The 72,089-nt window shown below is 41.8% G+C and overlaps 1 long non-coding RNA gene across 1 annotated transcript; it reads left to right on the top strand.

Moving 5' to 3' along the window:
* Positions 1-26,838: 26,838 nt before the first annotated feature.
* On the top strand, positions 26,839-56,668 carry LOC148139904 (uncharacterized). The gene is made up of 2 exons (XR_015753317.1): positions 26,839-27,224; positions 54,019-56,668. It is a non-coding gene; the product is annotated as an uncharacterized LOC148139904 (long non-coding RNA).
* The last annotated feature ends 15,421 nt before the right edge of the window (positions 56,669-72,089 follow it).

Below are 72,089 nucleotides of genomic sequence, written 5' to 3'. Positions count from 1 at the left end.
TTCTGTATTGCCCCCTTGATGCCATGAATACCCATTGATTGGACATGAAAACTGGACCCATTCCACAAGATCAGAAAGCTGGAGGGGTTGTTTCCTGTACCAACATCTCACCAGAAATTCCGCCATGTCCTCAGCAAATTAACTGACCAGGAGCTCAGGTTTGATGGCATGAGATCTTCGTCCGCACTTGAGCGCTAACAAGCCTTCTTCCTGGGCAGGTAATGTTCTGAGGAGTTAAGAATTTGTTTATCTTAGTACATAATGAAATCATTGGGAGCCGATAAACCCCTTCAATTGTGTACATTGTGCTTGCATGGGTCATGTGGACGATGATTGTTTGTTACTTCAGCAAAGCCAGTTTTTTCATGTTTTTCCAATGCTCACTAACGCTGAATTTCAAATGGACCAGCAACAGGGATGACCATTCTTCAGGCACTAGTGTGTGGTGCACACAATGCAAATACACGCTGGAAAGTTGCTCTGGTCAGTGTTTCATCTGCATTCCTGACACTTCATAAAAAGAAGTGGGCTACAAATCTAACATGAATGTAAAATGATGCAACGGAGAATGGGTAACAAACTTTAGTTTCTATGAGAGTTACCTTTTCATCAACATGTGGGCAAACTGGCTGAGGTGTGGCAGATGGAGTTTAATTTAGATAAGTATGAGGTGCTGCATTTTGATAAGGCAAGTCAGGGCAGGACTTATACACTTAGGTTCTATGGTGTGTTGTTGAACAAAGAGACCTTGGAGTGCAGGTTCATAGTTCCTTGAAGGTGGAGTCACAGATAGACAGGGCAGTGAAGAGGGCATTTGGTATACTTGCGTTTATTGTTCGTTGCATTGAGTATAGGAGTTGAGAGGTCATATTGCATCTGTACAGGACATTGGTTAGGCCACTTTTGGAACACTGCATGCAATTCTGGTCTCCCTGCTATAGGAGAGATTATGTGAAACTTGAACGGGTTCAGAAAAGATTTATAAGCATGTTGCCAGAGTTGAGAATTGAACTAGGGAGAGGCTGAACAGCACAATGATATTTTCCCAGGAGCATGGGAGGCTGAGGGGTGACCTTATAGAAGTTTACAAAATCATGAGGGGCATGTTTGGGGTAAATTGACAAGGTCTTTTCCCAAGGGTAGAAAAGGCCAAAACTAGAGGGTGCAAGTTTAAGTTGAGAGGGGAAAGATTTAAAAGGGACCTTTTGGACAACGTTTCATGCAGATGGTGGTGCGTATATGGAATGAGCTGCCAGAGGAAGTGGTGGAGGCAAATGGGACTAAATTAATTTAGGATATTTGGTCGGCATGGACGAGTTGAACTGAAGGTGCTATAAATCTCTATGGCTCTATGACTCCGTAAGGTGTGATGGGAGTCTTTGTTCTGTGATGCATTTTTGAGAACAAACTGAAAGGATCAGTGGCCCCTTTTCCTGTTGACCATTTCTTGTGAGTTCATAAAAGTGGGCAGAAGGGAAACATTGCTGCAGATTTTAATTATGCTATTGTTCAAGACAAATTTCACTGCTAAGCGATTTTGAACTTATTTCCAGGTAGTGACCATAGGAATAGTTTGTTGAAACTTTATTGCTGGAACAGCACAGCAGGTCAGGCAGCATCCAGGGAACAGGAGATTCGACGTTTTGGGCACAGGCCCTTCTTCAGGAAAGGGCCCGAAACGTCGAATCTCCTGTTCCCTGGATGCTGCCTGACCTGCTGTGCTGTTCCAGCAATAAAGTTTCAACTTTGATCTCCAGCATCTGCAGACCTCACTTTCTCCTCCATAGGAATAGTTTGTCTCAAGCTAGTGATGGGAGGAAACCTTCTTCCCGTGTTCACAATGTTATCAACAAACCAGAGCCAAAAGGAATCTTTATCTCCCATCTGCACAATTTCTGTGAATGTCTTGCCTATAATTTACAGAGGAATTTCAGCCCTACAATGACCCTGAGAAGAAAAATCATTCTTTAAGTCACCCACGATTTACAGTTCCACTCCATCCCTTTACTGAAAGCTCCCTTCCCCTTGATTTCAGCCAATTTAACTACATCCAAGTGGCATTTAACGTGCGTATGAATCATCACTGCAGAACATAAATGAGTGGTGCCATGGAAACAGAGTACTCTCCGGTCAAGAGTATTTGTCCCACATATTCCTCTGGTCACAGAGTGTGCTTTTTATCACAATGCAGACCCATCCTCCCTTGTGTGTGAGTGCCTCGATTAAAAGTACTGATATATTCACTCAACCTCAATATTCTTTACCTTTCTTCAATGTCTTTACAGCATTCAGATTCTCAGACCTCATTCTTTGGTTATTGTGCTGATTATGTGGCAGAATTTCTGTCTGCCTTTCTTGGCAGCTCAATACTCTGAGAAAAAGTATTGGATCATTTGTAAAAGTGCTGTGTGAAATACCTGGGGAGATGGCTTCCTGCATGACAGTACGTGTTGTATTAGAAGATTTTGCAACAAGGTCCGATGCCTTGCCAATCAGGATTCATTGTTATTAACATAATCTCATATGCTGATACTATATTCCTAAAATATCTGTTGCGAAACAACACTTTGGCACATATCTGACTGACAGAGCATCTCAAATAGGTCAAAGTTTCATCAAACATTCAGAAACTGATACTTCAAATTCCACTTCTTAGAATCACAGGATCCCTACAGAGTAGAAGCAGGCCATTTGGCCCATTGAGTAAATACTGACCCTCAACAAAGCATTCCATGCAGACTCAGCCCTTCTCTATCCCTGTAACCCTGCATTGCCCCATGGCCAATCCACTTAATCTGCACACCTTTGGACTGTGGGATGAAAACCACACAGACGCGGGTAAAATGTGCAAACTCCACACAGCCACCAGAGGATGGAATTGAGCCCAGATCCCTGGCACTGTGAGGCAGCAGTGCTAACCACTGAGCCACGTGCCAGCCAGTTACAATGCATAATCCAGGCTTCTCTTCTGCTTCAGTGTAAGACTGAGCAAGTGCTACACTGCCAGAAGTAACCTCTTTCACAGGACAAGATACCCAATTGAGGTCTCTTCCATCCTCTCTGGTAGAAATCAAAGATTTAGTGAAGAAAGAGGAGTTCTCCCATCAAAAAAAAAAGAAATTGCTGGAGAAACTCAGCAGGTCTGCCAGCATCTGTGATAAGAAAGTCGAGCTAATGTTTTGAGTCTGGTGAATATTCATCTGAACTATTAGTAACAAGGAAAACGTACTAATTATGCTCAAACCAAAGTGGAGAAGTTGGTGGGACTGGAGATGGAAGGGGAGAGATGAACAGTTAGGTGGAGATAAAGCCCAGAGAGAGAGAGAGAGAGAAAAATAAAAAAGGATAGGTAAACAAGGAGATCATGATTAGCTGGCCAGGACAGAAGAAAAGCTGATTAAGCGATAATAAGAGCTAACATTGTGAAATGGGTTAGCTGTACTGATAATGGGACGATGAGTACATGAGAATGGGTGACTGGGGTAAAAACAATTACCACAACAGATGGACCAGCTAAAAAAAATGGAAGGTGAAATCAACCTCTAAAGTTATTGAAACATAAAGAACTGCGAACACTGTGAATCAGAAACAAAAACAGAAGTTGCTGGAAAAGCACAGCAGGTGTGGCAGTGTCTGTGAAGAGAAATCAGAGTTAAGGTATTGGGTTCAACGATCTTTCCTCAGAACCTTCCTGTAAACTTATTGAATCCCATGTCGGGTTCTGGGGGTTGTAGGGTCTCCAAGTGAAAAATGAGATGGTGTTCTTGGAGTTTGCGCTGAGGCTCATTGGAACACCGTGTTTGTCTCCCCAGTGTAGAGGAAACCATATTGTGAACAGGGTTCTAATAGTGGGAGAAAGTGAGGACTGCAGATGCTGGAGGTCGGAGTCGAAAGGAAAACCTGATGAAAAGCTTTTGCCCAAAACATCGATTCTCCTGTTCCTCGGATGCTGCCTGACCTGTGGGCTTTTCCAGTACTACACTCTTGACAGGTTCTAACAGTGTTAAAATTGTGTTCACAATGTAGTGTCTTCTACATTTTGCAGAAGAATTACAGGCTGGTGACCACTTTGTTCACAAAAATGACCCTGAGCTCCCAGTTGCATGCCACTTGAACACGCCACCATATTCCCTGGCCAACATCTCTGTCTCAGGCCTGCTGCATTGTTCCAGTGAGCCTCAGCGCAAGCTCAAAGAACAGCATCTCATTTTCCATTTGGGGATCCTGCATCCTCTGGGACTCAACACTGAATTCACTAACTTTAGAACCTGATTGCATTCCTCCATGTTTTACCCAGCCAACACCCAATCCTGGTATGACATACGTTTTAGCACAGTCACCCATTCCCACATACTCCTAAGCCTACAATCACATTATATGGGTCAAATTCAGCACAGCTCATCAATTTTCTCACTCTTAGATCTTATTATCACTTTTTCAGCTTTTCTTCTGACCTGGCCCATCTCCTTGTTTACCCATCTCTTTCACATCTCTCTCTCTCTCTCCCCCCCACCACCACAATGCCCCCACCGGGCTCCATCTCCACCTATCCACTGACTTCTTTACTCCCCCAACACACCCCCATTTTACCTTAGCTTCAGCATAAATACCACATTCTTCAGTCTGCTATCAGTTCTGATAAAGAGTCACTGGATGTCAAAATGTTAACTTCGATTTCTTCTCCAGATGTTGCCAGACCTGCTGAGTTTCTTCAGCAATTTCTCTTTTTGGTTCAGACCTTCAATATCCGCATTCTTTGTGGTATTTAAGGGATTTCTCCCAAGTTTCCACTCAATGTTTAAGCAACATTGGGTAAGATTACCTAGTCAATATAGAACCATAGAATCATAGAACTGTACAGCCCGGAAACAGACCCTTCAGTACAACTCATCCATGCCAATTAGATATCCTAAATTAATCTAGTCCAATTGGCCAGCATTTGGTCCACATCCCTCTAAACCTTTCCTATTCATATACCCATCCAGATGCCTTTTAAATATCATAATTGTACCAGCCTCCACCACTTCCTCTGGCAGCTCATTTCATACATTCACCAACCTCTGTGTGAAAAAGTTATCCCTTAGGTCCCTTTTAAATCTTTCCCCTCTCACCTTAAACCTATACTCTCTAGTTTTGGACTCCCTTACCTTGGGGAAAACAGCTTGACTATTTACCTTACCTATGTCGTCATGATCTTGTTACTGTTTATGGAATGTCGCTGAGGATAAATTGGGTGAGATATTTCATATTACAATAGTGACTATACTTCCAAAGTACTTTGGAACATCTTGTTACAGAGCAAAGAAGCAACAAGCAGGCACACCTGTCCTTTCATCTAAGAACTGTGTAGAAAATTAAAAACAGGGTACCTTGAGCAACTTGTCAAAATTATCATGGAACCCTAGAAACAGGCCTCATTTTTTATTGCAGTCTCTTTGCACTTAACCATAAACTAGTATGGGCTCAAATTAGCATTGAGTTGATGTACCGTGGAGTTTCTGTCTGCTTCTTGGTGAACCTTGATCCCGGCAGCCTGTGTCTCTCAGAGCTACAATCGCATTTTAATGTGAAGGAGAGCTTTGAACATGAGTTCAAGTCTCTGAAGTGGAATTTGAATCTATGCCTTCTGACTATTTGATTAAATTTCACTCATGAGTTATGCAGAGATATCATTAGGGTCAAATGGTTAGTGAGTGAGCTGTATTGGTGGGGGGGCCAAAGATAATGCAGGGACCAAAATTCAAAAGATGGAGATTCTGCTGCAGGAGACTTGGATCAGAACTTCAACAGGTAACATTGCACAAGATAATTGACTGCTGTACACAAGTAAATGTGTAGGGCAATCCATGTTAAGGTTTCCATCAAAGTCTCAATGCTGTTGTAGAAACTTTGATTTTGCTGTCAACATGGCTGTGGATACCAGTGGACACCAGTGGATACCAGTGTTTCTAAGAAGCTTCCAGGGCATTTTACGGTGACCTTAAGCACACTCGGATAGCTGAGGTGCTGCGCAAAGGAAATGGGATTGGCTTAGGGAGCATCAAGCTGCTGATGACCGCACTTGATCTTAACCCTGCCTGTTCCCTTTCTGTTTCCTGTTGGATGGTCACGCCAAGCTCCCTACACCGACCTCAAGGTGGTTCAGTCTGAACCCAGGCCTTCTAGGCATAGAGCTATTAAGGACCTCTACAGGAAGCAGAGCTGAAGTTGAACTAACTGAAGTTCCACCATTGAAAATCTGCTAACAATGGTGTGGTTATTGGGTTAGCAATCCTGAGACCACACCATCCATCAGGTGGGAGGCAGAGCAGAAGGAAGGGAACATTATGTGTGGAGCCAGTGTGCTGTGATGTAAGCAATCCCTTTTTCTGCCCATGGTGTACACAGGAAGCTAATTAAAGTGCAGTGCCAATCCCAAATCCCCGTCCACTGAAAGTCTCACACTCCTTCCCTACCATCTGTCACTTACTATCATCTCATCCCTTTGGCCACAGTGCAAAACTAAAAGCCAACACAGAATGTTCATTCCAAACCCCAAATTTATAAATAGAATTATGCCATGCAGCTACAGACTGAGAGTAATCTTGTGCATTCCCTCTCTGCCTGTCTCTCTTGGAAAAATGTGAGATTGTTCATTTTGGAAGGGAAAACAAAAGAACAGAATATTATTTAAATAGTGAAAAATTGCAGAAATTCCCAACACAGATTTGGGAGTATTTGTACATGAAACACAGAAAGCTAGAACATGGGACAGCAGGTAATCAGGAAAGTCAATGGAATGTTGGTCCTTATTTCAAGGGGTTGGAGAATAAGAGTAGGGAAGTGTTACTGTACCTGTACAGGTGCTGGGGAGACCACATCTGAAGTACTGTGAGTAGTTTTGGTCCCCTTATTTAAGGAAGGATATTATTTTATTGGAGGACATTCGGAGAAGATTCACTAGGATGATCCCTGATTTGGAGGAACTGTCTTATGAGCAAAGGCTGAAATAAATTCAGACTCTATTCACTGGAGTTTAGACGAATGAGAGTCAATCTCATTGAAATATATAGGATTCTTAAGGGACTTGACAGGGTAAATGTTGAAAGAGTCTCTCCCCTCATGGGGGAGTCTAGGACCAAAGGACCTAGATTCAGAATAAAGGGGGCCAATCTAAGACTGAGATGAAGAGGAATTTCTTCTCTCAGATGGTTGTGTGTCTGTGGAATCCCTTGCCACAGAGAGCTGTGGGGGTGGAGTCCTTGCAAATATTTAAGGTTGAGATAGATTCTTGATCAGTCAGGGTATCAAAGGATATGGGGAAAAGGCAGGAAAGCAGATGTGAGGAACGTCGGATCAGCCATGATCCTACTGAATGACGAAACAGGCTCGGGAGCCAAGCAGCCTTCTCCTGTTCCTTTTTCTTATGGTTTGATGGTCCCAATCACCCAGGCTGGATACAAGCTCCTTGTGAGAGCCATTCTTCCTCTCCCAAGTCCCTATTCCCAGGCAATTTCTCATTCCCCAGCAATACTTAATTCTAAGATGTTCAAATCTGCCTAAACCTTGAAGTCAACTAAAATCCTTCAACATCTTCCATATCATTCCTTGGTATACCCTTGATTCCCGAGGTCATTATGGAGAGCCCAAACAATGTGCAGAAAATATTAAGGGATATGTGCCAAAGGTAGGATTATGGAGTCAGGAAACAGGTCAGCCAAGATCTCACTGAATGGCAGAACAGGCTTAAGGGGGCTGAGGGGCCTATGTTCCTAAATGAAAGGAGCAAAGTCCAAAAGAAATAAAACAGTGAGTAACCTGAAAGTCATTAATGCTTCCTTAGATAGCTTCTGAGGTTGTTTAGGGAATGATGGGCTGTGACGAAGGTATGTCCTTATGTTGCTTAATGTGTGAGGTTGGGATCCATCATCTAGAATATGGAACTCCAAAACAGCTGTGTCGAAGCCAAACTGGCTTAATATACCGATTAAAGCCATGATCTGCCTCCTCGATGTACACTGGCCAGATGATTGTTGTATATGTTAACCACATTACCAAGCTGGCACCTTCCCTACTTTGTGTTAGATTCGTGTGCAGAAGCTGCAGGTGCCATTTTGGAATATCGAACTTGCTAAAAGGAACAATACTGAGGAGATCAACAATACTGAGGAGACTAACTTCCCAAATAAGCTGTCTAGTTAAAACACCATTTTCAGCCGACTCCATTTAATCTTTCCAACCATGGAATAATGGATAGCTTAATAACTCTCTCCAGTAATTCTGTGAAATGTTTAATTTCTATTATAAATTTAATGATGGTGGTTATCACATTTTAAGCTTGAAAATGTACCTTTCATGATATGGGCTGTAATGGTAAATCAGCATTTATTACCAGTCCCTAATTGCTCTTGTTAAGTAGGTGTTGAACCTTCTTTCTTATTTTTCATTTATTTATTGGTGGAAAGTTGACATCACAGCAATATTGATTGTCCGTGCCTAACTGCCCTATAGAAGATGGTGATGAATTGTTTCTTGAATCATTGCACTGTGGGTGTGTGGTAACGGGTCCCTCACTGTGCCATTCAGTGGAGAGTTGTTTGACCCAGCAATGATGAAGGAATGATAAAATATATCCATGTGAAGATTATATGTAGCTCTGAGTGTTGTTCATTTGCTTTGATGCCTTTGCCCTGCTAGGCTGGCAGATATTGTGATTTTGGTACATTCTGTTGAAAGAGTTTCAGAAGTTCCTGCAGTGTGCCTTGTGGGTGGTACACACTGCAATCACTGTGCACTGCTTGTGGAAGGATTGAATGTTTAAGCCAGTGAACAGGGTGGCAATCAACTGGATTGGTGTTGTCCTGTACAATATTGAACCTCTTCATTGTTTGAGTGCACTTGCCCAGGAGAGTGGAGTTAACTCCATCACACTCCTGACTTGTGCTTTGTAAGTGATGGAATGGTTTTGGGGAGTCAAGAGATGAGTTACTTGCTACAGAATACACCGTCCCTGACTTGCTTTTGTTACCATATGGACTGACCCACTTAAGTTTCTGGTTAATGATAATGACTAGGAAGTGGGAGGCAGTAATGCTAATGCAATTGAAAGTGAAAGGGCCTCAGACTCTTTCTTAGTGGAGATGGTCATTGTTTGGCACTTGTGTGCTGCAAGTATTATTTGCCACTTATCAGCCCATGCCAGGATGTTGTCTAAATCTTGTTATTTGTGTCATGGAATCCTTCACTATCTGAAGAATAAAAAATACAGCTGAATCTTGTGCAATCATCTGCAGACATCCCCACTTCTGATAATATGACTGGGGGAAGATCACTTATCAAGCAGTTGAAGATAATTGAACTTTGGACGCTATCCTGTGGAACTCCTGCGGTGGAGTTGAGATGATTAGTCTTACTACAACTAGCTTCCTTTTTTCCAGGTCTGACTCCAGCTATTGAAACTCATTCCCTTTGTATTGATTCTAATTTCACTGGGGCTCCTTTATATCATATTTGATTGAGCGTGGACAACACAGTAAGTCACTCGCACTTCACCTCTGGAACTCAGCGAGAGTTAGAACAGAAAAGTATGGAAATATTCAGCAGGTTTTGGCAGTACCTGTGCAGAGAGAAAGAGCGTGAACATTTTGGATCTTATGCTTCCGTTGCCATGTTTTCAGCCAGTGAGAAGGCACGTAAACTATGTTGGATACCCTCACACTAGTCACTATAATATGTGGGATATGTAAGATGCCCATGGGACCACATGCCCTTAGGCTTATTAAGGTCGTTAAATAGCTAATTATGTCCACTAGAGGCTCTCAATCCCTCTCCATTTTGTCATTTTGTTGAGTAGTGGCAAGAGTGGCAAGGCTATTTATACTAACATAACAGGTTAAAAGACCAGAAAGGTGGGGTTATATGTATGCCCTTTGTACACAAGGGACAAACCCTGCACCCAGCATGTTACTCTCCTTTGTGTCTCCCCACCTAGCCACCAAACAAGAGCAGCCAACCCCTTCACCCGTCCTCTATCAGGTAACCAATTACTTCCTGCATGAAAGTTGCTTCACTCTGATTCTAGGCAAAAGTGAGGACTACAGATGCTGGAAATCAGAGTCTAGATTAGAGTGGTGCTGGAAAAGCACAGCAGGTCAGGCAGCTTCCGAGGAGCAGGAAAATTGACATTTCGGGCAAAAGCCCTTCATCAGGACATCTTCAAGGAGATGCCTGCAGTTCCAATAATGTCCACTGTGGAGTGCCAGTGCAGCTGGGACTGTTAGAACCACTGAGTGATCTGATTGGCCAACATCTCTGGAGTCATAGAGTCATAGAGCTATACAGCACGGAAACAGATCCTTTGGTCCAACCAGTCCATGCCAAACATCATCCTAAACTAAACTACTCCCACCTGCCTCCTCCTGACCTGTATCTCTCCAATCCTTTCTTATTCATGTATCCATCCAAATGGCTTTTAAATCTGTAACTGTACCCACATCCGCCACTTTCTCTGGAAGTTCATTCCACACGCGAACCACCTTCTGTGTAAAAAATGTGCCTCTTATGTCTTTTGTAAATCTCTGTCCTCTCACCTTAAAAATGTGCCGGTTAGTCTTGAAATCCCCCATCTTAGGGAAATGACAACTGCCATCAACTCTACACATACCCCTCATTATTTTATAAACTTCTATCAGGTTGCCTCTCAATCTCCTATGCTCCAATGAAAAAAGTCCCAAGGGCAGGACTCTCTCCCAGGAGGTTCATTGCTCACTTCATGAAGGTCACTCATTGTGCATTATGATTGTGGGCAGACCTTCTTCAAAGTTGGCCAGCGCAGGACCATGTTTGGAAACATTCAGCCTGACATTTCGAATCTGTGACCTTCAAACAAAGTTACAAATGAAATCCATTTCAGGCAACTGAAAGTGGGAGAGGGCAGGGAAAAGACAGGGGTAGGGGTCGGGGTGAGGCGGTGGTGGGGGGGGGGGGGGGGGGGGAGAAAAGGAAAGATTACTTCACAAAATGCTTCAAGTTGCAAAGCTAAAGGAAGTGATACTAGGGCAAAGGCGGAAACAAAAGATGAGTCTAAAAGAGGCTGATGTTTGCTGTGTGAAAGCCACATAAAAGAAACGAGAGACATAAAAGCCCTTCGCTCCAGCAAAGGAGCAGGAGGCAAAATGAGGACTGTGGTTCTGATGTAAAATTATTAAGCTCAGTTTTGAGTCCAGAAGACTGTAATGTGCCCAGAAGCAAGGTGAGTTGCTGTTGAATTTTATTGCAACGGTTAAAGAATAGATGGTCAGAATGGGAGTATGTAGCAAACTCAGCTCTTGTTTGAGCCAAGGCATTGGGTTTGGAAGAGTGTAAGATTCACAGAAGCTGACCTGATGGTATTACTGAACCATTACGAATTTTTGAAGTCCTTCCCTCAATTTGCTGGATATTGAGGTTAGATAGGAATATCCTGTTTTTCGTGGATAGGACATACCTGGGAAAGGGTTTTATATTTACCGATAGATACAACTGGGCAGGAATAGCTTGAATAATTCTGGAGCAAAGATCTTCAGTGTTGCAGGCAAGATATTGTCAGAAGCTGGAACCTTTGCTATATCCACTGCTCTTAGCCATTTCCCTATGTCATGCACCTGAATTAGCTAAAGACTGAATCTGTGATGGTGGGGGACCGGAGGAGGCTGAGAAGCATCATCCATTCCGGCTAAAGATGGTTGTGAATGCTTCAGCCTTGTCTTCTGCACTCATCCTCCAACCTCTATCATCATTAAGTATTAGGATGTTCATGGAACCTTCTTTTCCAAGTGATTGTCAACCTCCCCCATATGGTGAAGACTCCATATCTTTGCCTTCTCTCATTGAGGTTGTAGTATTGCCTACAGTGTACTGTCAATAATATACTGCTTCCATTGTTCAGCAAGTGACATTTTTAAAATGCTAAACATTGTTTAGCAACATAATCAAAGAGTCTTCCCACCCCAATTATGCTCTCTTCCATCGGGAAGAACATAAAGAGTTTTAAAACATGTACCAACATCTTCTTCCACACTTATCAGAGTTATGAGTGGACTTCTCCTATATTAGAGTTGATTTCTCTGCACCCTCTCTATAGCTGTAACACTATGGTTTGCATTCTGTTCTATCACCCTGATGTACTTACTTAAGATATGATTTGCCCGAATAGCATATAAACCAATACTTCTCAATATATCTCGGTACATGTGACAATAATAAATGAAATCAAATCAAATCACAGTAGTCCTGCATTGTTACTTCACCAGGTTAATACTTCAAGCTAAGGCTTGCTTGGTGTTGTTCCCATCAGCAACAATTTGCATTGTGATGAATAGTGAAAGATATATATTACATTCATTTCATCTATTTACTTTTACTAGTGATAGATAGAATTTGACCAGATCTGTAAAATGTTTTTCAAACCAGTCAGGACTAGTGTGACTAGGAACAATTTAGACTAAGTGTGTCTGCTCAAAGGGTTACACCCAAACCATCGACTTCTCCACCTCCTGATGCTGCCTGGCCTGCTGTGTTCTTTTGTCCTCCTGTCTGTCTACTTTGGATTCCAGCATCTGCAGATTTTTTGTCTGTAACAAAGCAGACATATGTCTGCAGTCAAGTACCTGTCAGAACCCCTGTCGTGTTAATGGAGAGGAGTTTTTTTGACGGTAAGGTAAACAAAAAAAGCTATTAGTTTTGATTTGACTTCAGATCAGTAAAAGCAAGAGCTTTGTTCAAAATGGAAAAGGGTTTCTTTTAGAAGGAGTTTTGTTTTCCCATTCAAGGGAATCAGCCAGTTCACAGTTCTGAAGAAGGGTCACTGGACTTAAAATGTTAACTCTGCTTTTTCTACATAGATGCTGCCAAATCCAAAAATTTCTGATTATGTTAGCTCAGTCACAGTGTTTTCTCTTCTTTGAAACTTCGAAGCCAGGGTACCTTATATAGCAGCCTTCACATGTTTAGAATAGATACAATTTAGGTCTTCAGAATTGTGAAAGTTTCATGCCAATAAACTCAGAAAGAAATTGTAAAATTGTTACTGTAGTCCATCGAAAAGAAATTGGGCAGAATCAGTTAAGTAGAAACTTAAAGTGTTGAGATAGGAGTTTCATTTCTCTGGACTTGAGTCTCTGTAATGGAGACTGTTGGGAAACAGGCTCCAATTTTGTTTTGCTGTTTGTGTGAAAATCTTTCCTAACTAACTTCTATATTTATATTGTGCTTTTTTCTTTGGGTAACAGACTTATGCTTTGTTGTTAAAGAATATTTGCAACCTCATGTGAATATGTTTTCATATTAACCACTATGCAGTATGGTGGCTCAGTGGTTAGCACTGCTGCCTCACAGCACCGGGGACCTGGGTTTGATTCCCACCTCAGGTAACTGCCTGTGTGGAGTTTGCACATTCCTCTGGGTGCTCCAGTTTCCTCCCACAATCCAAAGATGTGCAAGCCAGGTGAATTAGCCATGCTAAATTACCCATAATGTGAAGTGTTTTGGTCAGGGGTAAATGTAGGGAAATGGGTCTGGGTGGGTTATACTTAGGAAGGTTGGTGTGGACTTGTTGTGCCAAATTCCCTTGTTGGGAATCTAGCCAAACTGCAGAAATTAAGCATACGATCCATCAAGTCAGATATCAGTCTGAGATTTGATTTGACCAGTAGCTGGGAGCATTCACAGCATCTGTTTTGTCTCTTTAACACAGTAAATCACTACAAGAACATTCATAGAAGAATTGTCAGCTAAAGTCTGGTATAAAGCTATATAAGAGATATTTGCAAAGGCCTTGGTCAAACAAATGCAAGGAGTGTTTAAAACTGCAATCAATAAATATATAGATGGTAGCATGCCCATCTGAATGCAAGCTGCAAAACTGGATTGGACATTATAAAAAGTTGGAAATTATTCGTAGAAGAGTGGGGCAGATTTTACTTTAAGTGTTGAAATTTTCCCTGATAATGTAAGTGCTTACATCATGAAACATTCTCTTTCTTACTTTAGAAATGTAATTTATGAACAGCAAAGACTAACAATGGTTGTCACCCTTTGCTCAGTGCTGGCATTCCCATCAAAGTCAGAATGGAATAGCTTCCACAGGCCTGAACACCCAATCTAGGCTGAGTACATATTGCAGTGCCAAGGGATTGCTGCACTGGCAGAGGTACTGTCTTTCAGGTACAGCATTAAACTAAGGTTCCTGTTTTGACCCCAGCTGTTGGTACTACTGGAATACTCACCATTTCACAAACTGGGTTTGATAGACTATAAGTTTTATTCCTGCACAATACAAGACTGCACTATTCTACACTTTACAAGAACCATTTGAAACTGTCTTATTATAAATATCAGAATAGAGATTCGATCTTCTTACTTGTAACAACAACCTTACAGATACTCAAATCTCAGTGAAATATTACCCAATCTCTATTTTACAGTTTCTTCTTCCGTTGCCATGGCTGTACTTGGTTTCTGGAGTTTTCTTTGTATTGACATTTAAACATTTTCAGAGCAACAGTTGGGTTTTCTGCAGTGTTCTGATTCTGAAATTTTCTTCTAAGCCTGTTTTTCCACAGCACTGACATTTTGGAGGCTATTAAACTAATAGCAACTTTTCTCTTTGACTGACTGAACCTGCTCATACTGCCTTTGTAAATGAATCTGTTTCCGTCTCTGGGTGGTATGGTGGCTCAGTGGTAAGCATTGTTGTCTTACAGTGCCAGGGGCCTGGCTTTGATTTCAGCTTTGGGTGACTGTCTGTATGGAGTTTGCATATTCTCACCATGTCTGCCTGGGTTTCCTCTGGGTGCTCAGGTTTCTTCCAATGAAGGGCTGTAGCCTTGGTGTAGACCTTGAGGTGAACATTTCAGTGCATAAGGAAAGAAGGGTAGATGCGTACATTAGGTGGATTGGCCATGGAAAATATCAGGTTACAGGGATTGGTGAGGATGCAGGGTCTGGGTGGGATGTTTTTTGTAGGATTGGTACAGACTCCATGGACCAAATGGCATCTTCCCGAACTATAGAGATTCTGTTCTATGATTTGGTCTCCTTGCATCACAGGATATCTTGCTCCTCAGTAGCAAACCTCCATTGTTTCACTGTTCTACCCTTCTTTCCTTATGCACTGAAATGTTCACCTCAAGGTCTACACCAAGGCTACAGCCCTTCATTGAAAATGTATGCATCAACAAGCTTCAGAGTTCTACTCATAGAAGATAAACTAAAATGAAACTAAAGCTATGTCCTTCCTTTCCTTACACACAATATGGAAACATAAATCAAACTTAAAGTTCTACATCATTCTGTCTATTTTTGAACCCAGATTTTCAAATATGATTAACAATGTAATATGTAATACATCACATGAAGGGAATCTTCATCACACTCCATCTGCCCTCCAAGGTCACATGGCACTATCGGAAGAAGGGGAGAAATTGCTTGATGTCTCATCCAACATTTGACCCTCAGCAAACATCAATAAATCAGTTTCACTCATTCTGTTGCAGTCTCTGGGATTTTGCTGTGTGCAAATCGTTTGCTCTAATCCTCCATCATACTATTAACTATGCTTCCATTTACTTAACAGGAAAAGATTACATGACATCCTGATGATACAACAGGTGCCAGTTAAATGTAAATCATTTTTTAAAAAGTTGGTACATTTTATTGCAGCATAAGTAATTGAAGACATACAGCAATGTAGTAAATGCTTAAATATTAATAGCAAAGTGTTTGATATGAATTCCAAGGTGTTTTAGCTGAAGAATTACTTTGCTTTATTTCACTGTAAAGCATGTAGCCATTAATTCCAAAGGGTCCTCAAGCGTTGCAGTCTGTCTTCACTCGGTAACGCTGTTATGACTTGAGTGACAGTAAGTGTTTGATTCTTCTGTGGTATTCCAATGGAAATGTGGCAGAGGGGCTTGAAAGCAGGGCCTGAGTTTGCATTGAACACTGACCACTCATGGGAGGAATGGCACATGCACCCAGCCTTTTCTGATGTATCTCATACAAAGGCATGAGCAAGGTCTCCAACATTGAAAGTTTATGCCCCTTCCTGGGTATCTTGCATACTGGTTAGGGTTCAATAACCTACTTCCCCAATGGAATCAAGCATCAGCCATAGCAATGTGGGTATAGGCCTACCTTAAAGGGTTCTGACTTGGGCCGTAAACTGGAAACTCTGAAAGCATTTCTTTCAAAAGTAGGATTATTCCAGCACTCTATCTAATCAAGCCCCATTTCTCACCCATAGAGTGTTTAGCCTGTGAAATTAACTATCACAGAAAGCAGTAAATGCTGAAATATTGTACGAATTCAGGAAGGAATTGGATTAAGTATCTGGGGCTAAAGGGATCAAAAGCTATAGGAGGAAACTGGGGACAAGATATTGAGTTGGAGGATCAGCCTTGAGCAGAATGAGGAGCAGAGAAGGCTTGAAGGGCCAAATGGCCTACTGCTGCTCCTTGTGTCTTTGTTTCTATGTTTACTGAGGAAGGTAGGAAGTAGGGTGAGAAGTGGGGCATTCAGCCCCTTGTTCCTGCTCCACCATTGAACTGGATCATTGCTGATCTAGTTCAATGTCAATTTTCCCGTATATCATCAGGTGCCTCAATGTTTTTAATATTGAGAAATTTGTCCATAAACCTGCCCCATGACTATCTCTCCCCAGCCCTCTGGAGACAAGACTTAGTACGTGAAGAAATTTCTCCTCAGCACAGTTCTAAATGGTCTACCTCATATTCTGAGACTGTGTTGCTGATTCTAGACCACCCAACTACAGGATGTATCCTTCCTCCATTTATCCTGTCAATTCCTGTGGGAATTTTGTATGTTTCAATCAGATCACTTAAATGTTAGAGAATATAAGCCCAGTCTCCTCAATCTTTCCTTATCGGAAAATCCTTTAAACCAAGGAATCAGTTTGATTAAACTTCCTCTATGGCAATTATATCCTTCTTTAGAGAAGGAGACCAAAACTGCACGTAGTACTCCAGTTATGGAGCAGCTGGTGCAGTGTCCAATGAGTTAGTTTTCAGGATGGACTGATTTCTGCTGCTTATCTTGTCATATAAAGGGTGTGATTTATATATGTAGATATATATATATATAAAATATCTTTTTAATATGTTTGCTTTTGAGGTAGTGGTTTGGATTTTGGTCTGTGTGTCTGAAGGGCTTTAACTATTGTAAGTATGCATGTAGCCATGGTGATTTCTTGTAATAACAGTATGAAAAATAGAGAGTCTTTGTGTATAATGGGATTTTGTTTTCATTTGGAGCATTTACCAGTGAACAAAGTATATAGTGTGCATTGGACTTCCAGTTCAGAAAGTCAGAGATTGATTTATTTCTTTTGACTGGGAGAGATAGCCTTAGCTTGGAAAGAAACTTTTGACTTTCAGTTTGAGGGATTTTTAGAAATCTTAGCTGAAGCTGGATATGTGAAACCCATGATACTCCTGATAAAAGGAGTTGGTTTAGAACTGTTAAGAAATAGGGTAGCTTGATATAGGCTGTTTGATTTGAAAGATCCAGTCCAAAAGTGCTCAGTTCCAATTCTGAAGGAGTTATTTGAAGCTGAGAAAGTCTAAGCACGGTTGTATAAAGGTTTCAGAAAGATGCAATCAGATTCTCAAGATAGGTTATTGAAGCTACACAGATGTGAAAGACAAGGGAATTCTCTCTGCTGTGAGTACTGTAAAGCAATGCTTTGGGTATTATTGGTATTATTTTATCACATGTTGCAAAGCCTTTAAATTGGTGTTATGTGTAAACTGTTTGGTTTATTGTATTTTTCATCATATCCTTTTTGTAATCAACTTCTATTTTATTGTTAGAACTAAACCTGCAGCATTGTGTGTTTATGTTTCATCAAAAGTCTAACCTGTTAAAACCATAAAAAAAGAGTTTTTAAGCCAGATTTCAGTCAGGGATCTGACATGTTCAGTAATAACATGAGCTGGGATCATAACAAATTGTACGTTTATGAGACAGTTGATGTGCTTTACTTTTGGATCACTTTTGCATCATTTGTAAACTGATGGATGGATTTTCTTGTTTCAGTGCCTTGTGCAGTCTGTTTTGCGATACATCACTGTGCTTGCTGGTTAGCTCTCCTTAACAGTGACAACCACTAAGCATAAGCTTCTGTTTTGAAATCTGCAGTTACGGTTTAGATGTGTAAGTTTCTTTGGCTATGATTTAACTACCAGGTAGTACAAACAGTATAACTTCTGCTACAGTTGAATTCACATCACAGACTAATGCCCAAGTTGACCATCATTTATAGGGGTAGCAATAGCTAAACCAGATATTTTTCAAGGTTCGTAAGGTTTGTAGCTCAGGTTGAGGTTTAGGGTGTAGGTTTGCTCGCTGAGCTGTAGGTTTGATATCCAGATGTTTCATTACCTGGCTAGGTAACATCATCAGTGGCGATCTCCAAGTGAAGCGAAGCTGTTGTCTCCTGCTTTCTATTAATATGTTTGTCATGGATGGGGTTCCTGGGGTTTGTGGTGATGTCATTTCCTGTTTGTTTTCTGACAAAATGAAACAAGATAGAAGAGACATTTAACATCATCAACAACACTCTCACAGGCATAAAGGTCACCAAGGAGGAAGAAACCGACAACAAACTCATATTCCTGGACGTCACAGTTGAAAGAATGGACAACGGAGAACTACAAACCTGCGTATACAGAAAACCGACAAACACTGACCAAATACTTAACTACACCAGCAACCATCCAAACACATACAAACGAAGCTGTTTCAGAACACTATTCCAATGAGCCACCACACACTGCAGCACAGACGAACTTCGGAAAACAGAGGAGAACCATCTATACAATGTATTCAAGAAGAATGGATACTCAAAAAATACAGTCCACAGATTCCTCAAGAACAAACCACGACAAGCAGACCAAACACAGCCAGAAACCCTAACCACCTTACCATACATCAAAGAAGTTTCAGAAATGACAGCCAGACTACTAAGACCCCTCGGAATCCTAGTAGCACACAAACCCACCAACACTCCCAAACAAAAACTAACAAACTTAAAAGACCCAGTACAACCCATGGTCAAAACCAACATCATCTACAAAATTCCATGCAAGAACTGCCACAAACACTATGTAGGACAAACAGGAAGAAAGTTAGCCACCAGGATACACGAACACCAGCTAGCCACAAAAAGACGTGACCCTCTCTCCCTCGTAGCCCTACACGCGGATGAAAAAACCACCATTTCGACTCGGCCAACACATCTATCCTGGGACAGGCTAAGCAAAGACATGCCAGAGAATTCCTAGAAGCCTGGCACTCCAACCACAACGCCATAAACAAACACATAGATCTAGATACCACCTATCAACCCCTCAGAAAACAAACAGGAAATGACATCACCACAAACCCCAGGAACACTATCCAGGAGAAAGATATAAATAGAAAGCAGGAGACAACAGCTTCGCTTCACTTGGAGGTCGCCACTGATGATGTTATCTAGGCAGGCAATGAAACGTCTGGATATCAAACCTACAGCTCAGCGAGCAAACCTACACCCTAAACCAGATATGATCTGCTGGAGTGGTTGTCCTGAGAATGAAATCTTTTATTTGGAGATAGATCTTGAAGGTTTCAAGGGATTACCTAGAAAAGCAATGTCTCTAATTCTGCTCGATTTAGATTTTATTCAGAACTGCCTTGGGAGGCACAGGATGGAGTCCTCAGCTCTTCCTGAAAGGTTGGATAGATCCCCCCTGCCCTGTTTAGTCTGCGGGGCATGGGTGGACTGTTGAGAGTTGCAAATTTGATTTTGATTTGATCTACTGTAGCCACATGTACCCAAGTACAGTGAAAACCTATGTGTTACGAGCAGTACAAGCAGATCATAGCAAACATGGACATACAGATCAGAGGGAAATAGGCGGGCAAACTGGCTGATAAAAGAAAGCTTCAAAAAATATAAATATGCAGTTTTCGAAAATGTGCGATTGCGTGTTTATATATATCACGACCCAAATTTGAATGCATGCTGTTCATTACTGATCTGTGCTCATTGAATTCTACCACTGATGCCAACATAAACATGGGTGGCAGCAGGCTGGAAAGGATGGAGTAGGCGAAGTGTGGGGAAGCAACCTGGCCCATTTGGTAGAGAGCTGAAATGTGGAAGACAATGTTCAGAAGGCTCCTCCCACCCACCCCCGATGGACTAAGGATCCTGTGACCTATCTGATGCGAGGAGATGTTTGTGCGTGCTGAAGCGTGCTGATGATTGGACTCCACATGCAGCTGAATGTACTGCATACACTACCACCCCATCCACACACCCCTCTCCATCTCCTCCCCTCCCCCCCCCCCCCCTCCTCTAGTGGCTTCTCAAAAGTATGGCACTAGATTGTAAAGATTAAGTTGATTAACGAAAAGCTACACTATCTCAGTGTCCAGTGAAGTCCTTTGTCAGATTTGACAGTAACTGAGTGAGAAATAAAATGTTGTAGGGATAGGGGATAAAGGGGCTGGGGATGGAGAGTTAGGAGGAGAAATGGGTGCAATGATTGATATGTTTTTGTGACATTGCTCAGTGAAAGGAGCAGCAAAAGCAGAAATTCAGTTCCTCTTGCCTGAAGGTAGAATCTGACTGTGTAATTTTCTTCCTACACTAGACAGTCCTAGTGCTTCTTTGAGCTCCCTATTATTTCCTTGAGGAATTCTTTTGTCTGTTCAAACTGCAACAGTGGATCTAGCACTGAAGTGTTTACCCTCCGTTTTCATCAACACCCTGACTAGATTACATAAATAACTTTTGGCAGATTGGATTACAGGCTGCCCGAACACTTCATGGTGCAATGAGAAACCTTTGTTTACTGAGCTATACTTGAATCATCCACCCAAAGGTGCACAACAAAGTTTGCATTGGCTTTGGGAAATTAAACCAAGCCCCACCTCGGCTGTGAGTATCCAGTTCGGATTCTCTGACTTTCAAATTCTGATTCCTGGGAAGCCCTGATGGAGATTATAGAACGGTCATAAAGTGCTCGGCAAAGCATGATGCCATGGGAAGAAATTCGTCAACGAATGATAGCGCAAGATGTGAACAAAGGACTTGCATTTGTATAGCACCTTTCACAAGCTCAGACATCTTACAGTTAATGAGGTGGAGCTACTGTGGCTTTTTTTATTTCAAAAATATACTTTATTCAAAAAAAAATCTATAGTCACAAAAGCAGTTCAGATCTGTACAGTAGCATACGAACAAAACGTTGAAGGTTGACTCAATCCAACAAACCAAAGGCACCTCTTATTGGGAGCTAATGTAGCTATGTTGGGAAATACAGTGGCAATGGTGCACACAGCAAGGTCTCACAATCATCAATGAGATGCACAATGAGCTAAAATATTGTTTGGCTTTGTTATAAATATTGGTAAGGACACGGTGGGGGGGAGAACCACCTTTCTCTTTTTCAAATATAGTCATCGTGGGATCTTATATGTCCACCTGAGAGGTCAGACAGGGTCCCTGGTTAATGTTGAAATGTGCACATTGCAGACACAGTTTATTTAATTGGTCAAACAAATCCTTGGCCTCCTCCATTGCCACAGTGAATCAGACCACAAATTGGAAGAACAACGCCTCATCTTCCGCACCCTACAGCCTGAAGGACTCAACATTGAGTTCTCCAATTTCAAATAACTTCCCTTCTCATCCCTGACCCCTTTCCCAGCCACTCCTCCTCCCTTCTATCCCTCTGACTGACTCTTACTTCCAGCTACCAACCGGATTAATTCCTCACATTGACCAACCAAGCCATACCCTCTACCTGTGTTCACCTATCCCTACTTCACACTCTGTCAACCCAAACCCTCCATCAACTCCCCACTTCCTTTATCTGCAGCTCCCCTACACCCACACCCAGTCCTGAAGAAGGGTTACACCCAAAATGTTGACTTCTCCACCTTCTGATGCTGCCTGGCATGCCGTGTTCTGTTGGTCTGCCTTGGATTCCAGCATCTGCAGTTTCTTTTTGTCTCTAGTCAAATCCTATCAGCTGTCTTGCTGGTTCACCATCTGTTGTCTCATTGTGAAACAAAATTGTTCTCAGGATTTGGGTGGCCTCTGACATTTATTACCATCTCGAGATGTCTTGGGAAGGGGCTGGGGTCCATTCTCTGTGAACAACTGCATTTCCTCGAATGGGTCATGTTTTGGGATTTCCAGGATATTGACTCTGATGAAGGAATGGCGTTATGTGTCCAAGGCAGGATGATGTGGGATTTTGATCTGTGATCCTATGATACGACTGCCTTTGTCCTCTTATTGGTGGAGGTTGAAGGGGACAGATAAGCTCTTAAAGTAACCTTGGTGAGTTCCATCGTAATTTAAAACTGTCGGCATTTGGCCAAACTGGTCTGTACCAGTATTTATGCTCCACATGAGCAGTTCATCCTGTAGATTGTGCAGACTGCAGACATGGTATGCCCATGATAATTAGATAGCTACTGAGAGTAACAGTAGGGTACTGATCGACTGCTGTATTCCACATGCTATCAACCTTCTTGAGAGCTGTTGTGACTGAACTGTTCCAGATGAATGGCAAATATTTTATCACATTCCAAATTTGGGCTTTCTCATTACCTTTCCATAAATTAGATATGTAGTGTAATGAATGCATTAAAAATTGATGATTCTTTAAAAAGCACATGAACTTGCTTATAAATATACATTCCTGCTACATTTTCTGAACTCCTTTCCCATATTTTCAGCTTCCTGCCTGTTCCTTAAATCACAGAATCATACAGTACAGAGTAGGCCCTTTGACCCATCAAGTCTGTACTATTTTCTGGGTGCACACCTTTCCAAAGCCTGTCCTTGCCCTATACCGTATTCTTAACGTTCCTGCTCATTCCAAAAGATAGGGGAGGGGGACAACAACCTTGACATGGTCTTCCTGTTAAAGTAAGTTTTGCAAAATGAAAATCTGCAAACAAACACTTTCAAGGTAGTGGGCAAACATTGACCAATTGGGCTTCTGGTCCAGGCAGTAAAAACCCACTAGAAAGTGGATTCTCTCATGGACAACAAAGCTGAGAAAGAGGACTAACAATAAGAATATTCAGCTCAGTGCTGAAGACCATCTTCTGGGCAAAACACGACCTACACGCAAAAGAACTCCCTGACAGGCGTATGGACATAGTCACCCTGTAAGAAATGCACAGGCTGGAGCAGCCCAACTGTTGAGTCCACATTCCTGGATGCCAACTCATTGAAGACAGTGATGAAATAACATGAAGCCTATGGCCACCTGCAATAAGCAAAGCCTCATTAAAGGCAAAAAAAACTTAAGAGCAGCTGAGGCCATTCAGCCCCTTTACATGGCTGATCGTCTCCCTCAACACTGTATTCCAAAATGTCAGGATCTCATGAGTCAGTATATTCCTCCCCTATTTTTCAAAAACTTATTTAAGATGACTGTCACACGTGTTTACAAGCCACAAAATGACCTGTGGGCCTATCCAATGCTCAGTCCAAGTCATTAATAAATATTGCTGTAGTCCAAGCACTGATCCTTCAAGAAAGAACTGAAGGAGTGCTGTTGCAAAGTCTTGACTTTCCCTGATTCTTGCAGGACCCAGACTCATTTACATTGAAGGCTTCAACAGCCAGGATGGCTTTTGGGGAAATATAAAAACCACACTGTGGGAGAACGACTGTCAGGCTGGGCTTCTGTGCATGAGTTAAAACTTGTGTAAAGCAGCCTGCACTTTTCATACAGCCATGAGGAAGAAGGGTCATTCACCTAGCAGCTTAATGACCCATGACAAGAATAGTCAACCACAAGTGCTGTCCATCTTTCTCCACTCTGAAGATCACTCAATCTTCACTCAAATTGGCTTTGGGCTACCTTCTAAAAACTCAAAGGAAAAACAAAAGCATTCCAGGATCTGGCAAAGAGTAATTAGGAGGCAGACACTCATGAATCACCAATAACTGGACACCATCCCTCTTTGAAAACTACTTTTGAAAGCTAGTTCCCAATAAATAAACAAATAAATGGACTATAACCTGGTGCTGTGTGATTTTTAACTTTGTACATCCCTGTCCAACACCGGCACCTCCAAATTATGACCCCTTTCAGGATTCCTCATTCCTGAAGAAGGGCTTATGCCCGAAACGTCGATTCTCCTGTTCCCTGGATGCTGCCTAACTTGCTGCGCTTTTCCAGCAACACATTTTCAGCTCTGATCTCCAGCATCTGCAGACCTCACTTTCTCCTCTATGAAAGTAGGGAAGTCTTACTACAACTGTGCAAGGTGCTGGTGAGACCACATCTGGAGTACTGTGAGAGGTTTTGACGCCCTTATTTGAGGAGATACATATCATTTCTTTGGAGGCTGTTCAGAAAAGATTCACTGGCATGACCCCTCTATGTGGGGAATTGGCTTATGAGCAAAAGTTAAACAGATTGAGACTCACTGGAGTTTAGAAGAATAAGAGGTGATTGTACTGAAACATTTAGGATTCTTAAGGGGTTTGACAGGATAAGTACTGTCAATGCTCCCAGTCATGCAAGAGTCTAGGACAGGAGGGCATTGAGTGAGAATAAATGGACACAGGTTTAAGACTGAGATGAGGAGGAATTTCTTTTCTCAGAGTGTTGTGAGTCTTTAGAACTCCTTGCCACAGAGACCTGTGGGGGCAAGGTATCCTGTGACCAGATGCTAACCTTCTTTGGTGTTAGAACAATGACTTTTTCTGCAGGCCATATTGTGTGTCAAAAAGACAATGGAGAAGCAATGAGTTCCCTTTATTTCTTTCTCTCTTTTTCTATACAACTTGTAGGTTTTGAGCATTGCCTGCTGGTTGTCTATCCACATGCCGTAGACAGAGAACGGATCAACCTTCTGTCACCAGGAAACTAGATAAGTCAACTATTAACATCATGGCTGCTTCAAATCTGAAACCAGAGGGATCTCTGAGTTTCATCTAAAAGACAAGAAGTTTATAAAATCATAAGGGGCATAGGTAACGGTAGTTGTCTTTTTCGTAGGGTGGGGGATTTCAAGAGTCTGGGGCACATTTTTAAGGTGAGGAGAGAGATTTTAAAAAAGACGTGAGGGCAGCTTATTTACACAGAGGATGGTTCATCATGGAATGAAATGAAAAGTGGACATGGGTACAGTTACGCTTAAAAGACATTTGGATAAGTACATGAATAGGAAAGGTTTGGACGGATATTGGTCAAGCGGAGGCAGGTGGGATCAGTTTCGTTTGGGATTATGTTCAATATGTACTGGTTGGATTGAAGGACCTGTTTCCATGCTGCACGATTCTATGACTCTAGGAATCTAAGTCTTTCCATCGTTATATACATTTGTGTACATTGATGTCGGAACATTTTTATTTCATTACTGCGATCAGATCAAGACTGGGTTATTTCCGATTGCTTTTTAAAAATTTTAAGGAGAAGTGTCTGCACATGTCTTTTGCAGTCACAGTGAATAAATGGTTAAATGCTATTGAATTGACAAGCATATCCTTTTTACAAAAATCTGTTACGGTCAAACAAGGAGAGGGAAGAGGGGAATGTTCCTATCTCTCCTTATCCAATTGTGACAGGAAGGAAAATTGCTTAACCTGATTTCAAAAACATGAGTCAAAATATTCCCAGCACTGTGGAGGCAGTTTTGCAGTTTTGGTTTCCTTACATCAGGAAAGATACTATTGTCGTAAGGACAGTGCAACAAATGTTTACCAGATTTGTTCCTGGTATGGTGGAACTGTCCTATGAAGAGAAATGGGGAAAACTGGGCCTGTCTCGAGATATTCAAAGAAAGAAATCTACAAAATACTTAAAGGGTCAGACAGGAAGGCAGATGCAGGCAAATGTTTTTCTCCCCCGGTTGGGAAGTCTCAAGCTGGAGGGCACGATTAAAAATAAGGGGATGTCTCTTCAGTCTGAGATGAAGAGAAATTATTTTACCGAGAGGCTTGTAATCCTTTGGAATTCTCTAACGCAGAGGACAGTGAGGGCTCAGTCTTTGAGTGTATTTAAGGTAGAGATTTCTGATTACCAGTGGCATACAGGGATGGGGTGAGTAAAAAGCATTGAAATATTAGATTAGTTATGATGGTATTGAATGGTGGGGTAGTCTCAAGGGAACTGAATGGTCTACTTTTGTTCTTGTTTTCCTGTGCCCTTGAAAAGTTTGAGTGATTCTACAGCTAAGGTTGCAGACTGGCTCCTGGATGGAGATGCATGACTTGGACAAGGCATTGGTTGTAAAGGTTACTGTTTCATTGAATGTTTATTGTCATAACACCCTTCCAAACTGTTAAAGATCTCCTTAGTGTCTCTGCGCTTACAGTAAACAATGAATTATTTGTCAGGGCCAATGACTTCTTAGACCTTTTCCATCAAGAGTATTCAGTAACAAAGGGCACCTCACACAAACTGTGTGGCCGTAACTTTTCTGACTGCAGTCAAGTGGTTCTATCTGTCCCAAGTCCCGTTGCTGTACCATTCAGGCCCTGAAAGGATCATATATAGTTTCTCATTTTCCAAAGTCATTCTCAGAGTGTGGACATCTCTGTGCAGTTGAGCCTCCAGCTGAAGGTGGCGATGGTCAGGGAGAGCACATTTGTTCCTTTTGGCTCCTTCCTGCAAAGGAGCAGTATCTTTGACAAGGTTGACAAATGGAATGACAGATGATGGACAATGGATGAGAGCAAAAGGAGCAGAAGGCCAGGACTTGAGTAGTACACTTCTGGAGAACCTGGAAGGGGAATTAGAGCAGGCATGAAACAGCTGGGTGCCTTGCCTGATTGAGGCATCGCTGAGCCAGGCAGGCTTCATGGAGTGAGAGAGGGAATGGCAACGAAGTTGGAGCAGAGTTCCAAACAAGTGAGTCAAAATGAAGAGCTCAGGCCATGAATAGTACAGAGCAAAACTGCTGATGGTCGTTAGAAAGCTGGGAAGTAGGAGCGGAGTGAGCCAACAACTGAACGAAACCTAGGCGAATGATTCAGGCAAAGCCCCTGAGTTCAAGAAGCCATGAGGGGAGAAAGATTTCCTTTGGGAGACAAGATAATTGGTGTTGTCTGGTCACATAAAGGATCTGCTGTAATTGAACACCTTATCCAGCTGGTTACAGATCACCGGTTAAGATCTATAACAGTATCATGACAGATATTCAACGTTGAAAGAAGATCCATTGTAAGTAGTTTCATTCTGCTAAGTTACAGTTTTTCATTAATGCCTAAAGATTCAAGGAGTAATTAATCTATTTTTAAACTCCTTTTGCAGTGCATAGGTTTTCAATATGTGCCTGTTACAATTGGCAAAGGTGGCATTTATCATGCATTTCTAGTTGGCCTGAAGGGTTAATTAGCTCATTTTAGAGGTCAAACAGGTTCGTTTGGAAGTGGAGTCACATACTTGGCCAAGATGGATAACAATTGAATGGTTTCTTTCAGAAAAACATTCATTTTTATGACAATCCAACAAGATCTTCATGGCCATGTTTGCCAGAAGCTTTATTTTCAGACATTTTAGAATTGAATTAAAATTTACAGTAGGATTTGAACATCTATTCTACTTGTTTATTTTTCTAATCTTAGATGTTGAGTCCAGTAACACAATTGGTACTCTACTGAACTGCAACCATAGTAACAGAATTATGCATTCCAATGACTGTTACCATGGCAGTTTTCATGATTCTTTCATTCTGTAGCAGTCAAAGAACTATAGTTCACAGAGCAGCACAGCAGGAAGTCATTAAGTTCATCACATCTATGACAGTTCCTTGTTGGAACAAACCAAAACTAACCTACCTCTCTCTTTCTTCCTCTGTAGCACTGTATCCTTTACAACTGCTAATGTATGGCTCAATTCTCCTGTAAAAGAAGCAATGTTCCCTGCCTCAAATGCTTTATTAGGATTGTGTTCTATCAACCGTCTCTTAAAAAAAACCTTCCATGTTTCACATTATGTCTGTTCTAAACAATGGCCATCATCACTGAGCAAATAGGGTTTCTCTCTTTGCTTTATCAAGCCAATTTAAAAAGCCTCTGTTAGATATCCTCAAAATCTACTCTATTCTATGCAACCTCCTCCGTCTCTCTGCTCATTTGTAGTCTCTGCATATTTTCTATTAATTATATGCAAGCTTTCTCTTTTTGTCTCCTAATGGACTGCATTAAAGAAAACAGAGCAAAAATTGAAATGAATTTTGGAAATTGAAGAGGTGTCACATGACTAAGTAGATAGATTTGCCTCATCTGGACAAATGATAAATGAAGGTGGCAGACGTGATGCAGAAGTTGGAAGAAGGATAGAGTTAAAACTCACACGACACCAGGTTATTTGGAAGCACTAGCTTTTGGAGTGCTGCTCCTTCGTCAGGTAGCTAGTGAAGTATGATCATAGACACAGAATTTATAGCAAAGGATGATAGTGTCATACACTGGTGTGATATATTCAATAAACCTAGATTGCTGTTAAGTCTTTCAACTGGGTTGCAGGTTTCAATTCATTAATATGTAAATCCCAGAACTTCTTTCAAGTCACATTCCTGAGATAGCTTAAGGTTTTATATAAAAAAGTGACATCTTAGCTCAGATGATGCATTAAAAGTGTGAGGTTAGAGTCTGCCTATATCCCAATCTTGAGCCAGACTTGTTCTATTTCCAAAGTAAGAATTTATAAAATGTCACACAGATTATAAAAAATATCGACTGCCTACAGATTGTGTGCTTTTTGAACAAAATAGAATGTACCTGCAAGTATAATTCTGCAAATGCAAATTCACTGCATAGACTTATATGTGTGTGTGCTTGCATGTGAGGGAGAGAGAAAGAGTGTGTGTGGAGAGAGGGAAAGAGTGAGAGTGTGTGTGTGAGTGTGATGGAGTATATGTCTGTGAGAGGGTGTGCACATGGGTGTGAGTGTGTGTGCCTGAGAGAGAGCATGTGTATGAGAGACGGTCTGCGTGAGTGTGTATGAGAGTGTATAATGTAGTGAGGGCACCTATAGTGTGGCACAAACCCAAGGTCCTGGTTGAGACCATCCTCATGGGTACTGAAGTTGGCTATCAGCCTCTGCTTGGCTACTCTGTGTTGTAGTATATTCTGCCTTAGAGGACAGTCACCCGAAGATCTGAGGCAGAATGTTCCTGACTTCGGAAGCATTCGCTGACTTGGAGGGAACATACTGTCTGTTGATTGTTGCGCGGAGTCCATTCATCTGTTGTCATAGCATCTGCTTGTCCTTGTCTGCAGCGTATGAGATAGACAATGGCCAAGTCACATGAGTACCTGCCGCATACATGGTGGGTGGTGTCCCCATTTATAATGGTGGTATCCGTGTTGACACTCTGACACGTCTTGCAGTGATTGCCATGACAGAATTGCATGGTGTTGTGGTTGATGTTCTTCTGAAGGCTGGGCAGTTTGCTGAGAACAATGATCTGTTTAAGGTTTGGTGGTTGTTTAAAGATGAGAAGTGGAGGCTTAGGGAAGGTCTTGGTGAGGTGCTCATCTCATTGATAATGTGTTGCAGGCTGCAAAGAACATGGCGTAGTTTTTCTGTTCCCAGGAAGTACTGGACAATGAAGGGTACCCTATTGGTTGCATCCCGTGTCTGACTCCTGAGGAGAACATTACTATTTCTCGCCGTGGCATGTTGGAACTGGCAATTGATAAGTTGAGCATCGTACCCTGCTCTTATGAGGATGTCCTTCAGCACCATCATATTCCTCCTCATCTGAACAGATCCTGTGTATGTGTAGGGCTTGTCCGTAGGAGATGGCTTTTTTAATACGTTTAGGGTGGAAGGTAGAGAAGTGCAGCTTTGTGAAGTTGTCCGTGGGTTTGCAATAGATTGAGTTGCTGAGGAGTCCGTCCTTGATGGAGGTGCATGTGTCCAAGAATGAGACAGATACCAAAGAGTAGTCCATAGTAAGTCTCATTGTGGGGTGAAACTTGTTGATATCACTATATAGTTGTTTTGCCATGGGTCCAGAGGAAGAAAATGTCATCAATATATATGGTGTATAGTGTTGGTCAGAGGTCCTTTTCGCAAAGAAGTCTTGTTCGAGCTTGTGCATGAAAATGTTGGCATATTTGGGGTGCAAATTTAGTCCCCATGGCTGTTCTGTTTGTCTGGATGAAGACCTGTTTGTCAAAGGTGAAGACGTTGTGATTGAGGATAAAGAGGATGGGTTGTAGCATGGTGCTCGGAGATTGGCAGTTATTGGTATTGAGTACTGAGGCTGTTGCCGCGATGCTGTCATCATGAGGGATGCTGGTGTAGAGTGCTGAAATGTCCATTGTGACGAGGAATATTCCCGGTTTGACTTGTCTGTGGGTGCTGAGTTTCCGTAAGAAATCTGTAGTGTCGCGACAAAAGCTGAGGGTTCCCTGTAGAATAGGTTTCAAAATGACCTTGACGTAGGAGGATAGAAATAGCCAAAGGCAATTTTGTGAAGACGATGATGTATTAACTGCCATAAAACTCAAACTTGTAACAGGGGAAAATCTCATACATTCAATCAAATTTCTTTTATGACTCAAATAATAATTAAAGATCAATGGGAGAAATATAGGAGTTTGAAATGAGGTTGCTATGAAGTATCTAAACATTCCAGACACAGACCATGAGACAAATAAAAAGGTGTTTAGGAGAAAGATAGAACAGTGTGCTACAGGGTTGAATAAGCATGGGGAAGCAATGGCCTAGTATTATTATGGCTAGCCTGTTAATCAAGAGACTCAGGTAATGTTCTGGGGACCTGGGTTCAAATCCCTCCACAGCAAGTGATGTAATTTGAACTGGAAGAAAGGGTCTAATGATGATAATGAATCCATTGTCGATTATTGGAAAAAAACCCATTCAGTTCTGGAATACTCTTTAGGGAAGGAAACTTCCATTCTTACCTGATCTGGCCTACATGTAACTCCAGACCCACAGCAATGTTGTTGACACTTAACTATCCCCTGGACAATTAGGGATGGGCAATAAATGCTGGCCTGGCTAGTGACACCCTCATGAATGAATAAATAAAAAAAAAAGCCGTTGAGGTGAAATCAGAAAAGGAAAGTAAACATCTTGACCATGTGATCAGAGCTGAAAAGCTATAGAGCACTTTTCTCGAAGTAAAGTTGAGGCATCAACCTCATGCAAGTTCCACATCCAGTGAAGAAGGGTCACTGTGGACCCAAAAGGGTAGTTCTGCTTTCTCTCCACAGGCGCTGGTGAGCTCATAAAATCCCTACAGTGTGGAAATAGGCCCCTCGGCCCATTGAGTCCACACTAATCCTCCTGAGGACATCCCACTGTATCCCTGTAACCTTTAAGATTGATTCTGAATGCAGAATACAAGGTTAATGGCAGGATTCTTGGCAGTGTGGAGGAACAGAGGGATCTTAGGACCCATGTCCATAGATCCCTCAAAGTTGCCACCCAAGTTGATAGAGTTGTTAAGAAGGCATATGGTGTGTTGGCTTTCATTAGCAGGGGGATTGAGTGTAAGAGCTGCCATGTTATGCTGCAGCTCCATAGAGTCCAGGTTCGACCACACTTGGAATATTGTGTTCAGTTCTGGTTGCCTCATTATAGGAAGGATGTGGAAGCTTTAGAGAGGGTACAGAGGAAATTTACAAGGATGCTGCCTGGATTGGAGGGCATATCTTATGAAGAAAGGCTGAGGGAGCTAGGGCTTTTCTCTTTGGAACGAAGAAGGATGAGAGGTGACTTGATAAAGGTATACAAGATGGTGAGGTATTGATAGAGTGGACAGCCAGGACTTTACCCCAGGGTGGAAATGGCTGTCATGAGGGAGCATTATTTGAAGGTGATTGGAGGAAGGTTAAGGGGAGATGTCAGAGGTTGGCTCATTACACAGAGTGGTGAGTGCATGGAATGCACAGCCAATAACTACAAGCAGCACGTTTATTCCTCTCCAGTTGTCAAATGTATTTAGTCTTCATTGAATTATGAGTAGCGTTAGGTACATTAGGGAGATTTAAGCAACTCTTGGATAGGCACATAGAAGATAGTACAATGAAGGGTATGTAGGTTAGTCTGATCTTAGAGTAGGATAAAAGGTCAGCACAACATCGAGGGATGAAGGGCCTGTACTGTGCTGTACTGTTCTATGTTCGATGTAACCGAGGTGTAGTTGGTAGTGAGATGTCACAGAGTGGTTGTGGATGAGCGATGGTATATGTGGGAGGGTGGTGCAAGACAGTCAAGCGTGGTACACCATGAGAACTGATTTCTGAGCGGGAGTAACTACAAGCAGCACGTTTATTCCTCTCCAGTTGTCAAATGTATTTAGTCTTCATTGAATTATGAGATAACAGTCTAGCCTTAAAGTCCAAAGCACCTCTGTACTGAGAACAAATATATGGCCAGCACATATTCCTTAGTGTACCAATTATAACTTTCTCCAGTCACTGCAACTCCTCTTTATGCTGACTATTGACTGTTGCTCCATGCAGTGTGGAGCTTATTGAGACCATCGAGTTCACTGAAGATCCTGTCACTTTAGTCCTGTGCCGATGAACAGACTTTTCTTCATCCCAAAAACTGAATTTGCTCTCTGACACACTTTTTTGTAATATATGCTATGTTCTTTTCAATTTGCATTGTCCATTAAATAATTAGTATTTCCATTGACATCAGCAAGCACCTAAATACTTTGGCATCATGTGTCCGTATTTCTCCTGCCCATTTGACACATGACATCATATTCACAGTAAATGATTGTAAATGGAATGGTAAATTAATCTAAATGCAGTCATTCAATCGCATTGCAGTACATCAAATCAACCCATTTTGTTCCTTTTGTACAAACTAGGCTATATATGGCATTCACTTTCAATTTTAAATGACAAAATTTCTGTCAAAGAGACTAAATATCCAAATGTTTGATCAAAAATCCACTACTATTTCCACTATAAAGGAATTAATGAGGTTCTGTTTATTCTCCAGCCTCCTGCTTTTCAGACAATGTTGCAAGCTTGACTGGTGTCAGCGACTGCTCTTAGTCAACCATCTAGTATGGCAGCTGTTCTCAAACCATACCCCACATCTCCCTAGGGGTCTGTAGATGCTTTTTAGAGCATTGGCAGAACAATGTGAAGGTGCTTACCAAGTGTGGCTGGCCTTTCAGGTAGCAGGCCTGAGTGGCTGTCCAGGGGTGCTCACTCAAGCCTGTGAATATGCACCAGTTGGAGGTGGGTACGAGCCAGCAGTTGGTATTGGACTGCAACCATCACACGTGCAGTGCAGAGAGAGAGAGAGAGCTGTCTCAACTAGAGAGCAATACATGAATCAAGGAGCGCCAACAACACTACCAAGCTCACCATGTGGACCCAAATGGGCACCAGCTGAGTTCAGTCTTATTCAAGAGTAAAGAGATTTTAAAAGATCTATAAGTGCTATATACTTAAACCCAGAAAAGTTTAGAGCATCATTTCCCCTTAGGCTGGGAGATCCCAGCTGGAAACAAAAATGATTTATGAATGCAATCATCAAGTATCATACCAAGGGCTCTTCAATGAGAAACTGGCTTATCCAGTTCACTGATACCTGTATTAAATATCTCCTTTCTCAACAACCATTATTAAAACACCTTACATGACACACTTTCATAACCTTATCATCATAATTCAATGGGGTGTCCAAGGTTAATAATTCTCTTGAAAAAGGGTGCTTCAAATAAAACGATTTGAGAAGATTTAAAAAAGACCTAAGGGGCAACTTTTTAACTCAGAGGGTGATGGGTGTATGGAATGAGCTGCCAGAGGAAGTGTGGAGGCTGATACAATTACATTTAAAAGGCATCTGGATGGGTATATGGATAGGAAGGGTTTAGACATGGATCAAATGCTGGCAAAGGGATTAGATTAATTTAGGATATCTGGTTGGCACGGACGAATTGGTCCAAAAGGTCTGCTTCCTTATTGTACAGCTCTACGACTCTATAATTATACTGATTTGTATTCTAATGCTCTTGTATGCGTAGTGACTACTTATTCCTAATTATGAGTGAACTAAGTTTTTGATAAAGTAATTTGCTGCATATTCGTAATCAATTGATACCAAACACTTTACACAATGGTCTGCTCACACCCTGTACCCAGTATTTCTGCACTTGTCTGCACTTATCCTTTTCTAAAGCCAGTTACAGAGTTAACACTAACTTCATGTTTAGCCTTTAATATGCATGAAGGCAACTGTTCTTCATAAAAAAGCTTGTATTTAATGTTTACTGAAAGTTAAACTGAATCATTGTTGAATGCAAACTATTGGGAAAAAGAACAAATTGAATCTGATATTAAGGAAGGCAATGAGGACATTGAATTATTTCCCCGCTACAAAGGGACCAATGTTATCAGTTAGAAAACAAACGTTGGAATGGATTATCATGTATTTAAACTGCTTCTGACAGAGGGGGGCACTGGTGCTCTGTGCTAAAATCTAGTTTCATCTTGCAAGAGAAAGTTTATCAACAGCTTCTACAGGTTGCACTTCACAAACAATAGAAAAATAATTCCATTATCATCATCCTTTATATGTTTCCCTTATGGACAAAATTGTGACAAATAAATTGCATTGACAAATGTCATGGCGGGTTGCCAAGTGGAGGCAGCTTACAAGTATTCTCTGCGACTGCCATTAACATTTACATCGAAACAATAAATTTTAATACGTTAAGGCCAGCTTCTTATTCACTGTCAATGTAGTTTGCCTGAAAGGTCAGATCATCTTGTGGATTTGATATTTGGCATCAAGAAAGATTCTGGCAACTAAGGGCCATCGCAGCAAGAATGCAACATTAAATTGTCATTATCTCAAGTTTTTGACATTTAGGTTTCTTCTGATCAGCCAAAATGTAATCAGCTCAGAGAGGAGGAAGATTGACATAACATTTTCAGTTTGTCACTAAACACATGTTTGCAAAGAGGATGTTGTGATTGCAGTCCAACTTTAGAAGCTTCAGCCTATAATCTGGGTAAAATGCTGTTGTGTTGATGGTCCCATATTTTGGATGTGACTTTAATCCAAAACCCTGCCTTCCCTCGATGCAGAAATTCCCGCTGCATTAGTCTGAGAAAGCGCTGGAGAGACCTGGTCAGCATCCATTCCACACCCAACATCTAACACAGATTGTCTGGGCACTATTACATTGCTGTTTGTCCGACTTCACTCTGAGCAAATTGCAGGCTGTGTTTCTCTACATTACAAGAGAGTCTACTGCCCTCTCCGCTAATTTGGGAAGAATCCAGAAATGATCAACACCAACAACAAAACCTTTTACCGAAATTCTCCTGACCCCTCCCTTCTGCTGCTTTCACAAACCCAGTTGACTCCCTGCCTACTGTCTGGCTGGTGACATGTGCTTTACGCCCTGTCCTCAGGAATGTTTCTTTCTGTCATTTATATAAATGACTGGGAAGTGAATAAAGCAGGTATGCTTAGTAAAAACTGAAAGAACTGCAGCGTTCTGTGGGAGGGTCACCAGACCCAAAATGTTAACTCTGATTTCTCTTTACAAATGCTACCAGACCTGCTGAGCTTTTCCAGCAATTTCTGTTTTTGTCATTGGGTGTGTGTGATATGGTTAGTAAGATTGCAGATAACACTTAAATTGGTGATGTCTTGGACTGTGAAGAAGGTTATCTCAGAGTATAACAGGACCTTGATCAGATGGGTTAATGGGCTGAGGAGTGGCAGATGATGTTTTATTGAGACAAGGGTGAGGTATTGCATTTTAGTAAGGCAAATCAGGGCATAATATATACAGTTAATGGTAGGGCCCTGGGGAGAATTGCTGAACACAGAGCTCTAGGGGTGCAGGTGCATAATTCCTTGAAAGTGGAGTTGCAGGTAGACAGTAGTGAGGAAGGCGTTTGTTATACTTGCTTTCATTGATCAATGCATTGAGTATAGGAGTTGGGATGTCATGTTGTAGCTGTACAGGACATTGGTTAGGCCACTTTCAAAATACTGCATTAATTTTGGTGTCCCTGCTATAGGAAAGATGTTGTTAAAAAGGAAAGCATTCAGAAACGATTTACAGGGATATTGCTGGGATTGGAAGGTTTGAGCTATAAGGAGAGGCTGAATAGGCTGATGCTTTTTTTCCCAAGAGTGTTGGAGGCTGAGGGGTGATCTAACAAAGGTTTATAAAATCATGAGGGGCGTGGATAGGGTGAATAGTCAAGGTCTTTTCCCCAGGGTAGTGGAGCCCAAAACTAGAGGATATGGGTTCAAGGTGCAAAGGGAAAGATTAGAAAGGAATCTAAGGGCCAACAATAGGACGGGCTGAGAGGGAGTTGGGTCTAGATTGGAGTGGTGCTGGAAACCACTCTAATGTCGACTCTGGTTTCCAGCATCTGCAGTCCTTGTTTTTACCTGAGAGGGATTTGGGCCAAATCATGGCAAATGGGACTAGATTAGTTTAGGATATTTAGTCGGCAGGAATGAGTTGGACCAAAGGATCTGTTTCCGTGCTATACAGCTCTATGATTCTATAACTATATATCAAAAGCGTCATGAAAGTGTAAGTCTGTCTTTCTTTCGGGCTGGGACTGAACATGAGCTGCTTTATGATTGACTGGAACCAGCATGATGTGTCAGTAATTCACATTGTAGTGTCAGCTGTAGTTGTTAGTAGTACTAAAACCTCTGGATTAGTCGGTTATTATTTAATTCTCTCAATCAAGGACCTAATCACTGAACTCCAGCCTGGTGCTCCAGTGCAGTACTTAGGAAATGCTGCACAGTCAGAGGTGCATTAATTAAATTGAGATTCCCCTCTGCCCTCTAAGAAAGGTATTAAATATCCCACACATTATATTGAAAAAGTATGCAGGTGTAATCCCCAGGGTTCTGCATATATTTGTCCTTTAATCAACATCATAAAAGCAAACCAACTGCTATATTTCCAACATTCAGAAGTACTTCATTGGCTCTAAAGTGCTTTGGGATGTTCTCTGGTTATGAAAAACAGTTACATAACTCCTTCTTTGGATATTATCAACATTGTAAAGCAGGTCACATCAACTTTTGATTCGTATTGAATCCCTCCTTAAAAAAAATCATCTTCCTCATTCGGGTTAAGACTTGGCTTGGGTTATATTATATTTTATTTAACCTTGCTAAGAGAGATTAATATAACATACTGGTATTTTTTTGTTATTTTATTTAATAATAAGTTGGACATTGAGTATAAAGTTTGAAAACGACCCTCTGTGTGAGTGATCCAAAATACAGTTTCAGAATTCTGACATCAGTTGGAAAAATGGGACCCAACTGCAACACTGTCAGCTGCAATGTTATAATGAACAAGTGACCTTGACACACAAGCCTAGCCATGAGGGGATGGGGGGGACTGAAACTAAGTAAACACAATGTATTAGTTTAGTTTGAATGTAGAGGAAGATGATGCCGAATGTAAGACAGGTTAGTTTCAAAGAGCTTTCTGCAGTCTGTTAATTCCATAACCTGTTGACGGCAGCTTTGTTTTAACATATTTTGTGGTGATAAAGGTCACTGCTCGCAATACATTTTTAAAGACACTTGTAGACAGAATCATAGAGCGCCGTGGAATGCAATTCAGCCCAGCCTTTCCTTATCTCTTCTCGTTCTTTGAAAGAAGAGCAAATCAGGCAGGACTTATACACTTAATGGTAAGGTCCTGGGGAGTGTTGCTGAACAAAGAAACCTTGGAGTGCAGGTTTATAGTTCCTTGAAAGCAGAATCACAGTAGTTGGATAGTGAAGAAGGCATTTGGTGTGAATGCCTTTATTGGTAAATGCATTGAGTATAGGAGTTCAGAGATCATGTTACAGCTGTACAACACTTTAGTTAGGCCACAATTGGAATACTTCATTCAATTCTGGTCTCTCTGCTATAGGAAGGATGTTGTTAAACCTGAAAGGGTTCAAAAAAGATTTACAAGGAGGTTGCTAGGATTGGCGGATCTGAGCTATAGAGAGAGGCTGAATAGGCTGAGGCTATTTTCCCTGGAGCATTGAAGGCTGAGGGGCGCTCTTATTGAAGTTTATAAAATCATGAGGGGAATGAATAGGATGTTTAGTCAAGATATTTTCCCTAAAGTGGAAGAGTCCAAGCCCAGAGGGAATAGTCTTAAGTGGAAAGTGTTAAAAGGGACCTGATGGGCAACTTTATCATGCAGAATGTGTTGCCTGTATGGAATGAGCTGCCAGGGGAAGTGGTGTAGGCTGGTACAATTACAACATTTAAAAGGCATCTGGATGGGTATATGAATCAGAAGGGTTTAGAGGGATGTGGGCTAAATGGGGGCAAATGGAACTAGATGGGCACAAGGGCCCCCCAGGGCTGTATGCTCAGTCCACTGCTGTTCACCGTGCTGACACACGACTGTGCAGTGATGCACAGGTCGAATCACACCATCAAGTTCACTGATGATATGACTGTAGTGGGTCTCATCAGCAGGAATGACGAGTCAGCATACAGAGAGGAGGTACAATGACTAACGGACTGGGGCAGAGCCAACAATCTGTCTCTGAACGTGGACAAGATGAAAGAGATGGTTGTTGACTTCAGGAGGGCACAGTGCGACCACTCTCTGCTGGACATAGATGGCTCCCCCATGGAGATCATGAAGAGCACCAAATTTCTTGGTGCACACCTAGTGGAGCATCTCACCTGGACCCTCAACACCAGCTCCATAGCCAAGAAAGCCCAGCAGCGTCTCCACTTGCTGGGCAGGCTGAGGAAAGCCCAGTTCCCAACTCCCATCCTCACCACATTCTACAGAGGGTTCACTGAGAGTACCCTGAGCTGCTGCATCACTGCCTGGTTCAGCAATTGCACCGTCTTGGATTGTAAGACACTACAACGGATAGTGAGGACAGCTGAGAGGATCATCGGGGTCTCTCTCCCCTCCATTACAGACATTTACACCACACACTGCATCCAAAAGGCTAAGAGCATTGTGGAAGACCCCACACACCCCTCAGTCAAACTCTTCTCCCTCCTGCCATCTGTCAGAAGATACTGGAGCATTTGGTCTCTCACGGCCAGACTGTGCAACAGTTTCTTCCCCCAGGCCATCAGGCTCCTTAACACTGTATGATCGGACTCTTTCCAATCTGAAATTCTTTGCACGACTTTGAATTGCTGATAGAACAGCGTCCATTAATTATCATTCTTTTATAGCACTGTATTTTGCATGTTTTGCATTTCTTATGCACTTTATGCAGCCCTGTGTATGATTGTGTAGTTTGTGTTGTCCATATAGCACCTTGGTCCTAGAAGAACGCTTTCTCGTTTTTTACTGTATCAGTCGTATAAGGTAGAAATGACAAATAAAATCTACTCTACTCTACTCTAGATTAATTTAGAACAAATGGTCAGCATGGATGAGTTGGACTGAAGGGTCTGTTTCCGTGCTGTACATCTCTATGACTGTAAACTTACTGTGTTCAGTTCTGGTCTCCTTGTTATAGGAAGGAGAGGGCTCAGAAGAGATTTACCAGGATGTTGCCAGGTATGGAAGGCTTGAGTTATAAAGAAAGGATGGATAGGCTGGGACTTTTTTCACTGGAGTTTCAGAGGTGACCTGTAAGAGGTTTATAAAATCATGAGGGGTACAGATAGGGGTAATGACAGGTGTCTTTTCCCTAGGATGGGGGATTTCAAGATAAGGGGCACATTTTTCATGTGAGAGGGGAGAAATTTAAAAAGATGCAAGGGGCTAATTTTTCACAAAGGGTGGTTTGCGTGTGGAAAGAACTTCCTGAGGAAGTGGTGGATGTGGGCACAGTTACGATATTTAAAAGACACTCAGGTAAGTGCGAGAATATGAAAGGTTTGAAGGGATATGGACTAGGAACAGGTAGATGGGACTAGTTTAGTTTGGGATTATATTTGACATGGACTAGTTGGTCCGAAGGATCTGTTTCTATACTCTGTGACTCTATAAGCATCCAAATAATTTCACCCCATCCAACTCCTTTCCGTGGTCCTAATTATTTTCCTTTTCAAGTATGTATCCAATTCCTTTTTTGAAAGTTACCTTTGAATCTGCTCCCATTACCGTCTCCAGCAACGCAGCCCCGAACATAACTAGCTGCTGCCTCACATACTTCTCATCATCTTCTGTCATTTTTTGGTTAATTGTCTCAATGTATTCTCCAATTATCAACCCTCCAGTCAGTAGAAATGGTTTCTCCCTATTTTCTCTACCAATACCACTCATAGTTGTGAACAGCTATTAAATCATTCCTTAACTGTGAAGCACAATCCTATCTTCTCCAATCTCTTCTTATAACTAAATGCTTTCACTTGGACAGCTTCTGGATTCAATGTTGTTGCAATTCTTTCATGCCCTTGTAATGTAGTTTAGTGATGGATTGAGTCCAAGTCAATTCAGCATCTGACTTAACCTGAGGACAATTGCTTGAAGAGGCAGATGCAAAAAAGCTGGTCTAAGCTTAAAAAGAATTTGCATTGAATCTGCTGTAATCAAGTTGTTTTTCTTTTATCAGACTTTTTTTCTAATTGCTACATATTGTTTTAAAAAGACCAATAAGGTTTTACACTTTTAAAGTATCTGGGGTTGCTTCAGAAATTCTGATTCAGCTTGCTGATTTGCAAACTGACAATAACAAGGTAGAAATGAAATGCTTTCACTCAGCAATGATTACTTTTTCTTTCCAGAATCACTCAAAAATGAGCTAGCTTATGATTAAAGTCATGTTGAGTTTGTAAGTTGCTTTCAGCAGTGGCAGTTCCTGCAATGTTTTAGCAGCAATTAATCACACTGAGCATTTATTTCAATCATTTAAACACTGGCGTAGGCAGTGAGCACCAAGACTCGAGGGCTGATTCAACAACAGTGAACTGATTAAACTGTGCATCTGAATGCTCAGATTAAGGGCACTGCCTCGTAGCTGAATATTATGCTTATTTTTGAAGGACCTGTGTAGTTGTCCCATTCCATTCACCTGTCATAGCCCCTGGTGGTTTGGCTCAGAACCCTGAAGAGAAAGATGTGAAAGAAAACATTGAATATAAACTTTGAACGGTTCATGAGAGGTTCTGTGGGGGAATCTAGTGTGATTCCTGAAAGAATCCAGCATCAACTCCAATATCCACAATATTCCCAACATTCACGAGCTGGGAAGGTTCTGCCTACAGTCATAGATTAACTCATTGACCTTACTCACAAATTTCTAAGGAAAACTCTAAGCTTTTTCCAACCTTGTCCAGTTGGACCACAAATACAGCTTAAGACGTTTTTTACAGCTCTGATGACCTGTTGGTTGTCAAAACTAATCTTCTGCTGATGTGGATCTTTTCTGAGGAACTGAACCTGCTTCCTGGCCTTTTGTTTCTTTCTTCATAGGCTAGAAATGGTTAACTTAGTAAATACTTCAGCCATTTTCTCACCAGGTAGCTTGTCTGTTCATTTAGTTTAAATCACACAATTTCCTAGAAATGCTTTTTTTGACTCTTAGTAAATACACTGACTTTCTGACCTTTTAAAAGAAAAACACGTCACCTTCATGGAACTGAAAACTAAAAATCCTTTTGCCTCTACTTTGGAATTCAAATTCCCAAATAAAATAATATAAGATAAACCTATCAACCACACAGCCCTTTACCCACAGTTGTACCACCAACCCCTCCACTCCCACAGAAACAATGGGAGGGAATCCCAAATTATTAATAAGACATTGAGATTTCTTATTGTTTTGACCTAAAGATTGATGGAAGCAGATTCAATAGTAACTTTCTAAATGGAATCCTGGAAAGGAAAAATCTGTAAGGTCATGGTGAAAGAGTTGGAGGCAGTTATTTACTGGATAGTCCTCAGAAAGAACTGACACAGATACTATGGCTTAAATAGCCTCCCTCTGCCTATGACCTTTTTTTTATGCGATAGTACTATGACCCGCGAATGTGTTTACTGTCATAATGTCATAGAGATGTACAGCATGGAAACAGACCCTTCGGTCCAACCCGTCCATGCCGAACAGATATCCCAACCCAATCTAGTTCCACCTGCCAGCACCCAGCCCATATCCCTCCAAACCCTTTCTATTCATATACCCATCCAAATGCCCCTTAAATTTTGCGCATTGTGAACAACGAACATTTCTGTCACTAATTTTATTATGAGAAAAATATATTATTCACAAGTTAAGAAGTAACAGTGCAGTAATGGTATCAGGCTCTTCCTTGTTATCCTGTGCCATGTCTGTCTATAGTTTTACAATAAATTAATATGCACTGACATACGCAGACATTTACACACATATAAACCTCCATATACATCCAAACACATATTATATACATAGAGTCATAGAGCTGTCCAGCTTGGAAACAGACTGTTCGGTCCAACTCGTCCATGTTGACCAGATATCCTAAATTAATCTAGTCTCATGTGCCGTATTTGGCCCATATCCCTCTTAACCCTTCCTAATCATGGATCCATCTAGATGCCTTTTAAATGTTGTAATTGTCCCAGCCTCTGTCACTTCCTCTGGCAGCTCATTCCATGCATTAACCACCCTCTGTGTGAAAACGTTGCCCCCTCAGGTCCCTTGCAAATCTTTCCCCTCTCAACGTAAACCAACCTCCTCTTGTTTTGGACTTTCCTACCCTGGGAAAAGACTTTGTCTATTTACTCTATCCAAACACTTCATGATTTTATAAACTTGTATAAGGTCACCCTTCAGCCTCTGATGCTGCAGGGAAAACCACAACCTATTTAGCCTCTCCCTGTAGCTCAAACCTTCCAAGCCCAGCAACATCCCTGAACCCTTTCAAATTTCACATCATCTTTCCTATAACAGGAAGACCAGAATTGAGTGCAGTATTCCAGAAGTGGCCTCACCACTGTTTTGTACAGCCTCAACATGACCTCTCAACTCCTCTACTCAATGCTTTGCTCAGTGTAATATAGGGCTCTCCTCTTGTCTCTGATATATTGTAGTGACACTTATTAATTAACATAATTAATGCAGATGAATGTGTTAGTCAGTGGCTTGAGACAGTGATGAAACATTGTTTATGTATCAGGTACAAAATAGATAAAAGGAAAAAGGAATTCTACTGTAGCAGGAAAAAGAAAATTAGTAGGTGCAATATAACTTAGTAATGGATGCACAGTTTGAAATGCATTTGGAAAAATTATTGAACAGTTTAAGCAGCAATGTTAAATTCTAAAATAAAATTGGCAGGAGCTCTATTGATTTAAGCATATTATATACTATACATCGTTGTTATTTTTAACTTGTTCTTTCTAGGTGCCCAAATATAATGTGTTCCATTACACATCTCTGCCGAATCGTTGCTTCAGTACCATTTCTATTCTGTCTTCCAGGTTTTGAACAAGCAAGACTGATATTTAAGGCCTTGTAAATGGATTCAATTTGGAAACAGTTGCATAGAAATCAGAACTAAATATCTATCCAGGCGAGGCAAGGCTTAAATTGTGCATAGTGAAATTCTTTTATGGTACAGAAAAATTGCATAATTAATATTATAACCTTTGCAAGTCCTCATTTTGACCCAGTTTTCATTTAGGATTTTGATTATGAGTTTTAAAAGAAATGTGGGAAGATAATACTTCAGTTTAAAGATGAAAAACAAAGAATGGTTGGAGAATAAAGAACAGATTGTGTCTTTCAAGTCCGTAAGAAGTCTGGAATGATTTGCAGCAAATGAATGTGCTATGCAGTTTAATTACTGTTGTTATGTAAGCAAATACAACAGCAAATTTGTGCAAAGTATAGTCCCATAAATGACAAGACAGAAATGGCTAAATCAGATTTATTACCTTTTGCATTGGAAGTTGGCTATATTTCAATGTTTCCCTCAATTGGGTGGGTAGTGAAAAAAATTTCAGGAAGCAAGGGTTTGCAGGGCAGTCGATACGAATTTCAGCATAAAAGAAAATCCCCAAAATCAGAAATTATCATTTGAATGAGTAATTAATCATAAAGCTGGTAAAAATGCCAAGTATTTGAGTTAAATAATAAAACCTGTCTTTTGCCTTTCATTTAAGAAGCAGAGTTAGAGAGAGATGGATTAGACCCTGATCAGCAGAGCAGGGAGTTAGGATTGGGCTGAGCTAAGGAGTTAGGTCGAACTAACATTGAGCTGAAAATGTGTTGCTGGAAAAGCGCAACAGGTCAGGCAGCATCCAGGGAACAGGAGAATCGACGTTTTGGGCATAAGTCCTTCTTCAGGAATGAGGAAAGTTTGTCCAGCAGGCTAAGATAAAAGGTAGGGAGGAGGGACTTGGGGGAGGGGCGTCGGAAATGTGATAGGTGGAAAGAGGTCAAGGTGAGGGTGATAGGTCAGACTGGGGTGGGGGCGGAGAGGTCGGGAAGAAGATTGCAGGTTAGGAAGGCGGTGCTGAATTGATGGATTAGACTGAGACAAGATGGGGGGAGGGGAAATGAGGAAACTGGTGAAATCCGAGTTCATCCCTTGTGGTTGGAGGGTTCCTAGGCAGAAGATGAGGCGCTCTTCCTCCAACTGTCGTTTTGTTCTGGTCTGGCGATGGAGGAGTCCAAAGACCTGCATATCCTTGGTGGAGTGGGAGGGGGAATTGAAATGTTGAGCCACAGGGTGGATGGGTTGGTTGGTCCGGGTGTCCCAGAGGTGTTCTCTGAAACGCTCCACAAGTAGCCAACCCAACTACCCTGTGGCAACACCTCTGGGACACCCGGACCAACCAACCCAACCACCCTGTGGCTCAACATTTCAATTCCCCCTCCCACTCCACCAAGGATATGCAGGTCTTTGGACTCCTCCATCGCCAGACCACAACAAAACGATGGTTGGAGGAAGAGCGCCTCATCTTCCGCCTAGGAACCCTCCAACCACAAGGGATGAACTCGGATTTCACCAGTTTCCTCATTTCCCCTCCCCCCATCTTGTCTCAGTCTAATCCATCGAATTCAGCACCGCCTTCCTAACCTGCAATCTTCTTCCCGATCTCTTCGCCCCCACCCCAGTCTGACCTATCACCCTCACCTTGACCTCTTTCCACCTATCACATTTCCGACGCCCCTCCCCCAAGTCCCTCCTCCCTACCTTTTATCTTAGCCTGCTGGACAAACTTTCCTCATTCCTGAAGAAGGGCTTATGCCCGAAACGTCGATTCTCCTGTTCCCTGGATGCTGCCTGACCTGCTGCGCTTTTCCAGCAACACATTTTCAGCTCTGATCTCCAGCATCTGCAGACCTCACTTTCTCCTCCGAACTAACATTGACCTTTGTTCACGTCTGGTGTCTACATTCCAAACTGATCTTGGCAGAATTTGTCAGAAAGTGGGAGTCAGATGTGAGTTGCCTCTCAGCCTGAGTTTTGGCAGATAGGTTGAGGTGGAGGGAGGTGATGGAGGATATGGGTGGGGCTGGTGTGTATCTGACTCAGTCCCACTCACTCACCCAGTTTCTCCTCCACCATACTCCAATCTATACCCTGACTCAAACCCCCTCTCCGCTCACTGTCCCAACACCTCCAGTTGCTTCCACATATCCTGTCCCACTGAACGTTGACCGAACTTTTTCCTTTCTCTCCCCACCACCAATGGCTCGCCCAACACTCACCCATCCTCTAATTGCTGCCTGTCATGTTTATCCAACTGTCATCTCCCTCCTCCTCAAGCTGGTGTCTTTATGAAAGCCTCCCAGTCTCCTGCAGCTCAAGGCTACTAGCTCAGTTATAAATGTTACACCTTGCACTGCTAACAGTTCCTCGGATCACAGACTGTTTCTCTCCCTTTCACTTGCTGCTGGTAGGTGCAATTGACTGAGGATCGGTTAGCTCGGATGGCTGGTTTGTGATGTAGAGTGACACCAACAGTGTGGGTTCAATCCCCACACAGACTAATGCCACCATGAAAATCCCACCATCCTAACCTTGACCCTCACCTGAGGTGTGGTGACCCTCAGGTTAAATTCACCACCAGCCATCTCTCTAATAAGAGAGCAGCCTTGGCCCTCTGGCACTGTGACAACTTTACTGGTCAACACCAAAATATTAACTGGGTCGGCCTGGTGGTTCAATGGTTAGTACTGCTGCCTCACAGCACCAGGGACCTCTGTTCGATTCCACCCTTGGGTGGAATGCATCCTTCCCGCACCTACTGTTCAAACCCTGTCAGAATTTTGTATGTTTCAGTAAGAGCACCTTTCATTCTTTGAAACTCTTCTGGAACTTATCGGCTAGTCTCTTCAATTTCTCCTTATAGGACAGACCTGGCTTCCATCATCGTTTTGAAAATTGTTGAATTTTCCTATTTCCCATTCAGAAGCTTCCTACTTATTCTTTGTCATCTAAGTCCTGTGCTGCTCTATATCTCAAGGACAAGCATATGTTTTCAATGGAACCGTGACCAATGCAATGAAACCCTGCTTTATACCCCTCATGATCAATTATTTACAAAGGTTGACATTTGCTTTCCAACACTACAATCATCAGTTCTCTATCACAGTAATGTGTATCTTAAATATTCATGGAATTAGATTGGATTCCCAGCAGTGTGGAAACAGGCCATTTGGCCCAACAAGTCCACAACGATCCTCCGAAGAGTATCACACCCAGACCCATTACCCTACCCTATTGCATTTACATTTACCCCCGACTAATGCATCTAACCTACACATCCCTGAACACCATGAGCAATTTAGCATGAGCAATTTAGCATGGCTAATTTGCCTGACCTGCACATCTTGGATTGTGGGAGGAAGCTGGACCATCCGGAGGAAACCCACACGCACAGGGGTAGAATGTGCAAACTCCACACAGTCACCCAAGGCAGGAATTGAATCTGGTGCTGTAAGACAACAGTGCTAACCACTGAGCCACCGTGCTGTCCAACATTAGGTTATATTGAGCTGCTGTAAGACCCCTTTTGAAAACAATATTATTGTCTCAGTTCCAAAATAGCTTAATTGCAGAATCTAACACATGAGTAGGGATTTGTGTTATATTAGTACAGTGATTGTCTTTGAATTAAGAATATATGAATAAGGTACAAAGTAGACCACACAGCCATTCAATAAGGTTATGGTTGTCCTGATTTTAACCTCATTCCTGCATACTTCCATTCCCTTGGTAATCAAGCATCTATCTACTTTGGACTTAAGAATATTTAAAGCTTCTGTACCCACTGACTCTTGAGGAAGAGAATTCCAAAGATTCTGAACCCTTTGAGAGAAAATAAAAGTTTCCTCACCTCTGTTTCAGATGGGCAACCCCTTATTTTTAAACTATGACTCCTAACTCTAGATACTCCTACTACAGGAAACATCCTTTCAGCATCCACCTGATCAAGTCCCCTCTGAATCTTATGCTTCAATTAAGTCACCTCTGTTTCTTTTAAACTCCAGAGCATATAGGCCTAGCCTGGCTAACTTTTCTAAACAAGGCAATCTGCTCATTTCAGGTTGAAATAGTGTCCAGGATCCATACAACATTTTAAATTCAGAACATAGACTTTGTACCAAGTTATACATGAACGAAACAAAGCCAAAATTTCATGCTTTTATTTTCTTTTAAAATTCGTGCATGTTTGTAGTTGGTGCTTTGTCTAATGAAAAAAAATCTAGCCTTGAAATAACTGGTTCCACTTATAGCTGCACGTATTCATCTTCACTGAAAACCAAATTTCTGACCTAAATAAGTCTTAACTTCTTCAGCTTAAAAGGATGGGTATAAAATTATTGTTTTGTTTTAATTGCCAGTTTAATTTTCCATTTTTACTTTTGATTGTGAACATTCTTCTTTTATATTTGACAAAGCTTTCACTGCTTCTGTTATCACGGTATGACTGGATGTCACTCAGGTTTAGATAACCGAACAATTCCTGTTTTCCTAAATTCTGCAGCCAGTGAGCTGTCCTATGGTCTCCTTAGCAGGCTGCTATGAACATACAGAAGGAGGAGTGGGATTAGGCTAATCAGCCTGCCCCATAGTTCAATAAGATTTGACTTTGGTCTCAAACTCCGCATTCTCACATTCCCCTGACAGCCATCGACTTCCTTCTGCTGATGCCAATGAAATGGGACCGAAAACCAGAAGTGACTTCAATGAGAATAAAAATCGGCTCAGCTGTCAATTGCATTGCCCAATTGCAAGGACCGACTTTATACTGTTAAAATACTCCCAGGGAGTACAATAACATCAGAGTAAATCTCAGTTTTGTCGAAACACTTGAGGATTAACTTTCAAATGAATTTCTTGTCTCCATACTATTATGATATATGTGCTTTGTTTGTGCACAATAAAATCAATTCACAAAATTGATACAGCAATGGAGGATGCCATTTAACCCATTGGGCCCCTGCTGTCTAGTGGAAATACTCCTTTAGTCCCATTCTCCAGACCTTACCTCCAGTCCTGCAATAATTCTAGATTCAGAGGTTTATCCAATTTCCTTTTGAAAGCAATGTTTGAATTTGCCTACTCCACCCTCCCAAACAGAACCTTCCAGATCAAATCACATAAAAATACTTTCTCTCATGTCACCTTTGATTCTTTTGCCAATCTTTTTAAACCTGTCTCATTTAGTTCTCAGCCCTTTTCTAATAGGAACCAGATTCTCCCTGTCTATTCTGCTCAAACCCCTCATGATCTTGTACACTGCTATCAAATGTCCCCTTAATCATCTTATCTTAGGAAAACAGCTGTACTTTTTGCAATCTACATATGTAGCTGAAATTCCCAACATTGGAACAATTCTTGTCAGGCTTTTCCATATTGTCTCCAAAACCTTCACTTCCGAAAGTGGTTTTCGCTGGACTGTTAATCCATAAACCCAGTAATGTTCTGGAACCCATGTTCGTATCTCGCTGTAGCATAAAAATCTGGAATTAAGAGTCTAATAATGACCATGAATCCATTGTCGATTTTTGGAAAAACCCATCTGGTTCGATAATGTCCTTTAGGGAAGGAAACTGTCATCCTTACCTGGTCTTGCCTACATGTGACTCCAGACCCACAGCAATGTGGTTGACTCTTAACTGCCCTCTAGGCTGGGCAACAAGTGCTGGCCTAGCAAGTTGTGCTCTCATCCCATGAATGAATGTATAAAATGGATATGATACTCTAGCTGATGCTAATCCAGTGTTTTATAAATATATATATAAAGAGATTAAAGACAACACAGGGTGGATGATATAATGGCTTTGGAAATGGTCCAAAGGAGAGTTACAACAATGATTCCTAACTTAAAGAACCTTAGCTACTCACATAGGATTAAGGGCCTTCTCCTATTTATTTTTAACAATGATGTTGTGGAAGTGATCTGGTAATTGTTGGAAAGGGTGCATACCACTCACTTCTTCCCAGGTGAGGTCATAGGTTCCATTCCAAGAGAACAAAGACTGCTCCAAGGAAGCTGGGTTTGGAGTGAGTGGGCTGACAATCAGCTTTATAATGGTGGAGGCAAAGAATATTAATTGAGTTTCATGGGTTCAAATCATCATGACAGTTAGAGAACTTTATTTCCAAAAAGATATGAAAGCATAAAATTGATATCCCAACTTTCAACAGTCTCGTTCCACTTTTACCCTTGGGCTCACTGAGGGTCAAATAACATTTTACTTTTACCTTCTCAGCTGTATCTTCAAATCCCTCCATGATCTTGACCTTCCTTTATCTTCCTTCCTCCAGTTCCACAAACCTCTGAATAACCAGCACGTATCTAAGTCTGGCCTCTTGAATCTCCCTGATTTTAATTGCCCCATTGTAGCTGGCTGTGACTTCAGTTCCCTAGGCCTCTAGTCTGCCATTCCCTCACTTTATTGCTCTGCTTCTTACCTTTGCTTTCCTTCTTTAAGACACTCCTTCAAGAAGGAAAGCAAAGGCTGTTTTCATTAGTGAGAAGAAGGTTGAGAGGGGATTAATTGAGACATATAAGATAGTTAGAGGGTTAGATAGGGTGGACAGTGAGAGCTTTTTTCTTGGATGATGATGGCTAGCACAGGGGACGTAGTTCTAAATTGAGGGGTGATAGACATAGGTGGTCAGAGGTGGTTTCTTTACTCAGAGAGTAGTAAGGGCATGGAATGCCCTGCCCACAACAGTAGTAGGCTTGCCAACTTTAAGGGCATTTAAATGGTCATTGGATAAACATATGGATGAAAATGGAATAGTGGAGGAGACATAGGCTTTACACTGGTTCCACAGGTCAGCATAATATCGAGGGTTGAAGAGCCTGTACTGCACTGTAATGTTCTATGTTGTGGGATATAAATGAATTAATGTTATTTCTGCAAGTATAAATTCTGATACAGAATGGGAATGAGAAAATACATATTCAGCAAAAAGAAAGCATGAGACGTGAATACAGAACAATGGTGGATATATGGGCAAACAGGAAAGCATCTGTTTCCCCCTTACACGGGGACACAGGAACAAACCCTAATCAAAGAGGTCAAAGTGGCCTCTGGATGGAAATAGATGCTGATAGAAGAAAAGATATGCCTAATCAATAACCTATAATAGACTGACGTCAAACACCCTTATGGGAGTCAGAGATAAGAGTTTGTCACGGACAAAACAGGATAAACAGAAGTTGTGGGATAAGTCTTAAGGAAATGAGTGACGTAAGCGAAGCAGGGAACAAACAATGGAATAAGGAAAAATATGGGGATTCAAACTGTATAAATTTCGAGAGTTTGTTGGATTTGGTGTGCATTTTGTCATTACCTTACCTGGTAATGAGACAGGGCACCCACCTATAGGTGTATAAATAAATGGCGGATTCAGATATTTGTCTCGGACTGAAATTATTAAAGTGAGTGAGCTTTTGTTTCTCACAATTGGGGGCTCGTGTCCGGGATTTTCTTCCATCACCGGGGGGAGTGGCTGGCCTTGGACACTGGGAAGACGCGTCCCGTTCCCCATTGAGGAGCGGTCTCGTGTCCCGGTTTGGTCTGCTCCCTTGGGTGACTGATGTGAATCCTATAAGAGAGACATCTGAATCAGACAGTGATAGGAGCTCGATAGAAGACACGGTGATAAAAGGGGCCAGGCAACTCTGTGCACAGACCAAGGTAAGAAAATTGACTTTTAAGTATTGCCTTGGTGGCCGGGATTGAGTTTTAGTAGTTAATAAGGGACTAACGAAGGAACTCAATATGGCTTGCGCTTTGGGTAAGGAAAAAGCCTCCGGGGAAACAAAGTAAGGAAAAGACAATGGAAATGGAGGCGGGGTCCCTTACAACATTCCTCCGGAAAGTCCTTTGGGCAGGATGTTGTGGAAATTGGCAAAATAATACTTGTGCAAGGGAGAAAGATGATTAAATATTGTTGCTTTGTATGGACTAAGGACTCCATTCTTCGTCCCGCTGTCTTCTGGCCAAAGTACAGATCGGACGAAGACTGGGTTTGTGAATATCTGAATTTATATGTCAATGTGCGAGAGAGAGAGAGAGAATGAAAAGAGCTGTACAGCTGGTAGGAAGTTTAACCCTTTGTGATTTGGTTTGAGTGAACATTTGTTTGTTGGTGATTGAATGTTTGTGTTTTATTCCCTGGAGCTTGAGTTCCAGGACTGTTTTGAATCTGATTTTTGTTATGGAAATTTAACATGATTTCTTTTAAGGTTAAGGATTCTATTGTGATTATGAAGAAAAAAAAAAGGAATGATAACTCCTGTTCTTTTTACAGATCATGACTGCCTTACTATCAGTTTCTAACTAATCTCTTTTATCTTTACATAAAAGCGATTTATGGAGGACAGTTGAAGTTTCAGTTCAACATTAGATTGTAGTAAAAGCAAAATTCTATGGTTAATATCTGTGACCTTGGATTCAGCCATTGTTCATGCATTAGAAGTTTTTTTTTAAAAAACTTGAGTAGACAAATTCTTTTAAGGCAAGTTCTGATTATTTTACGACCTATAGTATTGTAATTGAGCAATGATTGGTCAGGACTATTTAAGAAAACTAATTCTGGATCTAAATTAAAGGACTAAAACTGGGTAATTACAGTGAATTGCAAAATTGGGAACTGTATGCATTTTGCATTTTGACTATTAAATACTGAAGAAATGAACGTAAATATATATAAATATATTTATAAGTTAGGAACAGGCTTTGAAGGTTAGTCAAGCATGAATTGATGAATTGGTGTTTGAAGTTATGGGGAGCTAGAAATATTGCAATATTTCTTTAAAAAAAAGAAAAAGGGGAAAAACGTAACGACTTATCCCCTTTGGGAGGTACCCATAGGGGACAAAGACATTGGTTTGTAAGTGCCCCCCTCACCAGTGGGGAGGTCAGAACATTTAAAAAGGAAATGGAGGTCCTGGTTGAGGATCCGGTGGGGTTGTCTGAACAAATTGTTCAATTTTTGGGGCCCAGTCTGTATACCTGGGCTGAATTAATGTCTATTTTGAATATATTATTTACTGGGGAGGAAAGGGGACTTGTACGAGGAACTGCCATTAAAATATGGGACAGGGAACACCCGATTGGAGATGGGGATGCTGGACAGGGAGAGATGAAGTTTCCCCTCAGAAACCCCCAGTGGGAAAACCAAAACCCAGAGCATAGAGAAGAAATGAGGGAATTGAAAGACCTGATTCTAAAAGGAATAAGAGAGGCAGTTCCGAAGTCACAGAATTTGATTAAAGCCTTTGAAATTAGACAGGAGAAAGATGAGACTCCCTCAGCTTTCTTGCAAAGATTAAGGGACTCAATGCGGAAATACTCTGGAATGAACCCTGAGGACCCAGTGGCACAGGGTCTTTTGAAAGTACATTTTGTGACAAGAGCATGGCCAGACATACAGAGAAAGATACAGAAGATAGAAGGATGGAGCGAAAAACCATGAGATGAATTGTTGAGAGAGGCACAGAAAGTGTTTGTAAAGAGGGAGAGGACAAGGGGGAACATTTGATAGAGGGTTTGAGCGACAGGGGCAGAGATGGAAGTCGCTACAGGAAGGATGCTATTATTGTGGAAAGATAGGGCATTTTAAGCGGGAGTATCCTGATCTACAAAGGGAAGAAAAAGGCAATTCCGCTTATGAATTATGATGAAGAATAGGGGTGTCAGGGGTTCCTGCCCTCGGGGGCCCACCAGGAACCCTTGATAAACTTGAAGGTGGGACCGTGTAGGGAGGAGGTAATCTCCCTAGTAGATACGGGGCAGCACGGTCATCGCCGAATTTTAAACCAAAGAAAGTAGAAATGTTAACACGGTCAATTACTGTTTCGGGGGTGAAAGGGGAAGGATTTACTGTTCCAGTATTTGAACCTATGATGATAGAAGGTCCTAAGGATAGGATCACAGGGGAACTGCTGTATATCCCTGATATAGGAAGTAATTTACTGGGGAGAGATTTAATTATCCTTTTAGGACTGGAGATTGGAATTCAGGAAGAAGAATTAGTTGTACAACTGGCGATGTTGACAGAGGATGCAGAGAGAGAGATAGACCCTATTGTATGGGCTAGAGAAGGGAATCGTGGAAAACTACAGATCCCTCCCCTTTTAATAAATTTAAAACGGAAAGGGGACGTTGTCTGTGAGCGACAATATCCTATTTCCATAGAAGGTAAACGAGGACTGCAGCCAGTAATTGAGGGACTGATTAGAGATGGTTTGTTGGAGCCATGGATGTCTCCTTATAATACCCCAATTCTACCAGTGCGGAAATCTGATGGAACTTATCGATTGGTGCAGGATTTGAGAACATTAAATCGGATAGTGCAGGTCAGGCACCCAGTAGTGCCAAACCCCTACATGTTATTAAGTAAGATCCCTCATGATCACAAATGGTTTAGTGTGATAGATTTAAAGGATGCCTTTTGGGCTTGTCCCTTGGCGGAGGAAAGATTTGGGACTATCCCCCTATGAAATCTTATTTGAATTACCTTATCTGGGAACACAGGGAGAATTGCCAATTCCCGAAACTAAAGATTTGTTTTTAAAGAAGTATATACTGGGCTTGTCCTCCTCTTTATCTTTCCTCAGAAAACAGGGTCTATTGGCACAGACTCCGCCCCTTGAATTTGCTGTTCATCCCATCCGGCCAGGAGATTGGGTCTTAATAAAATCATGGACAGAGACTAAGCTGCAGCCAGACTGGGAAGGGCCGTATCAGGCTCTTTTGACTACCGAAACGGCAATAAGGATGGCGGAAAAAGGCTGGACTCATTATACTCGGATCAAAGGGCCAGTGGACCCTCCAGTTGAGGAAGAAGTCTGGACAGCCGAATCAACGCAAGACCCGCTGAAACTCAGACTAAAGAGACTTTGAGTAATGGACTATACAGTGGCGATGCGGGCGCGGGATTATTTCTGTAAGATTGTATATTAAGCCTTTTTGTGTTTTAGCATAATGATCAGAATACTGGGAATGCTTAGAGTTATGATGCTAGCCCTCTTGGTATTAGGATTTTGTCACATATCATTTTCATATGTATTATTAATGGTTCCTGAGTCTGACAATCCACAAGTAATAGACACTGATATATGTAGCTTAGTAAATTGTGGGAATGTAGCTAATCAGAGACAATACCACAACTCAGAGATACATCTTAAGTCCTATGGGGATGGCCTCGGGGATGGTACCTGGTATAATGGTCTTGTCACAATACACCGGACCCCCTTCCGACCAGCACGCGATTGTCCCGATAAAAAGTGTAACCCCATATATTTAACGATAAGAAAAACCACATGGCACGGAGCGGTTTTGGGAGGTGGCACTTATGAGGTACAATTAAATGAAACATTTGGGATTGAAATGAAAGCAAATAGGAAGGAGTTTGTGGGCTGTTGTTTTCGAATTAGCATAGGACAGGGAAAAATGGGTAGAATTACTGGGTAATGAGATACAACCTTTCACCCCTCCCAATGATCCTACAGTAGTAAAAATTATAGAGGTAAAGGATTTGAAACAGACCATCGAGATAGAGACTGGGTACGGGGATGCAAATGCCTGGGTTGAATGGGTAAAGTATACTGTAAAAAGTCTGAACAAAAGCAATTGCTATGCATATGCCTCCGGTAGGCCAGTGGCCCAAGTGGTTCCCTTTCCGCTCGGGTGGAAGCGAGACAGGAAGGGCATGAAATGTATGATAGCCCTGTATCAGGATGAGACTGCATGGAATGATAGGAATTGTACCTCCCTATCTCTGATGTTCCCTCCCTTGGAGGAGAAAGATGCAAAAGTTCCCCCCACATTTTCCGCCGCAGTTGGAAATCACACGTCATGTGTGCACAAGCGAGGTACGAGTCGGTCGAGAGATTTGGGGGAGCTGAAATTATGTACAGAGATTAAGAATGTTACCGAAACGGAGAAGGGAGGGAACTACTCAGCATTAAAGGTTCCCCGAGCGGATCTGTGGTGGTACTGTGGAGGAAAAATATTGAGACCCACCCTACCTCCGGATTGGAGAGGGATATGCGCAATTGTACAATTGGCAATTCCATTTACCCTGGCATTTGAGAAGGAAAAGATAGTAGGGAAAAAGGGAAGGGGTAAGAGATTACTGTTAGATAATTCTTTTGATGACAGGATTTATCTTGATTCAGTAGGAGTCCCTAGGGGAGTACCTGAATTCAAAGCTCGTAACCAGATTGCAGCAGGCTTTGAGTCAGCTCTCTTTTGGTGGGTAACAATTAATAAAAATGTAGACTGGATAAATTACATTTTTTATAATCAACAGCGATTTATAAAATTATACAAGAGAGGCGGTTAAAGGAATATCAGAACAGCTTGATGCGACAAGTAGGATAGCATGGGAAAATAGAATAGCCCTTGATATGATTTTAGCAGAGAAAGGGGGTGGTGGTTTTTATCCTTACTTCCCTGATAGTAGTAGTCGGGGTATTGGTGGCCATTGGCTGTTGTGTCATACCCTGTATACGAGGGCTCACCCAGAGGCTGATTGAAACAGCCTTGATGAAACGAATGCCCCTGAGGGGAATCAGACAGAGGAACTTTATCAACTAAATAATAAGGAAATGAGTGAGACTAAGATGGATGAAATCTCTGAAATGATGCTTGCGAATTTTGGGAACAATGTTTAAAAAAAAAAGAGACAAAAATGCAGAAGATAACAGATAGTAATGAAAAGAAAAAGGGGAAATTGTGGGATATAAATGAATTAATGTTATTTCTGCAAGTATAAATTCTGATACAGAATGGGAATGAGAAAATACATATTCAGCAAAAAGAAAGCATGAGACGTGAATACAGAACAATGGTGGATATATGGGCAAACAGGAAAGCATCTGTTTCCCCCTTACACGGGGACACAGGAACAAACCCTAATCAAAGAGGTCAAAGTGGCCTCTGGATGGAAATAGATGCTGATAGAAGAAAAGATATGCCTAATCAATAACCTATAATAGACTGACGTCAAACACCCTTATGGGAGTCAGAGATAAGAGTTTGTCACGGACAAAACAGGATAAACAGAAGTTGTGGGATAAGTCTTAAGGAAATGAGTGACGTAAGCGAAGCAGGGAACAAACAATGGAATAAGGAAAAATATGGGGATTCAAACTGTATAAATTTCGAGAGTTTGTTGGATTTGGTGTGCATTTTGTCATTACCTTACCTGGTAATGAGACAGGGCACCCACCTATAGGTGTATAAATAAATGGCGGATTCAGATATTTGTCTCGGACTGAAATTATTAAAGTGAGTGAGCTTTTGTTTCTCACAATGTTCTAAAACTAACCTTGTTGATTAAACTTTGGGTCATCTGAGCTAATAGTGTATTTCCTTTTGTTAGTCAATGTCATATTTTATTTGATAACACTCCTGTGTAATGCTCATTACGTTAAAGGTGTTACATAAAAATAACTTTTTGTTGCATCAGTAGAAGTGATTCTGAGGCTGTTGGATTGTCGCACAAACCCCAACTGGTTTGTTTATGTCCCTTAGGGAAGAAAAATGAGCCTAGCCTGTATGTGATTCTAGTTCTAACTCAGTCAGGGGCTCCAAATTATCAGGATTGGTCTGGACACTCTAGGAATTGAAGATCAACCTCTCAGATCCTGCAGTGTGCAAATTCTGGGGCAAAATCATGGAGATTAAAGATGAATGGGTTTCTTTGTCATTTCCTTCAAACACCACACCTTCGGAAAGATATATTGGCCTTGGAAGAAATACAACATATGTTTACAAGAACCCACCTGAACAAGTTACCTGGACTTCAGGGGTTAAGTTATGAGGAGGGGTGATACAAATTAGAACAATATTCTCTAGAGTTCAGAAGGTTAAGGGGAGATCTGATCAAAGTCTTCAAGATTTTTCAGCGTTAGGGTTAGAATAAAGATGAATTACTTCCATTGGTTGGAGATTCTAAAACTAGGGGCATAGTTACTGGGCCAGTCCACCCAGAAGAGATGTTAGGAAGCACTTCTACACAGAAAGGGTGGTAGATGTTTGGAACTCTTTTCCACAAATGGCAGCGGATGCTGGATCAGTTGCTAGCTTCCAATCTGAAATGGATAAATTTTTGTTAAGCAAAGATAAGAAGAGATAAGAGCCAAAGGCAAGTATGTGGAGTTAGGCTACAGATCAGCCATGATCTCATTGACCAGAGAAAGGCTTACAAGGCTGAATGATCTAGTCCTGCTCCTATTTCTCTTTGTCAGGTATAAAAATATTGAAAGTTAGTGGCGCCGGGGGGATGAGGATGTCTGTTTGGCTGACTCCAATTGGGTAATGAGTCTTCTGACTTTCCAATCAACGTAGGATGGATGTGTTGGCTGATTAATGGCTGGAACTTTATCGGAGGTGGGGGGGGGGGGGGATGGGTTGTCATGTGATGCAACCTTCAGAAATAAATGTAATCACTTGGCCACCCATGGCTGATCGTTAGGTCCCTTCTAAAGTGGATTATAACAAGCTACTCAGTTGCATCTAAAGCTGAGCAATAAATGTTAGATTTGCCAGTGACACCCAAGTCCTAGAACTATTTCTTTTGTCAAGTCCTGTCTGTCTTAATGTCAGCTTTCCTCATAAATCTCACAGCATGATAAGCAAATCAGCGTAAAGTTACCATTTGCAGTGAAACTGAAGAATCAAATTAATTTGACGTGGTCTGTAAGACCTTATGCAGCTACAGAATGATTATGTTGTGCAGAAATCAGCACAGTAACAAATTCATTGCGGCTCAGCACTGCTCACTTAGCTGCACAAAGGGGCTCATTTAAGGAAAATTACCACATAAATCAAATTCATTATGGTCTGTGAACCATTATGCCAATCACTGGACTGGATGCACTTAGTGTAAGTGCACTTAGGAGATTCATCAATATCAAACCGCTATAAATCGAGACCCATTTACTTTGCACAAGTGGCCTTAGTACCTTTGCACAAGATACGGTGCAAAACAGGTTTGTCGTGAATTCATGTTTGATTAACTTAAAAATATACATTAGCCGCATTCACACTGGAGCTACTGCAGAGAAGCAGAATTTGTCTACAGTCTGAATGAATGCATGTTGGAAATAGTTTATGTTATTTAGCTTTTGTAACCATGTCAAACAGTTATTAGAATATAAAAAGAGAAATGGGTCAAAGTTGAAAGCACTTTGCTTCATGGCTATTTAGAAATGACAGGAATGGATCATTCTGGGTTTTGATACATTAGTGAGCAATTCTGATAATTACTCTTAATTGTCCTTGTCATTAATAAAAAAATAAAACTCACCTAGTGGCATGGCAGTACATTTGAGTTGCACAGCATGTGAAAACAACAAGCCCAGCTTTAAACTTGCTATATTTTATTTAAACACTTTTGAGTAGGGTTTTAATTTGTCAGGAATGGAGATGGACCAGCTTATGCCAGCTTGTAGGAGGATGTGAGCACTGCAGATGCTGGAGATCAGAGTCGAAAAGTGTGACGCTGGAAAGGCACAGCAGGTCAGGCAGCATCCTAGGAGCAGGAGAGTCAACATTTCGGTCAAAAGCTCTTCATCAGGAATGTGATGCCAACTTGCACCCATAGAGCCAGCAGCACGTTAGCCATATTAGGTATAAAACAAAGAACTGCAGATACTGGAAATCTGAAACAAAAGCAGAAGTGGCTGGAGAAACTCAGCAGGTCTGGCAGTAACTGTGGAGAGAGAAACAGATGTAAGAAACTGGTTTCCGCTTTTATTTCCAGCGCCTACAGTCCTCGGTTTTATTTATAATAAACCTAGGTTGCTGCCCCAAGGTTACAAGCTGGCATAAGCTGACCACATCCACATCCATTCCTGACAAATGAAAAGCCTACTCAAAACTGGAGAGGTATTCCTCGCTTCTCAGTTTACAATGGTGGCCTGGACAGCACTTACATGTTGAAGCATCATCTCCGTTACTTATCTACATTTGAGATGGCTGCTACTGCTCATCTGCACTGTAGCAGGCCATTGGCTGGCCTTTAGTTGGTCAAAGAATCTACTTCTATGACAAATAAGAGGTGCCTTGATCAAAGTCCCATTTCATGATTGTATCCTGCTAGGGCACGATTTGAACTTAGAAATACAGGTAGTTCAAGTTCCCATTACCCATCTTCGAAGCAAACATCAGTCCCCATGGTCAATGTTATTCTTGCTTCAATGTGCTACTGTGAAGTTTCTTGGGTCATCTTTCAATAGCAAAAGCATCATATCAATACAAGTTGTCAGTGTCACAAAGATGAATGACAATTCAGGAAGCGTGACTCTTTGTACAATCTCAGTTTGATTGATTTTCCCTCCTTTTTATATCGGGGTAGATTATTAAACAATCTGGAGTTTAGCTTTGATGTCAGTGATTGTTATTCACCGTTGTATAAAAAAGTTTTCAAACCTGAGAATGGACGGCGATTTGGAAATTGGTGACACTACACTCCAGTTTGCAAAATGATTTACTGTGTTTCGGTCTGGCGAGGTATGGGGGAGTAGTGCCAGTGGGTGAGTCTCTGTTTAATTGTCACTAACATGGCATTCAGCATTAGTGAAGTTGGACCAGAGTGGGAGTCACTATTTTTCTCTGCATTCGGGGGGTATTGGCAGAGTTTGGTATCAGAACTGGATGCTCCAGTTAGTGAGTACCATTGAGAACTGAAGGTTTGAAACAGCTATTGGGGAGGGAGAACATCTATCACAACTTTGCAATTCGACACAACGAAAGTTGCACAACTGATTAATCAATGGTTGATTACTTTGTGCTCTCAGATGAGGTTATCCAAGCACCTCGAAAATGAATGGAATGCTGATGGTCATCTCTGTGCTGGGAGGAGGCAAGAAGACTTTACTGAATTGTCCAGGATTTGAAAATCCTATCCCATTACCATCATGATTGCATATCTAGGAAGGTGCAGTGGTGTGGGAGTAACCAGTATAAAATGGGTGCGCAAATGATGCGAGTGAGCAAATATGAGTGTGAATGAGCATGAGGGAGTGGGCATGAGGGAGAATGAGTGAACGTGTGAGAGAGTGAGTGGATGACTGTGTATGTGAAACAACGAAGGAAAACTGTCTACAAAGTCAATCACTTTGCCCTTGCACATTATCTCAACTTTCAGCCAAACGAATAAATCTCTGACAAGTTTGATTGAAAATCGATCCCGGAACAACAGGCCATCCAGCTCACCTGACTGCGTCCTGAAGACTCCGAGTGAGTGAGCTCTAATGAAATCAAGGCAGTGATGGAACTGCTACTGCCACAGAGACATGATGGATGCATGGAATGAGAACAGTATGTGAGGAGCTCTTCGTTTGGGTGCAGAAACAAAACAAAAACAAAAGAGAGAAAAGAAAACAAAGATACCAAAAGATTAAACCTCTGGTCACTTGACCCATCTTTCCTCTTGACAATCTGATTCGGCATCCTAATTTTGTTATCTTCATCTGTCATTGATAGAACGAAGCTCTTTCAGATTAAGAGCTCCTGCACTTTCTATTCTCCTCCAATTGTTTGGTCCACTCATTTATAAAGGGTGTTAAGGGGATGTATAAAAACAATGCTAGACCCTGCTTCTCTTCAGAGTTTAGGAGGTAGAACTAATCACAACTGGATTGATTGAGGTGAATAATTTGGATACTCTCGGTAAGCACATTCTAACAAAAGAAATCTGCTGATAGGGTGAGATGAAGTATCGTGAAAAGCGATTGGTGTAGAGCATAAACACTGGAACAGATTTACTGGAATGATTGGCATGTTGCTGTGCTGTAAGATTCTAGGTAATTGTAAACTAGAACTTAAATCTGTAGAATCAACTCTTCCTTCACCAAAAAAAAAGGATAGCTATCATCACTACTTATAACCATGAGATTGAATAAATGTTAATCTGTATTTTGAAACTCTATGATGTAAGAGAGTTACTAGACCCTATTATTCCTTTTTAAAGGAATTTATTTGTCTCTTCCTGTATTAGATTCTGACACGTGAAACAATATTTCTCAACTGAGACTCTGCTTATCCTGTCGATCTGTGTCATTTTTTGCACTGTGCGTTTACAATCTCAGGAGATGCATCCTCCGAGTGTATATCCCTCCTTGGTATCAAAGCAAAACGCTGCAGATGCAGAAACTCAAGGACTCACCACATAAGTAAAACAACCAAAAGAAGGAACTGCGGATGCTGGGAAATCAGAAACAAAAACAGAAATTGCTGGAAAAACTCAGCAGATCTAGCAGAATCCATGGAGAGAAATTAGAGTTAACAGTTCAGATCCAGTGACCCTTCTTCAGCACTGATGGTGGCTAGAAAAAGATAAATATTTATACAGAAGATAGAGTGAAGGGAGGGGATGAGTAAATGATAGGTGGAAATAGAGCCCAATGAGAGAGAGAGAGAAAAACAGTTGGACAGACAAAAGAGTGGTGCAAGGTCAGAATCGGGGAAGGAATAGTTTCTAATGGGGATTATTAGTGGCTGGCAAGGGGTTGTGTGTGGTAGCTGCCCATGTGATGACATGGCCTGGTGTGTGAGGGTTGGGGAAAGGACATGGCTTCCAGCCCTCAAATGTTGAACTCAATAGAAAGTCCAGAAAGCTGCAGAGTTCTCAAGCAGAAGATATAGTGCTGTTCTTGCGTGTTGTTCTATTGTGGTTGGATCATGTGCAAGAGGATATATTCCTCAATGATCAAGTCCTGATTTTTAAGGATGAAATTGGTAAATCACTTTTCGTTCAAAGGACAGTGGGACTCCAGAATTCTCTATCCCAAAGGCTGTGAATTCTGAATTAATTGAAATTTTGAACTATTGCTCTGTCAGGTCACCATAGAATATGAAATAAGTAAGCTCAGTCAGAACTAAATTGGATTAGCAGCATGGGGCCAAAAGGCCTAATTGTATCATTTCCATTTATTGGCCACTCTGGAGCAGTACCAATGCAAAGCTTTGTCTTCTCACCTCACCTCTCATGCCTTCCTTCTCATGTTGTGATGAATTGTTTGTGATGTAATTTACTATTTATAAGGTAAAATTGGCATTGGTTCATGATTCAGCTGTGCCATCTATCTTCTGCCTTCCTACTGATAGAAATAAGGAGCAACTGCTGAGGTCTGAAACATGTTCTGTCACCTCAGCTTTCATGTAAACTGGACCTGCCCTTTTTGGGTCATATGTGCTTGCTCTACACTCCATCAGTGAACTGAATGGAGGGGTTACGTTCAGTGGGATTCAAAGTCAGGTTCCTGACTTGAAGCAATCCCATTCCCGTGCATGGATCAGGTTAAGACTGGGAGTCCTGTATCGATCATAGAATCCCTACAGTTTGGAAACAGGCCATTCGGCCCGACAAATCCACACCGATTCTCTGAAGAATATCTCACCCAGACTCATCCCACCTACCCTATCCCTGTAACCCTGCATTTTCCTGCACCTAACCTACACATCCCTGGGCACTATGAGCAATTTGGCACTGCCAATCCACCAAACCTGCACATCTTTAAAACTGTGGGAAGAAACTGGAGCAGCCAGAGGATACCACGCAGACAAGGGGCAAATGTGCAAACTCCACACAGTTTGTCAGCATTGTTGATTCAGCATTGTTGGCCCACTTTGACAACAACTCCCCTCCTAACTAATGGAATGTACATTGCCTCCCTAGGGGAATTTGGTTGTTAGCCACTTAAATCAATTTTGTCATGTGTTCAGGTGGAAAGTTAAGCAGGCTCCGTGATTTTGGCATCTCATCTCCAAAGGAGAAGTGGGGGCACAAGCCTTGGATAGCCACCAGTGAAGATTCCATTAATCTTCCTTCCGTGGGCCAGGAAAGGGGTGCAAGAGGAAACAGATGGATTCACTGATCTGAGCTACCATTGTAAACTGCATATTGGATTGCATTTTGTGGGGGGGGGGGGGGGGGGGGAGTCTCTCGCTGTTTCTTAAAAGGAATCAATCAAATAAAAGCTGAAGGCAGTGGTTACCTTTGACAGTCACAGATAATGCTGTCTGCAGCTGATTGGTAGATCTGTGCAACATTGAGGTAATGGTCACTGTGGGGAATCTTATTCCCAGCATGTAGATTTTTTTAGAACACATCGAGCTGTAATTATCTGGCCAGGAGACATGGATGGTACTAAAAGGGCAAATTGTAAATAATTCCCAGAGGCATCAAAACACGTTTTTCAGTATTTCCAGCCTGATAGTACAGAGGCCTGACCATGGTTACTACACAGAAAGTACACAATGAAACAGCCCAGGGGAAACAAGCAAGGGACAGCTTTATGAAGTTCCAATTTATGTTTTAGCAACAAAAATTGCTGGAAAAGCTCAGCAGATCTGGGAACATTTGTGGACAGGAATCAGAGTTAACATTTCCAGTTCAGAGACAGAGAGAGAACAGAATTAATGGTTGATAATGGGTTGCTGTAATAGTAAAGCATGTGATAAAAAGGCCTGGTATTTGAAGACTAATTATCCCGATGAGTCGCTATTCATTCTCCCAGACTGATTGTTATCCACTCCTTCGTCTGTCTAAGTGTTCTTCTCTCTCTTCGGGCTCAACTTCCATTCGTCATTTACTCCTTACCCCCTCCCCCAACCCTATCTTGCATAAAATACAACCTTTTCCGAGCCACCTTCCATTCTAAGAAAGGGTCACCGAACCTGAAACATTCACTCTTGATTTCTCACCACAGATGCAGCCAGGCCTGCTGAGTTTCTCTAGCTGTTTCTGTTTTAGTTTCAGGTCTTCTTTGTTTTGCTTTAGAGTTGATATTTCATTTGCCAGCCCATCTATGCCAATAAAACTATTTAGCCCCGCAATTTGAGAGGGAAACAGCACTCATTTTAATTGTTTTAGAATGTTGTCATCCCCAAGCCTGAAGTAGCTAGGACTTTCACATTCATTAATCTTACCTTATTATTTAAAGAGTCCAGGTGGCATTTTAACCAATCCACTCCAGGCACTCTGCATGCACATCCACTGACCAACACAACACAGTTGAATGAGTCTGTAACTAAAACATTTATGATTGGCTGAAGCTTCTGGCAACTAGGACCACGTACTCTACTGGATCAGCACCATTTCATTCTGCTATATGTAACTTTGAAAACCCTTATTTTCCATTTTGAACAATTAATTGCATAATGGCATTTTGAGTTGCAACTGAAACACTTGTTGATCATAGTCTAGATTAGAGTGGTGCTGGAAAAGCACGGCAGGTCAGCCAGCATCCGAGGAGCAGCAAAAGCCCTTCATCAGGAATAGAGGCAGCGTGCCTGCAGAGTAGAGAGATAAATGAGAGGGGGGTGGGGGTGGGGAGAAAGTAGCATAGAGTTCAATAGGTGAATGGGGGTGGGGATGAAGGTGATAGGTCAGGGAGGAGGGTGGAGTGGATAAGTGGAAAGGAAGATAGGCAGGTAGCCCACGTCATGAGGGCGGTGCTGAGCTGGAAGGTTGGAGCTGAGGTAAGGTGAGGGAAGGGGAAATGAGGAAACTGGTGAAATCCACATTGATGCCCTGAGGTTGAAGTGTTCCGAGGCGGAAGATGAAGCGTTCTTCCTCCAGGCGTCGGATGGTGAGGGAGCGGCGGTGGAGGAGGCCCAGGACCTGCATGTCCTCGGCAGAGTGGGAGGGGGAGTTGAAATGTTGGGCCACAGGGCGGTGGGTGCGGGTGTCCCGGAGATGTTCCCTAAAGTGCTCTGCTAGGAGGCATCCAGTCTCTCCAATGTAGAGGAGGTATTTAGGAATGATAAACAATGTAACTTGTTGATCATAGTCCAGGCATTCCTGATGTACATTCTGCTGTTATCATTCCTAAATACCTGCCATCCATTATAGTTGCCAGAGGCATCTTTGGCCCCATTCATTTTTGTTGTGTTTCTCCTTTTGCATTGACATGTGTGGTTTATTCCTGGACATTATCAAGTTACCACTCCTATTGAACTCTCCACTGTTTATCTTTCTCAAAATGTCCATTTAAACCACGAGGCTGTTCGGAATGAACGTTTCCCCAGGAATATTTTAAGGCTCCTGACATCAGTTTGAACAATGTATCTTTCTGAAAATCTCGTTGCAGTTAATGCAAGGATTCTACCTGTTTTTGACCCCTTAGCAGAATCTGACAAGTTAAAAGCAAGCACTGAATTGGGAGTCTCCAAGTATAACTTCACATAGTCTGTTAAATTCCATTATATAATGTTTTATAAAATATTCATTGTACTTTCTAAACTTAGCAAAGTCTGATCAAGAATCATATACACCTTATAGGCCATATTTCTTATAACTTCTGACAATAAATTTTAATTCATTTTCTAAACCTCATTCAGTGCCCATTTCTGCGAATACTTTATATCTGATCCTGCTTCCATTAGCTTCAAAGGAAGAAACTCACTTTTTTCTTGATGCATTCATATAATCACTTCATTTTCCATTGATCAACTTTAGAAAACATTGTTGGGAAATTATATCCATTCTGCATCTGATTTCACTCATTCTTCTCAAAAATAACTCCAATTATAATCCTTTATCTGAAAAGAACTCTTTCGTTTTCAGTCTTCCAACATTAAGCAATGATCGTTTGGTAACAATATCAATGTGGATCCACGTTGATTAGACAGTTACTTCAACTTACCAGTCCCACCTGTATCGCTTTTATATCTGTGCGGTCAGTTAATGAAGCAAATAACCCCTACCACCTGTTTAAATACAATTGCTATAATTAATGTGTGCCCAGTAATCTGCATTATTCGAACTAAAAGGTGAACATTTCTTTATACCATGATTCAGCTGAGCCCAAGCTGGTCAGGAATAATTTACCTTAGCACAGACACAAAGCCAGGAAGCTTAGTTGTCATCACTAAGTCTCAGTCAAGCCAAGGCGAAATAGCTCTCTCACTGGTCCTGGCACAGTAAATCAAGGGCAGCCTCCAATACTAGGCCAAAGGTGGTCAGACTCAGGGTCCCATTCCTGAAGAAGGGCTTATGCCCGAAACGTCGATTCTCCTGTTCCCTGGATGCTGCCTGACCTGCTGCGCTTTTCCAGCAACACATTTTCAGCTCTGATCTCCAGCATCTGCAGACCTCACTTTGTCCTCTCCTCATGACAGGTGAGGAGCTAAATGCTTGCCCATCTTGACTCTTGCTACCTCACAGAGGGCTGGTTTCCTCTTGGAATGACAGGAAGAGACAAACAGAATGGAAGATGAATGTGGGTCGCACAACTATTATTGCTGGCGCAGATGGAGAGGAAGTGAACAGAACGCATACAGGGTTGGTAGTGTCAGGGGTTGGGGTGGGTGAGTGTGAGATGTTGTAGTCAATAGTGAGAGTGGTAGAGCATGATCTATGGTGAGAGGTGGCTACAGCAGCAGAAATAGAGTGAGTGTGGAAGTATCGGAGAGAGGGTGGTGGAAATTAGGCTGGCTGAGGGGAAAAGGTCAATGACTTCTTTTCTGCTGAGCATTCCTCCAGATGGACAAATCTGATTTAACTTGGGTGGCAACCAGGCTAGCGTGGTCTGGTGTAATGGCCTCCACTGCTGGTCCCACCTGTGTACCACCCTATCTAGCAAGTACTCCAGATCCCTGTCCACAAAGCAGGACACTGATGTGCCCTGTCTGGGGTTAGCATCAAAGACTGTGCAGGTCGGCTCTGGACTGACTCATCCGGATGCACAACTTGCCTTTTAAAGATGGCATCTGTGTTGAGGATGCCAGTCAATTCCAGTATATCCAGTGAATAATGAGTTGTTTAGCTGATGGCACATAGTGGCGGAAATCAGACATGATGCACATTAGAGGGGTGGGAATGGCAATTAACATGGTGAGTTTGGTAAGATTCAACGAGAAAGCTTGCTTGGCCTTGTGTGAGAATCCCTCTGAAAAACTTCCTGCAACTTGTACTTAGCCAAAATTCAACCAATAGTGTTGTTTCGGTGTTGCACATGGATTAATGTCAAGGAGTGCCCCCTGCACATAATAAAGGATGTAAGTAGAGTGTCAAGGGACAGTAATGCTGATCTTTCATTAAAGAGAGATTACTGCTGATGGTTTAACCTGTGGGTCAGAACACAAGGGGAGAGGTTGAGAAAGAAAAGTCTTCATGGTAATCTCAGCCAGTGTATGAATTGATCCTACACTTTGGCATCACTCTGTGTTGCAAACCAGCCATCCAGCCAACTGTGCGGGCTGCAATTATGCCAACACCAATGTAGAATTTAGTGCCATTCTGTCAAATGTGCATTTATGCCATAGGTATCATTTTGGAGCGCTTAAGAGTCCTAGACATAGCACTCTCTCACCCTATGTCTTTGCAACAGCACCAATTAAACAACTTAATCTATCTGCATTTGCTGCAGCCTGTCCTGCGAGATTCGCAAATTACATCAGCGGATCAATGCGCTGGAAATGCTGTGACAGGCAATCTGTTAGAGTGGGATTGATTTGTGCACAGCTCTGATAAACAATACAACACGTTTTACAGGGAAAACTCCCTCAGCGTGACTGGCTGATTGATGTTCAAAGCAGACCCCACAAAGTGAATTAACATCTTGCAGAAATACCAAAGACGGATCGTACTCTTTGGCAACTTTCAATTGCATTAGAGACTAACAGAAGAGAATGAGGATGACCCAAATCAGATCATGTCAACCCGAGTTTCTAGCCACAAGTCAGGCGAAGTGCAGTTACTGTGAAAATAATTACTTTGAGGGAACTGACACAGAAGAACATGCCTCATCACAAAATTCACAGAGGACATCTTTTAACTGACCATGCACATTTCCATTAACCTTTTGTATAAGTATTTCAGTGCTCACTGGAGAGCACTAATGGGGCTGGCAGTTATTTGGATGGTATCTTTCTTAAAATATTTTGCAAGGGCAAAGGGCTATGCAGTTGTTGCTGACAGTAATAGGTCCCCATAGTGGTGTGCTTCTGATTTACTGTTAAGCTTTGCTGTACTGTGGAGACAGATTCAGCCCCAGTCTCTAAAGACCTTCCGACACTTTGCCAATTTAATGCAGCAAAACCACTGAACCGCAATATGTTAACTGGACAGAAGCTGAAGTTAATTAAAACTTTGCTGATATAGCCAGATGATCCTAACTGTTCTCCTAGCCATCTCAGGAAAAGATGTGTGGTGTGTTGTTCTATTAAATTCCCTACCACTCCCACACTGCACAATTGCTTCACTCGAGGGTTATGATATTCGACTGTGGGAGCATCAGAGCTGGGTCCACTCCTCTATCCATGTAGACTTTCTAACGCAGGTCATGAATTGAGATTAAGGGTGATAGCACTTTGTTCTCATGTCTCCCTCAACTCCCTACTCCCAATTAGATTCCATTTCTTTATCTGACATGTGTTACCGGCACCGAAAGCAGCGTTTCGAAAGCTGGATTGACTTGAGGTATTATAAGGATGTTGAGCTCTTTGTCCTTCAAGGCACAGATGGCTATGTTCATCATCTGGAGCGTAGGTGAGCCCACATAATGTGTTTCTATCCCTTATAGGTTTCATAAAACAACCTCCTCACCCCCCTTTTGTTAAGTGTGTGGTGGGGTGTATCCTGCTATTGTGAAGATTGTAATGTATTCATTTGTCTTGTATGACCTCAGTGATATGGGAGATATGACCCATATCATGGCCAATAATAAAGGGGCCATGGGCTGAGGAATATGGCATGTAACATAACCATGATGAGAGATGTGAGAACCATTGAATGAGATTCTACAGCATGCTGCGGATTGTTACAGCAGCATCAATAATAATATCGTGAGAATGAGATATTTCAGACGAACAAGTATTATATTGAAATGGAGTAACAATGGATGTGAAGTATCTCCCTTGTATGGTGAGTGGAATATCTGATTGATACTTTGAGAGTGGTGGTATGTCGAATTAATATAGTCAGGGTGGATTAGTCTTATAACAAATCCAATCAATATATTGCTCAGTGTGGTAAACCTAGTGTTTCAGTATGGGATTTCTGTTCTTCATATGAGCATAGGTCAGATTTCTGCATTGCTTTTGGGAAATGTTTATTAGATGCAATGAACTGTACAAATTCCGGTCTTCCAACATGGTCCTCTCACATAACACTGAGATTGGTTACTGTTATATCACAATGTACCTCAGAGGCTTATCTGCAAATTCAGTAAGCCCTGTTCTGCATTGGGTCTTGGGAAAGTTGTGGTATTTATTATTGGTACAGGAAGGGGTGCACACCAGAGTGGTACATCATACAGGAGTTGATTATAACTGAATAGTGGGAAAGAGAGTCAGAGAGTTGAATCACTTTTGCTTCTGAGGAACAATTGTCCAAAATGAATTTATAATCCACTTTCTTCAAAGTTAGCCAAAGGATTTTACCTGCAGCTTAAGTTAGAAGCCAGTGTCACTCTGCTCTTTCAGTTGTCTTATTTTTTCAGTCTCCATACTATGAGATACAGGACTGTTTTTCAATTATGAATTTTTTGGGCAAACTATTGCCAGGTCCCTAAACTGGCCAGTGTGCCTTGAGCTTGCAAATAAATCTCAATTGATCCACGGCCAGTTACTGAAAGCTGGCAAATGAATGGCCAACTGTCATGACGTATTGTCAAGCTGCAGGAGGGCATATTTTTGCAACAACTTATTGACAGAAGTTGATTTTAATTCTGGAGATCATCGAAACAACTTATTAAGTGCCTTTTAAGTGGCACTTTCCCATTATCAAATTGTAAAAGCAGCTGCTTGAAGCAAAAGAAAGTATGGCTATTTAAGGTATTTCAAGACTGAGGAGTTCACTGTATTCTCAGTCTGTAATAATTCACGACAGCTTTAAATTGGAACATAAGGAATAGGAGCAAAAATAGGCCATTCACCCCCTTCATCATTCAACTAGACCATATCTGATATGACTATGCCTTCAACGCCACTTTCCTGCCTGTCTCTCATAACCTTTGACCCCTCTGTTGATCGAAGATCTATCCAGCTCAGCCTTGACTGTATTTGGTGACACAACCTCCATCACTGTGTGGGGAAGAGAGTTCTAAACATCATCCACCCTCTGAGGGAGGAAAGACTTCCTCACCTTTTGTCTTAAATGGGACATCCCTTATTTTTAAACTATGACCCATAGCTCATAGAATACCAACAGTGCAGAAAGAGGCAATTCAGCCCATCGAGTCTGCACTAACCCTCTGAAGACCCCCTCCCCCTCCCTCCCCATCCTAACCCCATAACCTGCATTTACCATTGCTAATCCACTTCACCTTCATATCCCTGGGCATTATGGGACAATTTAGCCCATGGTCAATCCACCTAACCTCCACATCATTGGACTGTGGGAGGAAACCGGAGCACCTGGAGGAAACTCACATAGACATGGGGAGAACGTACAAACTCCATAAAGACAGTCACCCAAGGCTGGAATCGAGCGTGAGTCCCTGGTGCTCTGAGGCAGCGGTGCTAAGCACTGAGCCACTGTGCCAAATGTTCTCCAGTGCATTCATATGAATTCTCAGCACTTGCCCTGAAAAGTCAACTCCAAGATCACTTCTGATTCTTCTAAGCTCCAAGGCTGCTCAACCTTTCCTCATAAAACGACCCCCTCAATGTAAGAGTGAACTTCCCCGGAAACATTTCCAATACACGTATGTCCCACCTTGAGTAAAGTGGGACTAAAAACTGTATACAATTCTCTTGGTGAGGTCTCACCAATGCTTTGTGCAATCGTAGCAAGACTTACCTACCATATCATGACTATTACAGGTAGCTCTCTTATAAAATCCATAGTTTGGTTTCTGTCTAATTTCACTTTATAAGAAAATTGTGCAATAGAAGCACCATTTAAACTAATGGGGCCAAAATAGTGTTATAGCCAATACAGGTAAGGAAAGTTCATGTTCTCCAAATATCGGTCTAAATTTGGTAATCATGTTATAGCCAATTTATGTTGAGGAAACACATGTCGTAGGAGAACTACCTGTATTATATTCCAGCAATATTTGCAATAAAACCAACGTTCTATATGTTTTCGCAATTATGTATTGTAGCTGCACACTAACCTTTTGTGATGTAATCAGTCTTCTGCACCTTCGCTTCCTCCATATGCCGTTGAATTGTGTTTTTCACCTTTATTAAAATGCTCATGAAAATATTTCAGTGTTTCTCTTTGTTCCTTTAAGATTCTATCAGTTCACTTTGGTTTTGGTGCTCCAGGTATAGTAGCACTGATCACTGAAACACCAGGGCCACTCCTTAAAGGTGTTGACTTGCATGTAGCAAAAGGTTCAGATGTCTTGCACTGCAATTTTGCAATTGATATTGATATTGCAATTGAGTGGGTTTGAGCCCACTCCAGAGACTTAAGAACATAAGAACTAGGAGCAGGAGTAGGCCATCTGGCCCTTCGAGCCTGCTCCACCATTCAACAAGATCATGGCGGATCTTCCAATGGCCTCAGCTCCACTTACCCGCCCTCTCACCGTAACCCTTAATCCCTTACTGTTCAAAATATTATCTATCTTGCTTTAAATACATTTACTGATGAAGCCTCAACTATACCACTGGGCAGGGAATTCCATAGATTCACAACCCTCTGGGTGAAAATGTTCCTTCTCAATTCAGTCCTAAATCTGCTCCCCCCTCATTTTGAGGCTATGCCCTCTTGTCC

The sequence above is a fragment of the Chiloscyllium plagiosum genome, unplaced genomic scaffold, assembly GCF_037043375.1.
Source record: "Chiloscyllium plagiosum isolate Xiang-an unplaced genomic scaffold, Cpla_swu_hap1 HiC_scaffold_36, whole genome shotgun sequence".
NCBI lineage: Eukaryota > Metazoa > Chordata > Chondrichthyes > Orectolobiformes > Hemiscylliidae > Chiloscyllium > Chiloscyllium plagiosum.
Note: the sequence above shows the minus strand (reverse complement) of the source record. Positions and strands in the feature narration are given on the sequence as shown.